Source organism: Melozone crissalis, unplaced genomic scaffold (assembly GCF_028551555.1).
Source record: "Melozone crissalis strain CALT ecotype California unplaced genomic scaffold, PUWL_Pcris_2 ptg000016l_1, whole genome shotgun sequence".
Lineage (NCBI taxonomy): Eukaryota > Metazoa > Chordata > Aves > Passeriformes > Passerellidae > Melozone > Melozone crissalis.
The window spans coordinates 12169966-12242054 of NW_026535794.1; positions in this window are offsets into that span (position 1 = coordinate 12169966).

Here is a 72089-nt window from a genome sequence, read left to right on the forward strand (position 1 = left end):
GCTGTCCTATGGAGACAGGCTGGGAGAGTTGGGGCTTTCCAGCCTGGAGAAGAGGCTCTGGGGACACCTTATAGCACCTCCCAGAACTTAAAGGGAGCCTACAGGAAAGCTGGAGAGGGAGTTTTGAAAAGGGCATCTAGTGAAGGTACGTAGGTAAAGGTGTCATGGCTTTAAATTGAAAGAGGGCAGGATTAGATTAGACATTAGAAAGAAATTCTTTACGTTGGTGGTGGTGAGGCACTAAAACATTGCCCAGAGAAGCTGTGGATGCCCCATCCCTGCAGGTGGTCAAGGCCAGCCTGGATGGGGCCTTGAGTAGCCTGGTCCATCTTCCAGTGGAAGATGTCCCTGCCCATGACAGGGGTTGGGACTTTAATGTCTCTTCTACCCCAAACCAGTCTATGATTCTATGATTTCAAAGACAACTATACAGTTCTGAAAAGAAGAGCTGACAAAATGCTATAGAAATAAATAATATCTCACAGTATGTCAAGTATTAACAATATCACTCTACAGTTTGGATTCTGTTTCATATCACTGTAGAGTAAAATTATTCTAGGTTTTATTGTGTAACTGAAAGGTTTTTATAAAACACATACAAGGTACGTATTTTCTTCCTAATCAAATTTTCAGTTGTATTACATAGATGTGTATTAGCTACCATGTAAAAAATTATTAAATTAGTCATAATTTTGTATTAGCAACTAGAAAATTTCTGTAACTCATAGTTCATAAGGCTGTTCCTAAATGTGTATAAGTCTACACACTTTGTCCTGTTCTGTTTCAAATATCATATTTTACAGTCTATGATATTGTTGCTTTTATGTCCTTCTGCAAATAGTATATCGAGTACAAACATCAACAAACAACACCAGGCTTGCCTATTTTGTTTGCACAGCAAAGGAAGATGAAATATCCTACACTTTTATTCAGCATAATGCTTATTTTTACCATCATACAGTAACTGCATTAGTAACATAATACTGCATGCAATTTCAAAAGAGGATGTAAAAGGGTCTTTGTGAAAGGGCCTTGGTATTCTAGTGCAATTCTGTAATGGTAGAACAAAAATATTTTATGTGTTTCATCACAATGCTACTAACTCCCAGACATGTTCTTTCAAATAAAGGCAAAATACCTGCTGCTAGAGGAGGTTAAATCACTCTGTGAGCCTCAAATGCTCCAAAACATCTTAATCACTGAAAAATTATTTGGCTAAATAAGTGAATAATGAAAAATGGAAGCCTCCCTCTGGTTCTCTTTTCCCAAACAAATGCAAAAAACTAACTAAGGAAAAATTCTAGCTGAAAATGAAGAAGATATCTTAAAGTGTTTTTTTTATAGTGGTGTTTCTGGCAAGATATATTGAAAAGTCAGAAAGAATAATGAAAGAAAGCATCTGCTGAAATAAAACCTGATGAACACGATAAAGGTAAGCTCACTACACAATCTGTCAAATTCTTCATCAGTATATTTTATTATCCTCCACTTGATCTCTGGATTTATGTATATTATCCATACCATTCAGTAACATAGGAAGTATTTATTTTCCCACAAATTGTTAAAGAGCCTCAAACCCTTTAAACATGGCATCAAGGTGAATTATATGTCAGGTGAATTGCTCTCATCTAGTCAGTTTTTTCTTGTTATTTTAAGTTATATTTTACATTTTCAAGATACATACATATATATATATATATATATAGCCATGGGTTCCTCGTGCTAGTGGTTTCCATCCACCATAATATACATGCCAAGATTTTTGTTCTTAGTTCTGTTTGCAAAAGCCTTCACAAAACTATGTTAAAAACAGAAACCACAGTGAAGGAATTTCATTATATTAAAAAAACCCACCACATTGACAGACTCTATTTACTTCATCCTGCATTGGTGACCTTATTTTGAGGACTCTTCTTTTTACTGTAACTCTGACTGAGCAAAGCTGTTGATTTCAAAATCTATTTTACAAATTCCTGCAGAAGTCCACAGTTCCTGGGGTCTTTTATTCAACCTGCATTGGAACTCTCTTGTTTAATCCATTTCACTTTCAGTTTAATATGAACATTTACAGAACTCTCCCTTTCAGCAGCATTAGGTGAATCTGAGGATAGCCTAAAGCCTTTTCATTAGATTTGTGCTGAATCTCTAACTGTATTGTATTTTAAAACAGCCACATTAATTTATTTTTTTCATTTAATTCTACATCAATGCATCTCTTAAAGAAAATCACACTTGTGCTTAAATATATAAAGAAAAAGACTTGTCTTCCTGTTGAAAATCTTATCCATAAATATCCTTTTAAACTAATAGCAGTCTGGTCTATGATTGAAGGCTCATAACCCTTCTTTCTCACTCATGACCAAGTTGCCTTTTGTGTACTTTATCCAGTGCTATTGAATGGCAATGGAAAAGCTGTTTAATATTATTGTTGCCAGATCAGATCTCAGACCTCTAGAATAACTTTTCTTCTTATATATAGAAGGAAGGAAAGAGGGAAAGAGCAGGCAGGTTTAAAGACCAACTTACATTTCAGCAAGCTCTTATTTCAAACCAAAACAACAAATGAAATTTCATGTTTCAGTTCACTAGTGAAAATTAGTTTGCTGATATGGATTCCCACATTTACAGGCAGGTTTTGTAAAGCTAGATTTCAACCTTCAAAAACAACTATATATGTGTGTTTTATAAAATACTGAAATCTTATACAGAGGATATTCTCATCAGTTAAAAATCTAGCACAGCAGTACCATGAAGACCCTAAGTGGGTAACATTTATTCAAGCAGAACCCAAGAGCATTAACTAGGAATGGAATAGATATCACCTATCCCTGTAAGGAAGTAAAAATGTCAGATTTTTATTATTTTTGGGATCTGTTGTTTTCTCCCCATCATGGAAACCTAGAGAAACCAGTTTCACTGCCTGTTTTCGGGCAAAGAGAGTCCTACCCTAATATCAGAATTTATGCTATTTATTTTTAACTTCAGAAGGAAGTATGAGCACTCTCTAAAAGACAACATCTGTAGTGTTAACTGAAATTATAAACAGGTGATGATAATTAACAATTATCTTCTGTAAAGCATTGTCTGGGGTATTAATATTACAGATCCCAATTCCCCTTGATTGCAAGCTGCTAGAAAATTACATGGGGATTTTTTTCCTTCTTTTTAGCAACACAATTTTATCTTTGATGGGTTGGTGAAGGATCCTCAAATCTTAAGAAAGATCAGATTTTTATAAGTACCATGAAAGAGAACTTTCACAAATGCTTAAGTGTATTATTAGTTGCAACCCTTTTCCTTTTTTAACTGATACTGAAGACTTCTGAGAAATTGGCAATTTTGTTATAAGAGTTCAATGTTTATTAGTTTGCAAAAGAAAATCTGCTTTTTTGTTTTTTCTTGGTTTTTTGTTGAGTTTGATCAGAGTTTATAAACAGTTTCTGTGAATAATTTCACTTTGTATAACTTCGCTTTATGCAGCTTGGTATTTGCCATGTTCTGGACATATGCGTAGGCAACTAAAAGAAGGAATTCTGATTTGTAAGACAATAAATGCTTCTAAAACTTTCAGGCATAGAAGGATAATTGACTTCTAGTTAAAACCAGATATATGTAGAAAATAATTACATTTTATATGGAAACAATAAAGGATTAACCAATGTAAATGTAACAGATGTTGCCAAGACAGTGATAGAGAAGAAGAACAGGAAATAAATTGATAATCTGAAAAACTTGTTATCTTCTTCCTTCTCTTGGACCTGTTGGTAAAGTCAGTGGCATGAGCTGTCATGGTAACAGTGCTATCCTTTACCAAGAGGACTATGTGTAGAGATTATTGTGTTTGTCTCTCTTTCAGACTCTCTAAGGAACTGTGATAGCCCAATTATGATCCTGAGCACTCCTTCAGGAGAGTGGAATTTAGTACACAAATTAAGTCCTATGATCTTGTGAGAACACCCAAGTTGGAAACCCTTAATAATCAACTTAATGGCCAGTGTCCATTAGAAACTCTGTATTCACTTTTTCTGTTTATCAAATAAATGTCCTGGTGTATTGCTTATAAATTCCTTGGAGAAATTATCCTTTACTGTATGCCTACAAAGCACTTGATATAATGAATTTACTATCAGTCAGAGCATCAAATACTATAACTGTGTGCACTCTTTTGCAAACTATAAAACATACAGGAAATTACTCTTTTAAGCAATCTTAACAGCCATAAATTTTGTTCAGCTCAAATGCAGCTCAAATTGACCATATGCACCACATGCAAACTGATGAAATCGCATCCATATGCAGAGTGAAATCCTGCTGAATAGTTTGGAATTAGTTGAAAAGACAAACTTGAAATACGGCAGCTATTGTTATCAAAGATAAAACAGCTTTTACTCCCAAACATAGAACCACAGAGCTGCCATGAGGAAAGTCAGCTCTGTCTCAGAAAGATCCAGCACAGGTATTTAACCTTATTCAAAACACAACAGCATTAGTTCCTTTCTTGAGGTCCACTATGCAGCTGTGGTTTAACTAAAAGAAAAAAAGGGAAAAAAAGTTAATTTAATAAATTATGCCTAATTTATTGCATTTCTTAAAATTTCCATTTATATATTTTTCTTGAAATCACCTTGGGGTGATAATGCAATGATTTTACCTTAATTTGAAATTTATTTGCCCGGTGGCAGATTTTGGCAGCAAAGTAGATCCTTTAAATATTTGTAGACGTTTGTGCATAAATGGTGTCAAAAACCAGGACAACTTTACTTACATGGGTAAGATTTTAGATTTTATTTTCAAGCCATCTTACAGCATTTTAACTTCCATTAAGATAGTCTGTAAAAAAAATGAGACACAGAAGGAATTGCATGAAAAGTCAATGGCCTGTAGAAAAAACATAACACATTAATTCACAAAAATCTTCTTGGCATTGCAGGAACTGAAGTGCTTTGTATGCTTACATCTTTTTCTCAAAATTACATGAAGCTCTATCTTAAGATAATTTTTTTTTTTTTTTTTACTGGTTCATTTTGAAGAGACAGAAGGACAGATAATGAAACATTGTTTAGAACATGGAGAGTTATTATCCAAAACTGCAGACAGCCTATAAAGCTGGGATGGCACTAGAAATATATCCAGCATGGGAATGGTGACTTTCTTGACAAACCATACCCTAGGGAGTTGCACAAAATTCATTTTTCCACCAACTTGTTTGACTGAGTACCTGCAGCGCAGCTTGTACATGTGAACTTCTTGGATTCCTCTCATACTTACTGCTATTAATTCAGTGGCATTCAGCACACCAAGGACCACTCACTTTGGTGTCTGTGTGTGTGCTGGATTTGCAATTCAGTGAGCAGCACCCAGAGTGCAGTCAGCAGAGCAGGTTTGATTGTCTGCCTCAGTCAGAAAGGCTTGGACAACACAGATCCCATTGACTGAATCGGCTGGGTAATGAAACTTTGAACCTTTTGTTCACTTATAGAGAGACTTTAATTCTTGTGCATTAAATGCAAAGAGTCCAACATAGGAAATCTAGGACACAGCTCACCCTAAGGAAAACGTCAAAACAGGTCTAGCAAAAGAGTTCTCTTTTGTCTATAAAGTGAGTCTAGGTGATGATTAGCTCAGACAACCATAGCTATGAGACAAATTATTCCCTGGTTGATTAAGCTGGATTTTAAATTGAGGTTTTTAACCAATTCTTGTTTTTGTTTTTTTTAAATTTTCATACCCATCTTACTATATTTTTGAGTAGGGATGCTCAAAACTTCTGATTCATAAAATGTTGAGGTTGAAATTGGCCAGATAAAGTCTGCTTTTGGTCTCCAGGGTAACAGCAGTTTCCCAAAATTGCCATGTGATATTCCTAACAAGTATATCAAACCAGTGGTCATGTTTCATATTATGTATAATATGCCTCTAAGCAGAATACACAAGAAAAGGAATCTGAAATAATTTTAGCCTCCTGTGAGGCAATTTGTAGTTTTAGAATACAAAATTTTCTTCTTAACTTTGTGCTCTGTTATATTTAGCCTGAAGTATCTAGTTAGAAGGAGATACATGACATGTAATATTTTAATAGTTGAGAACATTTTTACTGTATATAAAACTGCAAAAAGCCCCACTTCCCTCACAATTGTATCCCACATTATTTTTTCAGTATTCCTAATGGTTTGGATAATATTTTGACTAATATACTGTGATTTTCGCTCTTCTATGCTGTTGTCTACTGAAACACTGTAGGTATCTGTAAGATGCTTCTAAAATGTATTTTTCATCTTTCATGTTCTGGAAAAGATTATTTCTTCTGCAGGAATCCTCTGATAGGATCTGTTGGAGAGTTTAGTTCAAGAATGGCTTAAAGAAAAAGGCCATGAGACATACAATTGAGAGAAAAGTAAAAGGGAAAAGTAAAGCAGTTCTCAGCCTTCTGATTTCTATAAACAATTAGACTCTCTTTATAAACAATAAAGTTCTCAGACTGTCTTCCCATAACAAGCAGAACACTGTCTCTGGGAAGGCCTGGTACCCTGGGAACAGATGGAGAAGTTTTGGGAACTCTGGTTCTGTTTTTAATAAACTATTGTAGGTATTCTAAAACAAAAGGAGTGGTTAGAAGTTTCTTTGTTAGCCTATCATAAATCTGGATTACAGAATATTCATGAAGTTCGTTAGCGCTGTTATTTAAGGTGATTGATTGATCAATAAAATTGGAGTTCGATGCATTACCAGGATGGTCGTTTCTCCCTTCACTTCAATAGGATCCTTAGATTAGGTTAAGAGAAAAAAACCAAAGTATTTCTGATATCAAGCCCCTTAAGATTCAAATCAAACTTTGCAATGGTTTTTTTTAGTTGTCAGTCAGTAGCCACACAGTAATGATTAAGCAATGGAATTGTGAATTGGAATGGAATTTTTGCTTGGCTAATATTTTCTTTTATGGAAACGAAAAACAATCAAAGATGAATGGGCTCTCCAGACAATAGCCACCAGGAGAGATATCAGAGCTGAGAAATAACTGGGGAGGAGGTAACTCCATCATGGGACATCATGACCGTCATCTCATTGACCACCTACTGAAAACAGACACCAGACTCAAAGGGAGGGGAGAAATGTGCATGTAGATTAAATTTAGTATGAGTCTTGAGAGCCAAAACTAGAAAATAGGGCATGGACTGTAATTAATGAAAAAAATACATCATTTATAACCAATAAATCCTGATGCCTTTTTTTTATAATAGAGCCAAGTTTTGATAATCAGGGAGCCAGCCTTTCAGTGATTATCTCTCTGCTTTGCACGAACTAGAAAAAAACCTAGTTGTAACTCAAAATAACTCACATTAGTGTGTGAGCTGGCACTGCCCACAGGGTCACAAGCCTGCATTGGGTGGGCACCACAGCAAGGTGCTGCCCATGATGCGCCCACAAGATGGGTGTTTGCAGGACTCTGTGGTGGAAATCACAGTAAATATAGTCTAGATGGGACACAGTCTATTGGAAAATGAAGCAGTCCAGCCACAGCTCTACATGAAACTTGTGGCTTTAGAGAACAGCAGATCTGTTTCAGGGGGCCACCATTTAGTTCAGTCTATTCTGAAAGGCAATACATTGTTTGTGTTCTTCTGTGGGAATTGTTTGATGTTAGGGGTGAGTGAATGCACACACGTACTCACACCCATGGACATTCTGACTACATCTAAAAAGGGGAATGTAGACCAGCCTTCATACAGTCACAATGAATGATGATGTAGCACAAAAAAGCCATAGATCTGCTGTAGTTTAACATCAATATCATTAAGGCTATTGTGTCTTCAATTGATTATGCTTTTTAAAATATGAATTTTACCACCTTATTCACTTTCCTACTGCTGAGAGCTATTGCTGCTGTTCTATTAGTCTGATTATACACATAGGCCATTTATAATAGATTGTTTTGCCTTTGTCATTCCTTAATTGTACTGTAGGAGAATTTCAAGGAAAATATGGAAAAATCACATCAATAAAGTGTAAAGCTTATCCAATCTAGAGAAGGACAGTCACTTCCTTCAGTTCCTTGGGGATCTCAAAGTTGGCTACAATAGCTAGACTTTGATACCTGAGGCGATAGAGGCAAAAAATACCCTTTCCAGAGTGAGATGTCAAATTCACTACTTACAAAAGGACAGGTAATAGATGATTACGGAGGAATAGGACTCAAATCAAATGGATGTTCCATTGTCACAACAAATGGATGGCCCATTGTCATGATGCATGGACAAGAATGAAAATAAGATCCACAAATAGAGAATAGGTTTAGTATCTCATTTCTAGTCAAGTAAGTTGAAAGGAAAGACACAGGAAAGGATATTCTGATAGCTTAGCAAAACTGCTTAAAGGGTTTAAGACAACTGACCTGTTTATAAGAAAAAAATTATATATTTTCCCTAAATAACTTTTTGCAGAAAAAAAAATTATAGTCCAAATTCATTGATTTCTTCTTCCCAGTTTCAAATCTGAGACTGAAAACTGTGGAATTATGCTACTTTTATATTTATGCTACTCTTTACATGAATTATAACCTAAGTAGAAAACCATAATTTTTACTAAACTATGCTGTAGTAAATTATAACATTGAAATCCTCTACAAAATTACTTTAATACTTCTTTACACATAGGGAAAGCATCACATTTATTTAATATCTGACTGAGAAAAAAATGTTTGCCTGAGAAAGTTAATTCTTATTGTACTATCAAGTTATTTAAAGTTATTGAAGTAGTGTAACATATTTTTAATACAGTTCATCAATTTTCTAAGTCTGCAGGTTAGAAGGGAACAAATTTCTATAATCATGCATGTAGCAGTATTATAATTTTTTACTTTTGCTGATTTCAGCATGCTTAAAACCACACAACACAGCCCTAAGCAAAATATGTACGATCTAGCAGAAAAAGGACAAATAATTATTATTTTTTCCAGCTATGAACTTTTTGTTCCTGTAGCTAGAGCTCAAATGATTAATAGCAACACATTTTTTTTGTCTTGTAGCTTTAACATAAAGTCAAAGTCAACAATATATGAGTAACGCAGGACTGTTCTAAGGAATCTCACAGATTTAAATATGAATGCACAGAATACTGAAGTCACTATTTCACAGGAAAAGATAAAATACTTATGAGGATTTTCTTTTAAATAACATATAAATCTACAGCTCAAAGTACATTGACTAACTTAGCCATTCTGTCACAATTCCATTAAGCACATCTACCACTTCCATAAATGCTCTGATGAGCTTGGAAAGCCGAGCACATTCTACTGATTTGATGTGGTTTTAAGTATGATACTGTGGCTTCTTGGAAAAAGCAATAAATAAAATGAAGCTCTAAAACTACAATTCCCAAGCTGGCTGCATTCTTCTCAGTATGAATATGGTGAGGGATCAGGGCTGAGACACAGAAATTTCCTAAATCCCTGCAATGTGTGGGGGCCAGTCCCACTGATGTTCCTACATCTGTGTGGATAGGAAGACGCAGGGATGGAGTGGAGATCTCCCTGTGAGTGCATTTGGTGGGAGCTGACTGCCCTGCAGTGGCAGAGACCCTCAGGGAGCCTGACAGGGCTCACAAGGCTCATCCTGGCAGCTGCTGCTGATGTGAAAACCTCCACTGATGATGAGTGCACTGGCCTTGGGGGTCAGAAGAGCAGGAGAAGGACGACCATAAAAAGTGTATGTTTTACAATAACAATAGATTAACTATATTATCAGTCTTGCTTTTTCTTTTGCAATTAGATTGAGAACAATAGTAAATAGATTTTAACATATAAGTTATAAAAAATAAATTCTGTAATTTAGATGTAGGTGTGCTTCCACTTTGACCATAAACAAAATTTTGAGCCTAACATGTGACGGTGGTCACAAGAGTTGCAGGTGAAGAGAGAGGCGAGAATGTTGACTTCATGTTCAGAAGGCTTGATTTATTTTTATTATTTATTATTTATTATTTTATGATATATATACTACATTATAACTGTACTAAAAGAAATAGAAGGAAAAGTTCTCAGAAGGCCAGCTAAACTAAGAATAGAAAAGAATTAATAACAAAGTTCTGTGTCCCGGCAGAGAGCAAGAGCAGCTCTGCTGTGAGTGGTCAGTAAATCCAAACATCCACAGGAGAACAATCACAGATCCACCTGCTGCATTCCACAGCAGCAGATAACCATTGTTTACATTTTGTTGCTGAGGCCACAGCTTCTCAGAAGGGAGAAAAACCCCAAGAAAGGATTTTTCACAAAAGATGTCTGTGACACTAACATACTTTCATGTGACATATCCTTCTCTAATTTAACTTCACATTGAAACCTTCTAAGTCATCACTATAATCCCCAGAATACAGTACCCATCGACTATTTTTTTACCACTTACCTTGGTTTTTATATCATAAACTAAGTATTTCTCATAGGTTGCTTTGCCTGCATTCACCATGGAAACATTTTCAGAGGTAATATTGCTGCCGGAATGCTGATGGTCATTTAAAGAAATGTATGAAATAAATACACAAACATAACTGTAAGTATGCTATTGCACTTCAAGTTGGCACACTAAATGTTGATTAACTTTATCAGAATTCATATTTCTGCCCTTTAATATCCTCAATAAGACAAAGAAAAAGGCAAAATAGTTATCATTTGTTCATTAATAACACTTGGAGAGCAAATTCCACTGACGCTGATATTCCACTGGGTACTATGATGCTAAATGCAAAAGAAAAATCATTGTGCACTGTGTTTGAGACACTGAGCTCACAGCAGCACTAAGGGAATGACACCCCATCCTCATTAATGCCTTGCAACTGCAAAAGGCTCTTGGTAACTGATTTTCCTTTAGCTGCTTGTCAGTGTGCCCAGCTTGAAGGGAGAAGCTCAGATATGAGACTGCAGAGAAAAATCGTTTCCAACTTGAGAATGGTCCTTTGTAGGAAGCTCTTAGCATTTATACATTTTATACAAGCTTGTTTTGGTTTGCTTTGCTTGCAGCTAAAAGTGGTCATCAGTAGGGTTTATTTCTTATTCAACTTGTTAAAAAATACAGTTAACATCCAGGAAGGGTATACAAATTTTCATTTAAGAGAAAAATTTCCCCAGGCTGTGCTTATTTTTTTTTTTCTCAGTCTCACACAACGGATCCATAGTCTTCTTCCTTATGAGACAGAGGAAATACAATTTACTTACATTACTTATTTTTTTATATTACTTATTTTTATATTTACTTACATTTACTTATTGTTTTTTCATGTGGATGACATTTTCCATGTATTCTGCAGTTTATATCAGTCATGTTCTTTTCTCTAATAAGTACATAAAGCATGTGGGATTTGAGTCTTAGAAACAGTTTAATTTTTCTTTTAGTTATACCTTTTCAATACAAACAGAAATTAACATTGTTGATGAAGGGATCTTTCTTTTATGCACAATTCATGACAGACCACTAAGTGACGCCTTGCATTGTCACCATGAAAACTTATTTATTAGCTGTTTTTCAGTGCCCATGACTAGAATTGATGCATTTTAAAAGACTGCATCCCCTTTTTGAGGGAATTATGATTTTGATATGCAACCTATGGCTAGGAACATACAGCCTCAGACTTTTGTGTCCACAGAAGGTAGAGCTCATCTTGTTACACTGATTTGTTCATGCAGCATGAATTATATGTAAAGGGCAAGAAGAAGGGAAGACACTGGATACTGAGCATGTGTAAGTTTATGAGGTTATTTGACCACTTAGTTAAGGCTGGTAAGGCTACCTCAGTGTTAAATAAAATCCAAATTTTATTGTCTGTCACAATTTTCCAGCTCAGAGGTATCTGTTCCTAGAGGTACACAATACTTCAGTTAAAGAAATGGGAATTGGTTTGACTTTAATTTGTGCTAGAGGATTCTGGTATAACACAAAAGGAATAAGGTAAATTAAATGGTAGAGATACATAAAAATTCTCCAGCAGTAACTTCTGTATCAGATTCATTTATTTTATGAATCAAAATGAAATTTCCTCAGGGGCAGGATACAGAATCTAGAAATCAGCAAGTGCTCATTGGTCCTTGTCACATCCACACAAACCACCAGCAGGAACAATGAGTTTGAGAGCAGAAAGCAGAATGCAACTGAACACTTTGAAGAAGAATTTAGAACTTTTTACCAGAGATCTGAAGATCTGATGTCAAAACATGTTGTCATAAGAAACGTTCTGCCTTAATTTCAGAGAATCAAGTATATTTTGCAGCATAGCAGTGCTTGATATTTACATAGTTAATTTAATTTACAATTATCCAATTATATTTACAATATGACTTAAATTTAATATCAGTGATTCATTTTACTGAATGATATAACAAAGTACAAAATATTGCTACACATTAGAAAGCAGATAAAGTCAAGTCTAATCTGTAAAGTTCTGATTTTCTAGCCAGTTGTCATTTTTGTTAAATAATGAAAGACATCAGCAGCATGTAGCTGTTCAAGCACCTATAGCTCCAGGTACAGCAATTTTGAAAAGCTATTTATTTGTCAAATTTTTCTTATTCTTCATCACTTTTTTCCTAATTGTAAAAACAATAGTAATAACACTGCGTTACAATTATCCTTGACTTATGTTAAATCTTTGCAACAGAAGTGACTTTTAGAGACCTATTTCTGAATTGCTTCTGAAATATCTATTTCAGAATTACTGTCTGAATGAGGTTCTTTTCCCTAAAATAACTTCCACTATTTTTTCCCAGAGTTGCTTCTTTATTAACCCTAAAATGAGGAGGGAAAAAACCCAAAGATGCAACCAAAACCCAGCCCACAGAGGTGAAAAACTATCCCCCACAACCATTTATTAGAACATACAATTTTCATAACTCAAAAACACTCAGTGAGAATATTGGAGTGTTTGTCCTCCAAACAGTTGTGCTTGCTCTAATCTTCCCAGAGTAGTGAAGTAAAGAAATCTGCTGAAGCACATGTTTCTTTGGGAAGGGATTTGCTAGGTAATAGCAGATGGTGTTCTTTGACTCAGCAGATCAGTCTCTGGGTGAAGGGAGCAGGAGCACCCTGAGCATCTCAGTGCTGATTCCTCAAGGGTTGCACCACACGTGTCCAGAGCTCCAGGTGAGTCACAGTGTGTGCTTCACTGGTTAAGCACGGAGAGAGTAATGAAAGTGGCATTGAACCCTGCAGTGCCTGCTCTAAGATCGCTTGGGATCTCCAGAGGGCCACTACTCATTTTCCCACCCAGAGGATTGCCTTTAAACCAACTGCTCAGACACCACTATCCTCTTAAACTCCACTTGGGATCTGGTTTCTAAGGCAAAGCATGAAATGGATATTTTTTTTCAAGCTTAACACACAATTTAGTATCTTGTTCTAGTGTGATAGTAGCAAGCAGAGCTAATTGTAGCTGCATTAGCTCATAGCACAGCTCAGTTTTCCTTTTCAAATACATTTTTATTTACATGTTAAATAACTGATCTCTGTCTGGTGTCCAAGAGGAACAGTTTGCAGTGTGTCTCATCTTTGGAGCAGTGGGCAAGAAACTCAGAGACATATCAATAGTTCATATCAGGGTGGGAGAAAAATTATGTGAGGAAAGCTCTGCAGGGCTTGTCCACCAAGTATCTCTAACATCAGTTTTTTACAAAAGACTGGGCTTGACATGAATGAATATCAGGCTCTCATCATGTTACTGGCTCTGCAGTAGTGTCATGAGAACTGCCTTCAACACCGCTGTAGGAGAGACACAAATCTCTCCTCAACATTAGGCAATGAAACCAAATTAATATTTGCCTACATTTTGGTTGTAAACACCATTACAGTGCCGAAGGTAAAAATTTCTTTTGTCAGAAAAAAAAAATCTGCACCTGAGTTTTGACAAAATGAGGACTCTTACAGAGGTGACTGAGAGGGATAAAGCTCTGTTAAAATATTTTACAATCCTACAGGTTTCAGTAGTACAGTTAGAAATTTGGGCAGGCAAGATGATCTTCATGGTGCCTAAAAATTTATGTTTCAGGAAATTGTCAAGCCACAAAGCCAAAGAGCACACTGGATGAAATCACCAGCTGCTGTATGGAATGGAATGGAATAGAGAATAGAATAGAATAGAATAGAATAGAATAGAATAGAATAGAATAGAATAGAATAACATTGATGGATGGTTTCCATCCATTCTGAATGCATCTACTTGGCTGCTACTGAAGGATTTTACTCAGGGAAATTAAAGTTGGAAGTAGTTTGAGGTTGACTAGGGAAGTAACATTATGTTTGGAAGTCAAAAAAGATCAGACTAAAGGAATGCTAGGAGGTATAGATGAGCAGTTTATCCAAAATTTTTTCTCACCAGTAGTAAAAGTTCTCAAAATAATTAAAATAAAAATAGCAAACTTCAGATAAGGCAAAGCCAGAAACTGGTTTTTTTTAATAGTAGGTTCTTTTATTGTTATGTTTGAGTTTGGAGCTACAGTTTTAATGCATTCCTTACTACATAATGAAATAAAATACAATGTAAATTGATTTTCTTTTTTTTTAATTACAGAATCAGTGCACACGCAACAAGCAATTCACTGAGTGAGGCTAGACATTTCCTCTGGTAATTAAACCTTTTGACACTGTGGAAGGGAAAATTTTAGGCTGCTTGATTTGTTTTCAATCTGTTAGGGAAATCATGGTGTATTTTCACTTCAGGATAGCTACCAGGAAGTCCTAGAACTGTTAGTAAGGATATTGTAAATGTGGCTACTAAACTATCACAAAAGTTTTCCTTACAGTTTCCAGTAGGAACTATAAAACACTGGGATGGCAGAGAGAGATTTGGATTCCCATCATGTTTGTGACACACAGCAAGCCCCTTAATTCTCAACAGGTGAGTAAAACCCCATTCATTGCCCATCCAGGTCTTTAGCCAATGTCTGGTGGAATAAATGGGGTTTTTTTCCTTATTATCTCATCAGTTTAGGGGAAAAGGAGGTGTTGGATAGGAGGAGTAAGACAGCAGGAGGTGACAGACAGACAAACAGACAGACAGACAGACAGCAGGATAAGAGAGGGGACAGACAGCCATGCACTGCAGGAATACCTGGGAGAGCATTGCTGCTGGGTAGGAGACACAATAATTTCCTGCTGGGACAACATGACAATGTGCAATCTTTCCTCATCTTGAAGCAGTCCAGCTCTTTGGTTTTTCTGCATCTGTGCTTTCTTTCGTTGGTTCTTCACAAATGCACAGAGAAATTTTTTTAATGATACTTTGGGAAGCTTCAAATATGATGTTATGATCACATTGTCTGGACATATCACACAAAGTCTTCTCCCCACATGCAAGTTATACAGAATGTATATTTTAATTTAGGTATTTTAAGCATCTGTCTCTCTCATGGGTCTTAACCGGAGCTCAACAAATGAAGTGGGATTGCAAGACATCTTACCAGTTTTGTGGATAACAGGAAAATAGGATGTGTCAGTCAGGTCAGGGCTAAAACACCAACACAAAAACCAGAAAACTAGCAGTGCTGGACAAAAAAACAGGGAGGTTTAGAGAAAACTTGTTTTTCCCATTTCATTCTGAGACACAAAAGACATTTTGTATTAATATGATAGCAAATTTTGCCAGTACCCCACTTACTTCTCTTGTCTGAAAAGTTAAATCAGATTTTTCTTTATTGCCTGGGCTCTCAAAATTTCTATCAAAGTTGGTGAAATTTTGGATTGTGCATAGTAGGCAATTAAAAGTCTTTTATGAGAGAGTGTATAATTTATCTGTCACATGCCTATTACATACTAAATATGGAGGATTTATCCAGTGGTGTACAGCTGGTGTACAGAACTGAGTTGGGTTTGAGAAAAACTTTTGTACCCAAATCATGACGAGGTCTTGGATGAAGTATTTCTTTCATAAGGCTCTGAAAGTTTCCTGTGTCAGAGAGTGCCCTGTCCCATGAGAAGAATTTTAACTTCCTAAATTCACATAAAAAGGGAAGAGTTTCTCCACAACGTAGGAAGTAGATAAATTGAGAGACTAAAATATACATAATTATTCTTTTTTCTACTGATAAAATGACACAGCACAAAGGAGTCTCTACCTGTCTTTGGCAAGTTTTTAGTTCAGTTTTTACACTTCTAGAAGCACAGCAAATAGACTGGATTCAGGCAAATCCCTGAGGTGTTAGCACTGATCACATTACCTTGAAACTGTATTGGTTACAAATTCCTTGGAGGTCAAAAAAAGGAAGACCATAAAAAAGGAAAGCCCTAGAAACTGTTCTGCCTCTGCCTTCTCCCCCTCATTCCCTAGCTCCACATCTGTGCATTTGTGAGAAAACATGGATAAACTATTTGCAAAAAGAAACAAGAGGAAAGTTGTTTTGAAATGTGTAACAAGCCATTGCTACTGTAAATCCATGGTTTCTTAAACTAATAAAAGTATTAAAATACAATAAACAAGTTCCCAATCCTGGAAATACTTATGCAGTTATTGAACTCCAAAGGACTGATTACTCATGAGTAATCATGAGTTAAGCATATAATTAAGTATTTCCACTTGAACTTTGAGTCATTCTGCTCATTGCTATTTCAAATACCTCCCTGTATTTGACGTTAACATAAAGTGGTGTGAACTTTTTCAAAAAGCTGAAAATAATTTGAATAAATGAATTAATATTTTGTTAGAAAAACAAACAAGCATTAGATAAGTGTAAAGAACTTAAAGGGTAAGTTGCTTATTTTATAGGAAATTACGACAATTAAAATACAATTTGTCTTTTTTTATAAAATTTTAAGGCATTTAATAACTGCATATTAAATTTCTTTGCTAATGACTTACCAGTTTTAAATACTTTGCAGTAATGACTTATATAATTTCAAGTGGTTATTTTCCATACTTCATTACTTTCCCCCAAATGATCATTGATTTGATAATTAGTTGATATTTTAAAGGCTAAAGACGTGATGTCCTTGAAAATGTTTTAAGTGTCTTGTTCAGGGCAAAAATAAATTATCATCTTTGAAATGCCATTCAGCAGTAATTTTAGTGGGCTTTTTTTAGTCTATTGCAGATTGAGAGAGTCTTTTCATTTTATATTAATTAGTAGTTTGTGGCAAGATACTCAGAAATCAACATATTGCACCGAAATTTCATGCGGTAAGATATCTCCCTGTACTCAGCGGGTAGCTGTAATGTATCTTTGAACAAAGCCCACATTTCACTTGATGTAAAAAGACTTCCAATTTTCACTGTGTCATTTCTCTTCTACATAACAAATTAACACACTGCATAACTTTTATCCCCTTCCCAGCAGGCAGGATACATTAGGACAAGATTTCTCAACCTCTTAGTGAGTTTTTAAAAGTTGTTTCATAAATGTTTTCACCAGGCTCTAGGAATTCATCTGACCTCTTTGGAGAAGAACTCTTTGAAGGACAATATCTGCCATACTGCAGGAGCTGGAGCACACTTCCTTTGAAATAACCCTTCTGTCTTCAATGGGCATAAAAACCACATTTAACTAACATTTTAACTTGCATATGTAAACCTATAAACTTGAAGACTAAACTGGGATTAAGATCTTGTTCAGCAAAGGTTAATATTTTTAACAAAAGACTAAAAAGTTAAGCAAAGTACTAATGAATAACTATTTTTTTATTAAATATATCACTGTAGATCCTGATTGTGTCTGAAAGGTATTGATTAAACTTCAGTGTTAAACAGCTAAACTGATTAGCAATCAGCTCACAGGAGCAATTCATGCATCTTCTCTTTGTCACTAAAGAGTGACATGGCACAAGGAGGTGACACTGCTGTGGTGTCACCCAGACTGGATGCTCTTGAGAGTCAGTTACAAAAAGAGGATAAATTATTGATACATCATTAAAATGTAGAATGGTTTGGGTCAGGAGAGACCTTAAACATCCCTATTTCCAGCCTTTCTGCCATAGCCAGGGGCACCTTTCAGCCGACCAGGTCGCTCAGAGCCTCATCCGACCTGGCCTTCAGCATTTCCAGGGATGGGGCAACCACAGCTTCTCTGGGAAACCTGCCGGTGTCTCACCACCCTCTCAGAAAACAATTTCTTTCTTTCTTTTCTTTCTTTCTTTCTTTCTTTCTTTCTTTCTTTCTTTCTTTCTTTCTTTCTCTCTCTCTCTTTCTTTCTTTCTCTCTTTCTTTCTTTCTTTCTTTCTTTCTTTCTTTCTTTCTTTCTTTCTTTCTTTCTTTCTTTCTTTCTTTCTTTTCTAAACCTACCTTCTATCAGTTTAAGGCCATTCCTCCTTGTTTTCTCACATGCTATTTTTAAAAGTCTCTCTTCATCTTTCCTTTAGTCCCCCTTTAGGTACTGGAAGGTCACTCTGGAGTCTTCTCTTCTCCAGGTTGAAACATCCCAATTTTCTGAGCCTATCTTCATAGGAGGAGTGGTCTAGCCCTGTGATCATCATCAAATTGATGGAATTCTTTGCCACTGAAAGAGCTTGTGTGATAAAATTCAGTCATCATCTGACATCAAGCTCCTAATGATGTCAGCACGTTTTCCATTTCTTTGTAGGATGCAAATTTGTATTTGTCTGTTTTAAAAAGTAAATTAATGTTGTGAATATCTCCATCAAAATAAGTTAATTTTGAGAAATTTTTAAAATTTCTATAGTCTCTTTTAAATAAAAAAATGCAAGAAACTTTCTAAAAATTTTGTATTTTCTAGTAATTTAAAATAAAATAATGATACTACATCTTTAAGGTCTTAATATATCATGATGTTTTGCTAGACTAAAACATTTATCAGTATTTCAAATTAAAACAAGCAGAAAAAAATTAAAGGCCACACTTGACTTTAGCAAAGAAAAGGATAAAAAGATACAAATATTTGTATGTTGATTAAACTCATTCTAAGTATCACTTACATGCCTAAGTCCCATTAAAGCCAATAAAAGTCAGAGCCATGCTTGAAATGAAATATTTGCTTGAGGAAGTTTTTGATTGGGCTAATAGAAGGTACTTAAGCACATTTTCTGTCACTGTGGATTAACACAGATGTACTCAAACTCACTAATCTAGAGCCTACATTGTGACCCATCAGTTAAAGAAAACTGGCTTTTAATGGGGGTCTGGCAGGCTTGATACACTGGGATTCTTTATTTACACTATGTTTGCACTTAACTTTCAAGATGTAAATACCTTAATTCTAGATTCTTTTGTTTGAGGTTTTTTCTCCAATTATATAATTTTTTTTAAAAATTGCCTCAGAAAATGCTAAGAATAAACATAACTTATTTTTCTTATTTTGAGGTCAGGAAAAACTGGATCAGTTAGTGCAGATCTCACTGTCTCTTACTCAAAGGTAAGGTCTTTTTTTCCCATTGCAGCATTCCAAAATGATTTTGAAACTGATGAAAAATTTGGTCTCTGTTGCTTTGATTGTAAATGAATATTTTTTTAAAGCTACATATTTAATGTTTTTATTACAATAACAGAGGGCTTTGTTATTTCTGTTGCCAGTCACTGAACATGACGTGGAAATGGGAATTCAGGTATAGTTACTTGGTTAAAAAAGGACACTCCATCATATTATAAAGTCTCCTTACAAAATCCCTCTGACAGGGTTTGCCGCTCACTATTTCACCTTTGAGTGATCACCAGTGTAAGAGAAATCTAATTTATATCAACTTGATGTATTAGTGAGAGATTACAAACAGTGGGTTTCTGGAGCAGCTAGCTGCCCTCACCACTGAAATGGATGCTGTGGCTCCAAATTTCTATTTCTATTCTATTTCTATTTCCATCTGTTGGACCTCTGCTATAACAAAGAACCATTTACAGCTGAAGATAAATTGTCTCCCTGGTAGGGTAGGGATAGGGAACCTTATAATGGTTTTGGTTTTCCCTCTTGTTCCTTCCTTTTCCATGTGTGTATATGAAATAGACACAGCCTTCCAATAATCAGCTCTGTAATAGACGATTGTGTTAATTGCTCTCACTTGGCTTTACTTCGTTTATGTCCTACATTAAAAAGACAATTTAAAAAGCCAGAAGGTTTAAGGGCTAAGACTAGGGAGAAGGGACAATGAAGGTTAAGGAATGTAGGAAATGTGTGTGAGAAAGAGGAAGAATCAGGAAAGGACAATACCAGGCTGAATGACCTGTACAGGGAAACACTTGGTTAGAGTGGACAAGAAGTGAGGGCACAGAGTAATGTGTGAATTGAAGGAGAAAGCAAAGGAAACAGGGATGAAGAAGGGAAGTTCACTAGAGAAAGGGCATTTGCTTGCAAATGTTTGTATGATGTTTATGTACCATTGCAGTAGAGTATGGAACACAAGAGATAACACCCCTGGTCAGTAATAAGGGCCTATCATAATTCCTTATGATGTTTGTCACAAGCAAATTGCATCAAATATGGTGAATCTGAACTCACTGACAGGTAGATAAGGGTTTTCCATCATTAATTCACTATAGAAGACCAACAGTGGTGCAGATTCTAAGATGAACTGGGAATTTTAAACTTCACATCACTACTAAGAGAAAAATACAAACCTGTTATGGATTTATGAAGTGCAGGGAATCTGTGATTGTGAATTCACTGATTTTTTTTTAGAAGTCTGTGTCTATGGCAATCAAAGTGCAAATTATTTTTTTGCAGAAATTTAAAAAAACAAACTTTATTTGCTAATTGAATTTGATGATAAACTACTCTTGTATTTCTTTTATATTCCCTGTTGTTTTTTAGAAGTCTCTGTCCATGGCAATCAAAGTACAAATTATTTTTTTCAGAAATTTAAAAAGCAAGCTTTATTTGCTAATTGAATTTGATCATAAATTACTCTTCTATTTCTTTTATATTCTCTGAATTTTAGAATTGCTGTTGCCCTCTTTAACAAACTGGTATTTAGACATCACTTTATCAGTGACTGCTCGTAAAAGAATTACTCTTATCTAGTCCGTAAATGTCATTTTATGAATGTTGCTATCCTAGTGAATCTTAAAAGCCTCAGAGCTCCAAAATTCTTAACTCATCTCTGAAAAGTACAGGGTCAGCTATCTGGGTAAAAGCAAATGCAGTTGTTTAGCTACTAAAATAAATATATTACAGTCAAGTGTTGAACTATGTTTGAATGAAAATTCTCTCTGCCAAATAAAAGAAATCTATTATATTGGATTTAACAGGAAAGTGAAAAATATTTTCTGTCCAATTAGGCTGATGTACATAATTGAAACAGCTTTTAGGCACCCATGTTTGGCAGCCCAAAGCTGCAGGGAGACAATCACCCTCTGCAGTGTGGCAGGTAGCCTGTGCCATGGAGATGAAGGATGCCTTTCCCTGCAGAAAATGGTTTATAGGATAGGTGCAGGAAAAGGTTTAAAATCAGCTGTGATGCCTGCATACACCTGCAGTTTCGCTTCCCTAATCCATCCCCAGAAAGGGGACACAGGAGCCATGACAGACACATTTAAATTTTCCCACCTGTAAATTGCCAAATTATGGGGAAGAAACCAGGGAGAGATCAAGGCAGTCTGGAGTGGAGTGCATCTCTCAAATGGAGAAGAGCTGTTGCAAACTCTCACCCTGAGCTACAACATCCAGGAATTTGGAAACCAATCTGTAAGGGAAACTACAGAGAAGCTGTCAGGTGCTCATTCAAATCACAAATCTTGTGTGCTTGAAACTCTTTGTTTCTCCTGTTTCAGTTCAAAGCCTGGCCTTAGGGCTTACTCAATAAAATGTTTTGTTTCTTTGTCATTAGGGTTAAACTGGGAAGTTAAAGATGTTCTGCTTATACATGTATAGAAAATCCAAAGAAAAGCAGTGAGGGGGCTCCCCCTGTCCTGCCTTGCTGTGGGGCACCTGGAGGGTCTCAGTGCTTAGGGAGCCCCCACAGACACGGGGAGCAGTGCAGAGGAGACGTGAGGGACACGTGAACTGTGGCATTCCAAACTGACAGGTTGCTTTTTTTGTTTAATAATTACCTGAAATAATAATTATGGAAGTGACAGAACTTAGAAATGAGAGTGGATTTTATGAGCATATTTTTTATCCTTGTTTTCACTCAGCTGTTCTTGTACCTGAAGAAGAGGCTGAGCACTGACCTAAGCCTCTGCTTCACCATCATCCACAGCTCCTCTTCACACCACCCCAAGGCCCTGACCTTGCTGTGTTACACAACTCCCCCATCTGCCCTTTCACATTGCTCAACCAGTTTTAAACCACATGCCCACATTTGTAGCTTTGAATCATCTTTCCTCAGGTACAGAATGGAGGAGTGCGTGAACTCATTAATTTTTAGATTATTAGAAAGTCTTTATATTAATCTTCTCATCTTCTCCTCCCACATTCTCACACATATTCATCTTGGGGAGGCATAGTCCCAGCAAGAAGCTATAAATATTCCATTTACTTATGACACATGTTAAAATTAATTTCTGAAAGCAATCAGAAAATAGGAAAATCAGATTATTTAACTTCTTTTAGAATTGATAGGAACACATTATCCATTAAAAGAAGCTTTTCTACAGTGGACACATGAATCTGTAAAAAATATTATTTTAATAGCATATTATTTAATGCCTGACAACAATAGGAGTCTGCTAGAATATGAACAATAGTAAATGAGCTCATTAGTTCTCAAAGTTTTTACACAAAGAATAACAAATTGTTTCAGAATGTTGGTAAAACTATACAGTTTTATCAGAAAATTAATCTTTATTGAATATTTGTGTGAATCTACTTAGGTGATAGAAGCTTAAAAATCTGAGTGGAATAGAAAGAGGGAAACACTCTTCACATTTATTAGAAATTCTGGTTTAGGAGCATTGGAAAATTAAAGGATCTCTTATCCAGAACAGACAAAGAATGGAAGAAACAGCACATTGTTCCATTCCAACAATTTCTTTCTTGGTTTGGAGAAATCATTCTGCAGAAATGTGGTGGATGACAATACAGTTTGTGCTTTATCAGCTGGTTGTGTCAGTTTAGGTAACAATTAGTATGGTGACTTTATTTCATTATTTTCCCATATTTGTAATGCAAAATGTCAATACTTTATTTGAAGCATTGAGCTGCCATGGAGTAACAACAACTTATCAAGCCAAGTGGAGATATAAAAAGCAAAAGGCTGTACATGTGGTTCCTAAACCCTCATTAAGACTTTTATTTACTAAAAATTGTGGTCTCGGTGTGTGTGTGGCTTTGAGGAACACTCAGCCAACATTTCTGACTCCTTCTTATTACTGATCCCACCAGTTCATTGGTTGGAGTCTCACTTAAAGGATGGAAGAGGGATATGAGATCTCCTGCTCCTAACAGACAGCTCAATGATGATTATGTCATTAATATTTTTATCTGTGCAAATAAAAATGCAGATTATGAGCCTAAGCATATTTTCCTACCACTGAAAGTCTAAAACAGAGCATCATTTTATTCCTGGTATTGAGCTAAATGCAAGGCAGCAAATTAATAAAAATGTTTACCTTCCTAAACTAATATTCCAGTTTCCATGTTAAGGGCAGCATAAGGCAAATGCAGAGAAGACATTTCAGAATGGTAATTTTTCCATTTCTTCCATCTTTATGAATAAAATAGTTTGCATTTTATACTGAAAATAGAAACTTTCAAAAATTTTAATGATGGAATATTTTTGTTAAAATATTATTTGAGAGAGATGAAAACCTTTCTCATGAGCAGATAAATTTTAACAGCTTTTAAATAATTAAATGATTACCATATTTTTATGCTAAATTATAAATTATCTTTATTTTAAATAATCACTTGCTACTCTTAAATGACTATGCAGAGTCTTGTCCTTTAATAAGAACTTCCATAAATTCTGAGTTAGGCATTGTAGGCCTCTGAAAGATGTTCATTTAAAAACAAAAGAGATGTAATGAATGTGGAAACACACTTAGGAAATCAAAATAATGTTCTACATCACTTAGTTATTAATCTGAATTGAATTTTCAAGTCTTTTGCTTTGGTATGAATTAAAGAAAAGCTACATTTTAAGTATGCTTTTATATTAATCCACATGCAGACATGCAAATCATTGATAGCTGTGAGTGACAGGTACCATTCTCATGTTCCACTTGTTTTTAAGGAAGTTTCAGTCTTTTAAAAATCGTTGTCAAGACTGATGAAAACTAATCTAGACATTAAAAAAACACACCTCTCATTGGACTGATACTATTTTTAATCAGGGAAGAAAAGTTACCAGAAGAAGAACAAAGATCAAAGTGAAACTGTTCTTGACTAGTTTGACTTTCTACCCCTTACCACGAGTAATGAATGAGACTCCTCTTACCCTCTATGATGAATAAGGACTCACTGTCATTAGCAGAGCCTCTTAGAGATGTCTGAGCTGGTTTGACAAAAACACTTCCAGACTTCTCCAGATGATTCACTAAACGGTGGTGAAAACCTCCTGTCCTTCATTTTCCTGGGTCACAAAGTGTGTCACTGATACTCACAGGAGATATAAGAAGTTACATTGGAGAGTCCAGTCCTTAGTTTCACATTATTAATATAATATCAACAGTCACATCTTTTAAAATATCATAAAAGGAGCATGAACATTGTGAACTAAAAATATCCAGAACACATTTATGCAATTTATGAGAAAAAAAGCTTTTTGTTTCTAACTGGTGCCTCTTCTGTTTGAAAATTCTCCAAAAAGGAGGGTCACAAATATTCCAGACCCCATATTTCTAGCATGCATAATTTATACTTTTATGCTTTAATTTATGCTTTTTACCCACATTCATGGCTTGGTGGCATTTGGATGGAGCTTTCCCAGGACCTCTTCAATCACTGCAACCATAAGGAAGGCTCTGCTGCAATTGCAACAAAAGACAGAGCTGAGCTCAAGCACGGAGGACAATTGACATCTGAAATGATGGCATGAGATGCAGCTTTGAAAGTATTAGCAGGGGATGCACAGACACAGGCAATGATCATGGCATCAGTTAGAGTAAAGGGAGCTTACAGGTTAAAAGGCTTAAAAGTCTGTTTTACTAAAAAAGGAGAATATTCTTTGTATTTTACAAAGAATAAGCTCACATATTAGAAAAATACAAGCAAAAAGGGAAAGAGCCTACCATAAACATGATCACATTTTTCTGCAGTATGCAAGATGCCATTGCTTCCATAGCATGCTGTAATTAATCCTGTCAAGCTCCCCTGTCATGGTTGTACAACATAACTACAGGTTGTCCATCACCTAAGAGCTTCTGCAGGTGAGCAATTATTGCAATAATTAATACCTAGAAGAATTACCAGGACAACCCTGTACTGTTATTTATAAAGAAAACATGCTAGTTATTGTGTAAATTTTGCATTGTCACTCAAACCCTATATTTGTATTACTTGTTTTCTGTATCAAAATTATCTGGATAGTATCACATCCTGCTAAAAAAGAACATAATTTATTCCAAGGTTCTTCAAATAAACAAATATTTCAGCGTAAATGATATCAGAAAGATCATTTGAGGCATGTCAAAGTAGAAAATGCAATACTTTACACAAAACTGCAATAACCAGATTATCTTGGAGCAGCAAGAGGAGATGGGAGAATATAAATAAATTGAATATCTGAGATACAAGAGAAAAATATTTGCTATTAAATTTGTTTATGAATGCAGCTGTAATATGTACAGAAGAGTAAATGGTTTTATCTTCTATACTTTGATTTCCACCAACTCCTTCAATTATACTTGGAATTTTGCAATAGTTCCTTTGATCCTATTACAGGTTTTGTATTTCATGATAGACAGAAAAAAGGGACAACAGAAAACAAAGCTATTATTCTCATCTAACATTCAAGGGTTACTGTTTTAATTGAAAATGAGTTTTGAAGCACCCATCTTTTTTTTTATCCTCCCAGCCTGTGGCTTGTGTTGAGGTGCCAGCTCTACCACAGATGTTCACAATTCTCTGAATAACTTAGTTTGGCCTTCCCTAAAAGAGAGTCATGCTACTGACAAGGAATTAAGCCCTTGAAAACTTACAACCTCAGCCAGCATTTGATTTCCAACGATAAGATAGGAATCTAGGATGACCTGGCTTTCCTTCCAGTCCAAGGAGTTTTTATGGAACAAAACACATTTCTTACACAAAATTTTCTAGAGTGATAGTTTTCCTCTCCCCTTTGCCATTTTAAAGTTAAATGAAAATGGAACCAGAGTCTAAGACAGCCTTCAACAACAGTTTTCTGTCTTGTCCCTGACCACAATGACAAAAAGATTTGGGGGTTACCAAGGATCAAACACCTCAATACTCACATGTGCAGAAGGATTGCACTCCTGCAAGTGTCTTACCTTTGTGGGCAACATCTTAAGAATAGTAATGGAAATAGAAAAATCATAAGTGGATCAATGACTTTAGCTGGCACATCTACATATTAATGCAGGGGTGGGCAAAATGCAGATGGTCTAAGAATGATCTTCATAAATATTTACCCTGCTCAGGGAACACGGTCACAGGTATATACCAGCTGAACCCTGGTGCTCCTTCAGCAGCTGGTAATGCTGCCAAATACAAAATGGGATTTACATAATATTTTTTAAAATGAATTTTGCTGGCAGCATTTACCATGTTCCCTATGAGACATATCAGTATATTCTTGTATTTCTCAAGCTGAATGGATCTCCAGGGATTCAGAAGAGATTCAAACACTTCCCTGCTCATGTACAGATTGGGGGATTTTGTCACTACACAGAGATTTTGCTAACTATGTCTCTCAGCTGACCCTCAAGTGATAGCACAAAGGAGCAGCAGATATGTGCACAACCATATAAAATAAAATTAGATTTCTCTTGGAGCTATTTAAAAAATCACACATAAGGCACGGGAAGTGTGAATATTAAAGTACAGCAGCCAGTCCTGTCTATCATGCCTTGCACAGTCAAGCTGTGTGTTGGATAGTTTTTAGTCAGGACAAGTCTTCTTTATGACTGGAAGAATAAAAGTTTTTTTTCCCATATCAAATTGCCCCTGTTAGCCAGTGATTTTAATGGGATTTAATTAAGGAATGCAGGAAGTTTCACTACTCTTATTCTACTTTTGGGGTTTTTTGTGTTCATGGAGGTGACAGAATTTTAGCAGTTTAGGCTGTCTGGGAAGAATCCCCTGTGAAACGAAATTTCCATTTCCCACTTTCCCAAATTACAGTTCTCTAAGGGTTATTTACTGCAGCACAGATGAGGAAAAAACCAGATAAACACACAAAAAAGTTGATGCTTGCAACAAAGTGCATTTCTAAGCAAAAGCCAACCAAGCATATCTTTGAACAGAACTGTATTTGAGAACAGACCTGTATATTTCTCTCTGACCAATAAGATATATTTATATAGCAGTTTATTAATAATATGCACCAACTTTTTATGCTTATTTTTATCCAGTGTAACTCACTGATGTACTGTTATTTAGCACTATAGTAGAATTCCTTTCTCTCTGAGCTTTAATCATATGAGAAATTAGATTGAATTTGCATTTACACAGCAAATTTTATGATATAAGTTTCCTAATATACTTTAGCTTGATACTGAAGTAAATTGTATTATCCCTAATGGGTCATCAGTTCTGAGGTTTAGTATTTGATCTCACTTTATTGTCTTCCCTAGCTATATTCCATACCTAATTTTTTCCTGAAATGAGCATTATTGATTTATTCATTAAATACTGTCTGTTTGGTGTGAATTTTTCATCCAAGCAGTATGATGAATCCTTTTTAAAATAATGATTATATGCTGCACAGGACTTGAAATACTGTCTTCCTGAGATGGTTTTCAATGGATTGCAACTAAATGCATTGTATACAAAAAACATCTTGTACCCTTTCTGCAAAATGACATTCATTGATTATATCTCCCCCAAAATGGTACAATCAATAAATTATTATATTTCTTAAAATTAAGCTCATTTCAGGGTGAAGGATTATTTTCTTGGTTTCATTTGAACGTGGTGGTTTTTTTCTGTACTACTTCAGCTTAAAAGATGACCTCATATCACAGAAAGGTGGTTAAAAATTTTAGAAATGTTTAAAAATGCAAGTTTTATCTTGAAAAAAAAACAAAAACCAAAACAAACCAAAAAACCCAAAACAAACCCTAACCAAACAAAGTCAACCAAAACCCCAAACAAACGAACAAAAAACCCACTGAAAACCAAGCAAAAACAAAACCAAACAACTCCCAAGAAACCAAATTGGGTGAAATGAGACTCTAGTAGTCCAACTTAGTGACACACCATATTTTCCAGGTACTTAAATTTTCAAATCCAGTGAGCCTGTCCATTGGAAGAAGAAGCTTCTGTCAGAAGATTTTTTATGAAGGATTTTTCTGATTTTTTCCCTAAATACTCAAAGAAGTTGGGCCAAAACTAATTGATTCTGCTACAGAAAAGTGTACAATTTGTCAGTGGTGTCCTAAATGGAAGAAAATATTGCATTCAAATTCAGCAACAAACAAAAAAGAAAGTATGTCCATAAACCATAGAAATATTTAATATAGTATCTTGTTTGATTCAGGTCAATTTTACTTTATTGAAACACACATAAATATTTTCAGAGCAATTTTCAGAGCATTTGAACCTTAAATATTTTGTGATTTTATGCACTGGTATATAAGGAACCCAAGGTTTTTCAAATGAAACTATGTGGAAATGAAGGAGAAAACCCATCCCTGTGAAGATGGTCAGGCTGTGGAGCAGCCTGAGCTTCCTCCAGTCCTGACAGTTTTCCCTGAGCTAAAGAATTAATCCCTGAGTAAAGGAATAAATCCCTGAGCAAAAGAATAAAACCCTGAACAACTTCCTTTGAATGCTGGGGAAGGTGGAGACCACCTGAGCTTCATTCCAAACTAAATTATTTTATGATGTGGTGACGGTCAATGTACAACTATCAAATTAACAGTCTAAATTAACATTTAGATTATATGTTTCGTAGCATTTCCTGTCATAAAGCATCAAAGTATGAGTTACACACAATTTTACCAAATCTATAATGCTTTTTAGCACATTTGTTAGTATGGAGGTAGTAATTCTTCTCAAACTCAGTTGCAGGTGAAAAATGCAAAATTGTTTAGTTAAACACAGTCTGAACTTCTAGAAGTTCACTATATTAAGAAATAAAAACACTGAAGTGTCAGTAGGAAGTGTTACCTTCTCAGTAGTATTTAAGAACTCTTCATGTGGCCAAACCAAATGAGTAATCAGCTTGTAATTATCTTGCCACAAATCTATAGATGTATACATTGCTCACTTTTGGATACTGCTGCCATGAAATAAAGGAAGCAAAATCAGCAGTTCTGGCAATCTAATCCTGTGATATTAATTACCAAGAATATGGGCCTGACATGGTTTTCATTTGTTTCTCAGTGAGAGTTATCTTACCAGCTGCCTGTGAATTCCTGATTGCTGCAGACAGCCTCCAGATGCTCTTGTGTCTGGAGCTGCTTGTGTCACTAATGGCAGACACAGGAAGGAACTCTTTCTTTACACAGAGTGCATTTTAAAACATGTTCTTACATTTCTACTCTCATTGGTTTCCTTCATGGACCAGTGGAGCCTGCTTGCTTAGCACAGCAGAAAACAACTTGCATAGGGCATGCAAGTTAAAAATCATGAGTGTGGCCTTAATAATTATGAATTTTTAAAAACTCATAAACACACATACCAAATAGTACTTTAATCTCTAGAATACTATAACATCTTTCTTTGTCTTCTTTTCTTTTCCCTGAATGATGAGATTCAGAAACAAACTTTCTCTAAAATTCACCTCACCAAATGTGCCAAAATAAGCATTTTATGAAAAAAGACGCATCATTAAGTGTTTTGAAGTTATGAAAAATCAACAAGTACAAACTGGGGGTACCAGCCTGCATTTCACAATTTTATGTCTAAAACTCTTATTTAGCAATGAGCCATGCCACTTTCCAACTTCATTTTCTCTTTCTCCCAAAATTCTTGTAGACAGCAACACACAACAAGAAGGCTGAATGGGGCTGAGTGGTGGCTGCTTGAGTTTCTGTGGAAAAGAGCCTGGAAATCCTGTTGTTGCACAGTGATGTGCACAGTCAGCAGAAAGAGGAGACTTACTGTAGACTTCAGTAAACACTGCAGCACTGCCTAGCACTGAGAAGATGAAGATATTTATGAAGATGTGATGTGACTTCAAAACACACACACACACACACACACACACACACTTGTATATTTGGTCACTGCAAGTAGAGAGTATGTATGCATTGTCACTGCAATGAAATAAAAGACCAAAGCATTCTATGTTGTAGAACAAAAGGGTTGAGACTGGAAAGAGACAAAAAACCATCCTGGATCAAATTTCATTTTCAAGTGACAAAATTTCACAGGGTTACTCCTTATGCAGAACTCCAATTCAGGACATCACAGAGAAACATTGCTCCATGCCTTTAGGGCCTTGATGACGGAAAGTTTCAGAAGCCCAAATTAAATTCATTCATAGACAGTTCAGGTACATCTGGTTTTATGTCTTTTAACTCCAAGTGCTCTTATTGCCATAGTTTTCACGTTGATGAACCAAGTAATGTTAAGCTCTAACCCATGTATATTTTTCATTTTGCTAAATTAAAAAATATATTTTAGTGTCATCTCTATTCTGATCATCCTCATAGTTCTTCCTCAAACTGCTAGATTATAACTCATCCTTCCTGCGTGCCAGCAGTGAGGATCAATTTGAGGTCTCTGGTGCCTTTTGGTGCCCTAAATTTTTGACTTTGTACTCTTTGTTATTGAATTACATTTTCTCCTTGCCTTGCTTCCCACTTATTTTTTCTCCTCCAGGTACCTTATCAAGAAGATTTTGAAATAATTCAGTTTATATATCTGAGTGGAATAAGTCCTTCTCTAAAAGAAAGTCCTAATGAAGGAAGACTTTTAATGGGACAGAAATCAGATGAGCATCCACTAAAGTCATATTAAATAAATAACAGAATATAAGAAAAGAGGAGATATTTTCAGATCACAGGAGCAACACTAAAAGAGAAATCAGGTAGAAAAATTGGGATTCTAAAATAATCTACAAGCCAGGACAAAAGATTCAAAACTCTAAAAAAAAAAGTGAATTAAGAAATCTAAAATAAATACAGATCAAAGAATCCAAAATATTCTTTAAACTTTCAATTTTTTAATTTAAACTTTCATATTATTTGTACTGAAGTTATTCTACATTTATCCTATATGACCAGACAGAGAAAATTGTGATGAAAAGACTTTTCCCCAAGCTTAGTAGTTATATCATTATTCTTGGAATTTTCAGAGATTTTACACAACTATTTTCATATTTTCTCTGAAGTTTTACCCTAAAGCATTTTGGCTTGTCAACAAAGACAAATATAGTTTCTTCCAAAAAATACAGCACAGAGCTAGGAGCTCTGGAAGAAGATTTGTTTTCATTGCCCAGCACATCAGGCTATGGCAGCCCTTCCCATCTCCATCAGTCCAGTGACAGAGTTCTATTACTTCCCATGGATGAGTCCTAATGAACACAGAATAAGCTGCTCACACATCTCTTCTCAGTCACAGTATAGAATTTAGTCCTTCTTTTTAACCCAAAGAATTAAAATTGCATAGTGGCCAACTGAGACCCTAAATTAAATCTATATTTAAAAGCATTTCCACTGCATTACTAGCAGTGACAGACATAGCAATTTGTTGGGGATCATACCTGTGAGATTCCAGCAGTTTCTGAAAATTGTTAGAGTAAATTAAAACAAAGGTTTTTATAATACGTTTTTTCCTCATAGTGGAAATTCTCAAGCTGAGCAAATACATTAGTCTGGTGTAAGTTTAAGTGGGTACTTAATAAAGCAGCCAAAGCTCCACAAAGATCATGGCAGTCTTATAATTCTAATTTAGTCTGAATTGGAAACCTCCTGCTATTTCCTGAGACATTTCTCTATTATGCCTGTGAAATAGCACAGCTAACACTGAACTAAAATTATTAAGGCTGTAGGCACAAATGCCATTAAATGCATGTGTCAAAACTTGTATATATATTGCCTGTATTTGCATGCTGAAAGTGAGACTGCTCCATACCCAGATGATTACTAACATGCTCATTTAGTTAATTATGTAGTTAATTCAGGGTTAGACTCCCAAGGGAAGGGTGGTGGATGCTCAGTGCTCTTGGGTGCTGCTGCCTGTGGGGCTCCCAAGGCAGGCTGGGCATCTCAGCTCTGCCTGCAGAGTGTTGGTGCCAGCCCTGAGGTGACCCTCAGTGAGTCAACCAAAGAGTGGCCTGAGCCCAAAAGCAGGAAAAGTCAAAAAGGTGAAATCCTGCAGGCAAAAAGGTGCTCAACTTTGAAGGGAGGTGCTGCCTGCAGCCAGGTTTCACAACTGTGGAGCATCAATAGCCATAAGGGGGAGGGTTATTCCCATACATGCTGTTTCATCAGTATGAATGTCTCACAGAAAAGGCAAGACATGGTCTCAAATCTAACAAAGCAAAACAAATTTTGAGCCCACATCTTGAAATTCAACACAAGTAGATTGAAGGACAGCGTCCACTAACCCTAAGCCCAGGGGTTGAATCACCTGAGCTCCATGGTCCAGGGAAGTGCAGGAGACTGAGGGAAACTGACAAAAGTGTTGCCAAGGTTTGGGAAAGCAGGTGAGCTGGATCCCCACAAGAGAAGAAAAGATAGACAAAAATGCCTTTATTGAGAGAGAAACAATTGTTGGCTCATGGTTTCAAAAGGAAAAATGGAGGTGAAAAGGTAAAAACACTGAGTGAAAAGTGTCACAGTGGTCACAAGGGTCTTCAGGGTGAGAGAGAGATGAGAATGTTGACCTCATGTTCAGAAGGCCTGATTTATTATTTTATGATATATATTACATTATGACTATGCTAGAAGAAATAGAAGGAAAAGTTCTCAGAAGGCTAGCTAAGCAAAGAATAGAAAAGAATTAATAACAAAGGAGCTCTCTCCGACTCTGTCCCAGAGAGAGCTCGATCCTTGATTGGCCATTAATTGTACACTTCCAACATGGGCCAATCACAGGTGCACCTGTTGCATTTCACAGCAGCAGATAACCATTGTTTACATTCTTTTTCTGAGGCCTCAGCTTCCCAGAAGGGAAAATCCTAAAGAAAGGATTTCTATGAAAAGATGTCTGTGACAGAAAAGATCACTGAAGAGTGGCATTTCAGTGGCACTGGAGATCAGCCTTGCAGGTACAAAAAAGCTGCAGAATAGTTCAGAGAACAAAGTGCTAAACATATGTTTAACAGCACCTCTTGGGATTTACCATCAATAATTGTGTAGTCACTGAGCAGGGTAACTACAGTGTTTTGTGAATGTTTGCAGTTGCTAGAGCCATAAAAGATTTACACAAATGTTAGCTTGAGATAAATGAAGAAGTAATTTAAGACTCTGAGTTTCCTCTCTTTACAGAATGTGCAAAATATTTATTCCATATAATGTGTGTTATTTATATGACTTGGCAATTGTTCTGTCTTCCTTAACAAATCTGGAACTACTGCATTAATTCTGCATATTTTCCAGCGCAAACCAAATGAAGGTGAAACTTAACAGTTTGCAGGAAAGGAACTTAAAACCCCAAACCCTTCCTACTCAGTGCATTATGCTCTCAATTTCTTGCCTCTAAATTAGAGGTTAGGTTGCCTAATTTATTTTATTTTTACTTAAAATCTTACTATAGGCAAAAAGGAACAAACTTGATATGCAAAGCCAATAATTTATTATTAGTCTAACCTAGCTAACTAAATAACTTAATCCATTATCAATTATAAGAATGCTTATAGCTCAAAACTCATGCAGTTAACGTGAGGTGTGCACAAACCTTCCAATATCTCCTCGTTTCTTTGGCCCTGTTTGCATTCCTGGTATAAGCAATGGCCCCACTGTATTGACTGGGCTACAAGATCAGTCTGTATTGGCCCTGCAAGGCCTCTGAAAAACAGCAGATTTATTCTATTGTCATTTTTTCCCAGACCATCCTATTAATGCTTTCATAATCCTGTGTCTTATGATGCCACCAACAGCTGCACTGTAATAGAGCGAATAATAAATCAGATGAGGGTGAATAAGACTTGTCCAAAACTTGAGAAAAAAAATACACTATCACTGAATTAATATATACCTTTACTTTTCTGAAAATCCACACAATTTCAATTACTAAAATATTTTTATTGATATGTTTATTATACAGAACTGCCCACATTCAGCCTTAAAAACCTTGACTGGCTTACCTTTTGGCAAATACTTCATCACCTTCTCTGCAGACACACAGGAACATATGTATAAGGTATATGAGAAATTACCACCTGTAGAAGAACTTCTCTGGAAAAAAATGTGGATAAGCTTCACCACAGAACTTGGAAAAATAATTGTTTGAAATTTTATTGATTTATGAGACAGATCATCTAGTTATCACTATTCCAACTCCAGTGAAGCCAATAGAATTGCATATACACCTACTGAAATTTTACCCCACACAGCTAATTGACTCAGCTCAAAATATGGTGTCAATTGAAAAATCTTAAATAGCAATTACAGATAATGCTTCTAAGCATTTTTTCTTTATTTCTTGTAGAAGAGAATCTTGGAAAAATAACAAATGAAATCAATCTGTGATAAGCTGCAGAGTGCATTCATAATGCTACAATTTAGAAATTCTGTAGTATTGCACAGCATTGTGCTAGAATCTGTACCAAACATACCCTTTAAGTGTTTTTTTCATGCATGATGATGGCCGTTACCATGTGTTTTAAAGTGAGGAGAGAGGTAGAGGTAATTAGTATACAAAATTATGCCACAGAGCATGCAATGAGTCTGTTGTTTCCTTTCCTCTTCCATTTTTCCTCCCCTATCCTAAAATGCATGGATTTTTAAGATTTAATTAATTCATCCCTGTCCTGAACATAAGAAATGGGAAGGATACAACTCAACTGAGCAGCAGTTAGGGCTGGCTGAGAAGACAGCAAAGCTCAACAGCTCCAGTAACAGTCCAAGATTGCTTTTCCCCTGTGTAGTGTCATACGAGCAGGATGATAGAATGAAATGCTCTTCTCCAGGGAGTCCTCTACCCAGCCCTCATTCAGCATCTGCAGGTGCCTGAGGGATCTCACTCTCTGCTTATTAACCAGCTTCCATAGCTGCTGTTTTCTTGTATGTAATATTTGGTGGGGAAAGTGTTTAGATACAAAGCTGGATAACAGAATTCCTAGCAAACTCTCTTTGAAAAACAGCCATAAAGTGGTATTTACAGCTGCTTTCAACCTCTTGTACCTTAAAAAGTTGTTCTGCTATTCTGGGTACCTCCTGACCCTTCAGCCTCCCATCTTCATTCAAATATTTATGTCTTTGAAAACATCACAGATTGCAGAATCACAGAAAATATTGCATTGAAAGGAACCCATGACAGTCAGAGAGTGCAACTCCCTGCTCTTGCAGGAGTGTCCAACACTAATCTGTGTCACTAAGAGCATCATCCAGGTTTTCTTGAGCTCTGGCAGGCTTGTGCCTGTGACCATTTCCCTGAGGACCCTGCTCCAGAGACCAGCCACTGCATTGGTTGAAAACCTCTTCCTAATGAACAATCTGTTGCAGCTCCATTTCATTTCTGAAATTTAACTGCTGGTCACAGGGAGATCAGCAGTGCCCCTCTGCTGCCCCCCGTGAGGGAACTAAGGGTGATGTAGTCAATGTCAGCCTATGTGACAGCCAATGTGTTGGACCATGCACAAAATTGTGCTCCCAATAGCAGCAGCGCTTCTCCATCCCCTTTCTTTGCTTTTCAAACCTGTTTCTTCTGATCTAAGAGATCCCTGGTGTATATTCATAGAATATGCTAAGTTGGAAGAGACCCTTCAGGATCATTGAGTTCAACTCCCAGCCCTGTGCAGGACAACCCAAGAATTTCACCATGTGCCTGAGAGCATTTTCCAAATCCTTTTTGAATCCAGACAGCCTTGGTGCTGTGATGACTTCTCTGGGCAGCCTGTTCCAGTGCCCAACCACACCTTGGGTGAAGAACCTTTTCCTGATATCCATCCTAAACCTCCCCTGACTCTTTTATGCCACTTGCTTGAGTCCTGTTACTGACTGCAGGAACACAGAGATCAGTACCTGCCCCTGCACTCCCACTCTGAGGATGTTGAAAACCATAATGACCTCCCTCCTCAGTCTCTTCTTTTTCAGGCTGAACAGATGAAGTGACCTCAGCCACTCCTCCTGTGGCTTCCCTCAAGGCCCTTCAACATCTCTGCTCTCCTTTGGACACTCACTAATAGTTTAATGTCTTTTTTTATAATGAGTTGCCCAAACTGCCCCCAGCACTTGAGGTGAGGCTGCCCTAGCCCAGAGCAGAGTGGGACAATCCCCTCCCTTGCCCAGCTGGCCCTGCTGTGTCTGGTGTCCCCAGGACAGGGTTGGCCTTCTGGCTGCCAAGGCACTGCTGGCTCAGGTTCAGCTTGCCATCGACCAGAACCCCCAGGTTCCTTTCATGGTGCTGTTTTCTAGCCTCCCATGCCCTGGTTTATACACACAGCCAAGGTTGCTCTGTGCCAGGTGCAGCACCCAGCGCTTGCCCCTGGTTGGTGATTTTCCATCTCTCATTTCCTGAGGTCTATCTGCTGGACTTCTCTGCCCTCAAGGGACTCAACAGCTCTTCCCACTGCAGTGTCACCAGGATTCCACTCCGTGTCATGACACTGCCCTGAGATCAGCCCAGCTGGTTACAGCATGGTGCCAATAGCACCAAGGTTGTGATCTCTGTGGGGCACTTAAACGCTAGACCTGATGATCCTTGTGGGTCCCTTCCAATTCAGAATGGTCGGTGATTCTGTGATTCTATATGCCAGCATGACAGTATATGAGCTATCTCTCAAAGTGAATCCATATTGTATTTGTGGGGTGCCCCGTGGCAGGAAAGAATGCTGAATCTGACTCCATGTTCTCAGAAGGCTAATTTATTACTTTATGAGACTATATTATATTAAAAAATACTAAACTAAACTATACTAAAGAATACAGAAAGGATACTTACAAAATGCTAAAAAGATAATAATGAAAACTCGTTACTCTTTCCAGGGCCTAGGCACAGCTTGACCCTGATGGGCCAATAAGTCAAAACAATTCACATGAAACCAATGAAACAACCACATGTTGGTAAACAATCTCCAAATACATTCCACATGTGAGCACAACACAGGAGAAGCAAATGAGATAAGAATTTGTTTTCCTTTTTCTCTGAGGCTTCTCAGCTTCCCAGGAGAAAATCCTGGGCGAAGGGATTTTTCCAGAAAATATGACTGCCACAGATCCAGGCTGCCCTTTTTCCCTGACATTAAACTCAGGTCCACATTGTTTATTTTTCTTATAACAAACAGAAAATCAAATATAATTTTGACTGTCTTAAAGGTGAGACTCTACTTTTGGGAACTACAGCAGTTAAGTGAAGTCTCTTCACTCTTCATCTGCTTATTCTGGGTCTTTCTCTTCCTGGAAAAAGGAATATTTTTGGCATTTGTTAGGCCAGTGTTCTTTGCATAGTTGCATAAACATATTTTTCAATATCTCAGTGGGGCTTGGTATCTAGAGGTGGGAAAAGGGGGTGAAATGGCATGATCACCAAGCCCGTTAATGTGCAAGCTTTAGACATACACATTTTGACTGCTCTTCATTTTTTAGAGCACATCTTCCAGTACTGTGCTACATTTTCATGCTGCTTCTTGAAAACCACTCAAAGTTATCAATATACTGTTTGTCTCGTTTGTATTGGAACACTGTTAAAATAATATAGCATTATATTGTAGTAAGGTTAATATCCTATTAAGCTATTTGAAGAGCATATTAGATCTTTGAAGCTACAGTGTTGATCTGGGAGCTTTTTCTGTTTAATCGTGCATTTCTGTAGAATCAAAGACAGAGCAAAGCTGGGAGCAACCTCAGGAGAGCACCATCTCCAATCCCCAGCAATTAGGCAGAATGAAAAATTTACAATTCTTTTCTAATTTAGTCTTCCCAAATCTCCCCGTACCATTGGTGTATCAGCATGGGTTTTGTTCTCATTTTTTAACATTTTTTTAATATATTTGTTATACACTTGGTTATGCAAACTGTTTTCATGTTTCCTCCTATATCATTGATAAAATTTGAACAAGGTGAAGACCAAGTCCCTGAGAATTCACTGCTAATTAAAAATTTCCTATTTGCATTTATATTATTATATGACATTTTTATAATAAACCTCAAAAATCACTACTTAGCAATATTTTAGTCCATTGATTTTTTTATCAACTTTTTTTTTCTCTTGAAGCTAAATGTCATATACAGCATAAAGGGAGTAAAAATATGGAATAGATTCAAATTGTGCTGTTTTTCTAACTTAATAATAAAATATGATGCTATCTGTTATACCTGTTATCACTGTCTTCTTTTTTTTTTTTTTTAATTAGAAGTGAAGGATTTGCTTATCTCTCCAGCTGACCTGCAACAATCAGAATACTCCAAGCTAGCAAAGGGCAAACAATGAACTGATTTGGAAAAATAATTCTAAATGTCAAATTTGTCATTTACTTCCTCATATCCCAGCCCTGCCTTCTGCAGAGAATAAGTAACAAGTGTCTGACCAATGCTGTAGGGTTGCTACTTATTATAATTCTCAGGTAGAATTAAGCCATGAGAAAATGTGGTGGAGCACATCACACCCTCTTGGAAGGCAGAGGAGTGAGGTTATTCTGTAGTTCAGTTTACTCCACAGACAGAGGAAACTTCAAAAGAAGAATCCATACATCAAAGACTTTTTACTTAAAAAAAAAAATAAAAAATACACAATCCTCCTAAATCTTTCATCTTCAATCTCACAAATGTGCAGTTGTAATCAAAGACACAGTAATGTATGTCCCTGTAAATAAAAAATTTAAAAACAAAAGGTTCTGCTGTGGATGGGAAGATGCAGAAAATTCTGGTACCCTGTGGGATTTCTGGGCTGTTCAGATGGTCTGGGGAAAAGCCCAAAGATGGCCTTGGGCCCCCGGGTTCGAAAGGACGAGAGGAAGCTTCGGATTTGTTCTCGGTCTCGGTGTTTATTAATTGCTTATCTAAAAGATTTTCTCTTGGCCTGACAGAGTTCTGCTCAGCAGTCAGCCATGGGCACACACTGAAAGCCCCTGGGGCGGTCACCTATCTTTATACCCGGAGTTACGTATACAATATTTATCATTTTTCTCCAATACCCTCTACCCTTATTAACCAGTGTTCCCCTAGTAAGGTCCAATCCCGGAGTGCCAACATCACCACAGAAGATGGAGGTCTAGAGGAAGAAGAAGAAGGAGAAGGGCACGCCCCAATTCCTCCATCTTACTTCTCTAGACCCCCCTGTACAGAAATCTTAAGCCCTGTATCTCACACTCCAATTAACTTGTCCCTTCACCATTCACCCCAGTGAAATCCTCCCGTCCTCATACTGATGTCATCTCCCATGTGGGATCAAAGTCCAGCCACCAGACATCTCTGGCAGCATTCCAGGACTCCCGAGCCCCCCAGGGGGGGTCTTGTTCACCCTGCACCCCAGTTCTGAGAGACTGAGATCCCACATCTCCCCCTTCTGTTTGCACCAAAAGACCCCTTTTTTTTTTTTTTGCTTTTATGTGAAAACCCCCCAAAGTCCTTAGTTTCTTTTCATTTCTCTTCTGGGTCGTTTTTCGCAGCCCGAGTCTCGACTTCTGTCTGAGTACTCGTCTCTCTGCTTCTTGGATCAGCATTCTCGTGTTCTCGCGTTCGGAATGGTTTCACGTGCCGCGCTGACACCCACTTCAGACCTCGATCTGTGGAGATACAAGCGAAACCCTTTCCCCAAGTGATTAGTCTGAAAGGACCCTCTATTTGTCCGGTCTCTGGGTTCCTGATCAAAACTAAAGGATTTTCCCTTAGCTTTGCCTGTGTGTTGTTTAGAAAATGTCTCACGATCGGTGGATCAGGTTCCGAGGATGAGCTATTTAGGAAATTCAGCACATACAATGCCTTATTTAATTTCATGTGAGGTGTTGCCTCTGGCTCACCCCTTCTCTGTCTGTCCAGAAGGGATTTTAGGGTGTGATGTGTTCTCTCAATGATTGCCTGACCTGTGGGTGAATGCGGAATACCAAACGTGTGTCTGACACCCCATCTTTTCAGGAATCTGTCAAGCACCCTGCCTGTGTATGTTGGACCATTATCTGTTTTTATCTCCTGAGGCACACCTAATGCTGCAAATGCCTGCAGAAAGTGTCGGCAAGCATGGTCTGCTGTTTCCCCAGCATGTGCTGAAGCAAAGACTGCACCTGAGAATGTATCTACAGAAACGTGAACATTTTTGAGCTTCCCAAAAGATGGGTATTTTGTGACATCAGCTTGCCACAACTGAAGACTTTGCAGCCCCCGCGGATTGATGGCCCCGGTAGAAGAAGGTGGCTGCACAAGCTGACAGTCTGGACAAGCACTAATGATCTCCCTCGCCTGACTCTTTGTGAGACGAAAGGACTCCATCAGTGCTTGCGCATTCTGATGAAAGAACGCATGACTTAACCTTGCTTGCTCAAAAATGTCCGGCAGCGTTTGCAAAATGGGCATTGTCAACCTGTCCGCCCGAGCATTCCCTTCCGCTAAAAACCCTGGAAGTGTTGTGTGCGCTCTAATGTGTGTGATAAAATACTCCCTTTCCCTGCTCTCTAGCAGTGTTTTCAAGCTTGTCAGGTATGAGTATAAAACCTCATTACTGACTTCTTTCAAGAGCGAACCCTCCAATCTCTTGACCACACCCGCAACATATGCGGAATCTGTCACCAGATTGAGAGGCTGTTTGAACAACTGAAATGCTCGGACAACGGCTGCCAACTCCACAATTTGTGGAGAGCCCTGAACCATCCTCACGTCTGATTCCCAATCCCCTGTCGTTGAGTCTCTCCACGTGATCACTGACTTGTGTGTCTTCCCCGAGCCATCCGTGAACACGGTGATCCCGTCCAAAGGTTCTTCACTTATCTGTGGTTTTGCTCTATAGCATATTTGCGATTGCAGTATTCTGTGTTGGGGAAAGTGGATTGTGCAAGCTCCTGGGAACGCTAACAATGCGATTAACAGGTCTTTCGATTGTTGCATTGCCCAATCGAAGTAGTCTCGTTTCAGAGGTAACCTGATGACTGAGAATTCTCTTCCTGCCATTGTCAGCAGCCTTGTTCTCGCCTTTATGATGATTTGTGCTGCCATCTCCAGATCTGTGAGAATCGTTTTCGCGGGCCTATGCGGTAGGAAAATCCACTCTATGATTATCAAAGAGTCCTTTTGTGATTCATCCCATTGGAAGATCAAACCATGGAACTGCGTTTTCTTCCCCAGCACTGCCAACTGAAAAGGCAACGATGGAACAAATCGATGTGCCTGCCTTTTCTGTATCGCATCCGAGATTTTCTCCAACTCTTTTCTTGCTTCTGGTGTGAGTGTCCTGGGAGAACGAATGTCTGTGTCTCCTCTCAAGAGATCAAGCAGTGCTGGAATGTCACTATTTGTGATTCCCAAAACTGGTCTCATCCAGTTGATTTCTCCCAAAAGCTGTTGCAGATCATGCAAATTGTTGACCTTTGTGCTGATCTCCACCTTTTGAGGCTTTATTGTTTTCTCTGAGATTTTCCACCCTAGATATTTCCAAGGTGCAACCTCTTGAATCTTTGAAATGCTGATTTCCAGACCTGCCTTTTGCACCTCTGCGATCACACAGTCACGAGCTTCTTGCAGCTCCTGTCGTGTTGATGCTGCGATGAGCAAATCATCCATGTAATGAATGATCTTCGCCTTCGGAAATTTCTTTCGTGCTGGTGCCAAAGCTCGCGCCACGTACCATTGACAGATCGTCGGAGAATTTTTCAGGCCTTGTGGAAGGCAGACCCAATGGTACCGCTGCAGAGGCGTTTCCCTGTTGATACTCGGGACTGAAAAGGCAAATCTCGGAGCATCATCTGGATGGAGTGGGATACTGAAAAAGCAATCCTTGAGGTCAATGACCACAAGCTGCCAATCTCTGGGAATCATTGAGACAGATGGAAGTCCCAACTGAAGTGGCCCCATGTCTTCTATGACTTCGTTGATCTTCCTGAGGTCGTGTAACAACCTCCATTTGCCCGACAGCTTTTTCTTGATGACAAACACCGGAGAATTCCAAGGGCTGTCTGTTGGCTTGATGTGTCCCTTCTGCAATTGTTCTTGGACCAGGTCTTTCAAAGCACTCAATTTTTTCCGCTCAAGGGGCCACTGATCCACCCAAACTGGATCATCTGTTTTCCATGTCAGCTTCAGTGTGGCGAGTGCTGCAGTGACCCCTATTAAAAATCCATTTCGATCTTCGCGCCCCATTGTGCCAAAAGGTCCCGACCCCAGACTGTGATCGGCTTTTGAACGACAAAAGGACGAATGATCGCCGTCTTATCTCCTGGTCCCGTGACAACGATGGAATTCTCACTTTGCAGACACAGAGATGCTCCCCCGATGCCTGAGAGAGAGCCCAATGGCGCGACCAAGCTCCAATTGCGTGGCCAAAAGATGTACGATATTACTGTTACATCCGCCCCTGTGTCGAGCATACCTCTGATCGATATTGTCCTGTCCCCACATGTCAATTGGCACGTGAGCGTGGGTCGGTCTCGACCTATGTGCTTCACCCATGTTGTATGTACTTCAACATGCTCTTTCATAGGGAGACCTTCTTCGTCGAAGATTGACATGACCTCTCCAACTGCATGTGGTGGCAGTGCGAAGGCTCTCGCAACCACAGTATTTTCTGGTACAGTCAATGGTGGACGAAGCGCTCTTGCCAAAACTGTTAACTCTGTATTTTTGTCTGCTGAGACAACTGTTGGATAGACAATGAGCCCAAGAATACTGCACTTATCTTGCCCAACTATCAAAAAATCTTGTTTCTTGTATGAGTCCCCGCGGATACCTGTTGGTATCTCCGCATGACTTTCATCTAGAAAGCATACTAGTTTTGAAGCTGCCAATGCACACTGTGCCCCTGGTGGGAGGAGGTCTGGGTCACTGTGGAATCGACTGAGGGTTTTGCTGAGGGCATCTGCTTGTCGCTCACTGATGACTGCCCTGTCTGTTCTTGTGACACCGCCAGTATTTGTGTCGGAGCGCGCCGGGGATTTCCCGCGCTCAATTTCCCGTTTCCCGGATGCGGCAACGGATTTCCTTCCACATCTGTCCGGGAATAACATTCTTTCACGGAGTGTCTTCCTCTTCCGCACCGTGCGCAAATTGGTCTTTCCGCTCTCTGGACTGGCGTTGGTATATGTGTCCGTGGGCAATTCCTTTTCATGTGCCCAGATTCCCCACATCCGTAACACTGTCCTCCTTGGGGTCTGTTTCTTTTCTGCATTGCCGCAAGAACTTTGTTGATATTTTCGTCCTGTTGATGAAGTAATTTTTCGAACATCTTCTCCAATGTCTTGTCCTCTGATTGCCCTTCTGAGCGTCCCTTTAGCTGTTTCTCCCATTCCTCTTTTAGTTCATCCTTTACAATCGCTGCGACGTGCTGAGGCGTCCCCACCTTGCTGCATGCCTCCACCATCTCTGCCAAGGATGGCCGTCCTGGCATGGTGCTAATCACCCGTTGACAATCCGGGTTGGCATTGCCGAAAGCTAAATTCTCCAAGAGAGGCCTCTTCACTTCTTCTGTTGTCACCTGTCGATCCACGGCTTGCGTGAGTCGGTCGATGAATGACATGAATGGCTCTGTGGGACCTTGCCTGATGCAAGAGAACGGGACATCCGGAGCTCCTGTCGGCGTAATTTGCATGATTGCCAATCGCGCTGCTTCTTTGATGTCGCTTAACACTCTCCGTGGAAGCCGCGCTGCTTGTTCCCCTGGATTGTCATCTGGAGGATCCCCTGCTAATTGCCCTTCTGTGAGGTTCGCATTCGGCCCACCTTGGTATCTGTTCCGCAACTCAGCAAGATATTTTCTCCACCTTTTTTCCCAGACAAGACTCTGTGTGTCAGTGAGGATCATTGCCACAATACTTCGAATGTCATATGGTGTGAGATCATACATAGAGAATGTCCCTCTTAATAGCTGTTTGAAGTATTGTGAGTTCAGCCCAAAAGTCTGAGCTGCCTTCCCTAGGTCTTTGAGTGTCTCATGACCCATCCTTTCCCACCTTGGATTCTGTCCCTGGGCATCATATGTCACTGGCATTGTCAAATCCCCTGATCCCGGGAATAAATGCTTTTCCTTTTCCAATGCTTTTCTGATTTGCCTCCAATCCATTGTCTTCACCGGCTCTTGAAACCCCTCTTCATCAGATTCCATTGGGATTTGCATGAATAATGGTGTTGTAGATGTCATCGGTGATTCATAGTGTCTCATTTTTTGCCTTGAGGTTTTTGGCCTTGCTCCTAAATCCGAAAAGGAAACTCGAGGATCCTGTTGATATTTCTTCTTTACTGTATCAAATGAATGCAAGAAGCTTTTTGCTGCTTCTGCTGCTGATAGCATCCATGTTGGGACACCTTCCGATGCTGTGATTCTTATGACATCTTCCCCTTGTAGCTGTTCTTCATCTGAGCTTTCATCATCTTCATGAAATCCCGAAGTGGATGGATAATCCCTTTGTCGTGTTAACATTGTTTTCTTCGAGGTGCTTTTCTTTTTATATATTGTTGGAAAAAATTGCTGCATTGTTGCAGTCTCGCCACGAGATGGCGCTGTGGCTCCGCCGAGCCGACCCGGCATGTCGTGCACTTCTGCCCTCCTGCCACTAGGTGGCGCTGTCACCGGCCCCCCTGGCTCGGATGACGGTGCAATCTCGACTACCCTACTTCCTCTTCCGGCTCGGCGTCTCCCATGAAGGGAAGGAACTGAAACTCCGAGGCTCGAGACCAAAGGCACCAGATCTGGAGACGGTGTGGAGCCGCGGGACGTAGAATCCCTAACACGGCCCCTCCTCACCCGCGACGTCACAGGGGACCGGGCTCGGGCCCGCCCGCGTCTTACTCTCTGCGCGTGCGTGCTCTCTGAGCTACTTCCGGTGTCCCCCAAGGTGACGTCATCATCGTCTCCCCCCTGTTTCACCTCCGAGGTTCCCGCCCCTCGGTCTGTCCCGGAATCCGACCCCTCCTCCTCTGACGTTGTGTTCGCCTCCCCCGCCGGCACCCCGGCTCTACCCGCGATTCGAGCTGATCGTCGCACCGGCTCTGACGTTACACCCGCGCGCCTCCTGCGTCCCGCCGCGGCGGCCCTCCGGGGCTGCGCGTTTTCCCTCAGCCCGCCTTGCGCGCTCGCCGCCCCCGCGCTGGTATGTGAGTCTATCCCCCGGTTTTTGCGAGTTTCGCCCTCCGCGGGCGTGTCCTCATCCTCACCGGCGCTGCTCGCGCCCGCCGCCGCCGCCGCGTCGCCGCTTTCGCCGCGAGCAGGCCCCCCCCCGATCCCTTATCTTCCTGCTCCCCCCCTTCTGCTCCTGACTCCTCCACACTCTCTGGAGTTTCAGGACGCCCTTGGGGTTTGTTGCATTTTTTGATCGGGGGTTTTAATATTTTTTCCTGCTCTCTTTTTTCGAGAGCCCTTTCCCCCTGGCCTTTTAAAGCCAGAGCAATTTTTTTTTTTCCGGAGCTCTGCCGCTCCGCCCCCTCCTCTGAGGGTGCCGCAGCTTCTCGCTGCTTTTCCAGTTTTTTAGACTGGACTGCAATACCTTGTAACATGATTCTTGCCGGCGAGAGTAGCTTTAACGCTGTCTCATCTTTTTTTGTTGCTAAAATATATAAATGCCTATTAATCTCTTGCCAAAACCCGACTTCGAACAAAAGATATGTCTCTGCAAGTGGGTAATTGAGCCTTGCCCATAATAACAGCTGTTTTAATTCTTTCTTTGGGATCCCTTCTGTATATAATTCTGCTACACTTTGTAAGGTGGATAAGATTTCCCGTTGTTCTTGGGAGAGTGTTGCCCCCATAATATTATTTTGGCCTTCTTACCGAATCTGTCGCCAGCGTGGTCTGGAGGCCCTTGTTCTCCGTCCAGCAGATTACGAGGGATGGATCAGAGGCGCCTTTCTGGTCCCAGTCCAGGCCGCTCTGCTACGAGCTGTCTTCAGCAGAAGCTGAGAGATGGGATTTCTCAGTGACTGCTGATTTTTGCAGCTTCTCCCGGCCGGTTTTTTCTTTTTCTTCTTTCTTTCTTCAGGCTTCCCTCCTCTGGAGTTATCAGTGCTGTTCTCTTGGCTCTTCAGCTCTTCAGGGCTTTCCCCCCCCCGAAAGGTTTGGTGGGAGATAGCCCACCCAGGGACGCCAGTTGTGGGATTTCTGGGCTGTTCAGATGGTCTGGGGAAAAGCCCAAAGATGGCCTTGGGCCCCCGGGTTCGAAAGGACGAGAGGAAGCTTCGGATTTGTTCTCGGTCTCGGTGTTTATTAATTGCTTATCTAAAAGATTTTCTCTTGGCCTGACAGAGTTCTGCTCAGCAGTCAGCCATGGGCACACACTGAAAGCCCCTGGGGCGGTCACCTATCTTTATACCCGGAGTTACGTATACAATATTTATCATTTTTCTCCAATACCCTCTACCCTTATTAACCAGTGTTCCCCTAGTAAGGTCCAATCCCGGAGTGCCAACATCACCACAGAAGATGGAGGTCTAGAGGAAGAAGAAGAAGGAGAAGGGCACGCCCCAATTCCTCCATCTTACTTCTCTAGACCCCCCTGTACAGAAATCTTAAGCCCTGTATCTCACACTCCAATTAACTTGTCCCTTCACCATTCACCCCAGTGAAATCCTCCCGTCCTCATACTGATGTCATCTCCCATGTGGGATCAAAGTCCAGCCACCAGACATCTCTGGCAGCATTCCAGGACTCCCGAGCCCCCCAGGGGGGGTCTTGTTCACCCTGCACCCCAGTTCTGAGAGACTGAGATCCCACAGTACCCTAGCCATGAGCCAGAGACCTGTTCATGAATATCTCATCTTCACAGAAGATGGAGCAACAGCTGAATTGGCCCCATAGTTCCAGCTCTGAAGCAGCCCTGCATTAAAGACAAGGTCATTATCGGCTGTCAGATATAGGCTCAAAAATTGTATCCATGAAATAAAACTTCAACCCTTTGTTTTGCTGGATTAAATGAACTTTTATTTCCTGCTTTTAAATTGATGCAAACATACTTAAAGAGGAGGGAGACTCTTACTGGTCACAGGTAAAAATGCAAAGGAAGCAGGGCAGTGGCATCCTTCAGAGTACCTAAAACTGGAGACTCTAGAGCAGAGTCCTCCTCTGTCAGCCTGTACAGGGTCAAGCTGGCTCTACCAAGAGTGTCAGCAGTGCCAAAAGCTAGGATTCACAAAAGATTTAATCCTGATGAGTTTTATCTGCATGATCTCTTGGAAACAGAGGGCACATGGCTTCAGGAAACTTATATTTTCAAAGATCCTGTTATCTTGTGTTAAATTTCTGCATGAGCACAATATCATAATATTAATTTTTAATTTAGGCAGTAAATACAGAACATATCTTGTTGCAAGAAAAGAAAAAGGATTCTTAGGCAAATAGTGTTAATTATCTTAGATTCATAAAACCAGTCACAGAATGAGTCGTAGAATAACAGAATGGTTTGGGTTGGAAGGGGCCTTAAAACCCCTCTGGTTCCAACCCCCCTGCCATAGGCAGGGGCAACTTCCACTAGACTGGGTTGTTCAAACCCACCCAGCCCAGTCTGGAACACTTCCAGTGTCTCACCACTCTCACAATAAAGAATTTCTCCTTTATATTTAATAAAACCCTACCTTCTTTCAGTTTAAGTCATATACACCCCTGCAAAAAGTTCTTTCCCAGCTTTCCTGTAGACTCCCTTCAGGAACTGCAAGGCTCCAATGGTCACCCCACAGTCTTCTCTTCTCAAGGCTAAAAAAAACAAATAATCTCACCCTTCCCTCATAGGCTGGACCCCATCCCTCTAATCATCTCCATGGTCTCCTCTGGACTCACTCACTCAGTACAAGGTCCTTCCTGTGCTGAGGGCCCCAGAGCTGGACACAGCATTCCAGGTGGGCTCTCACCAGAGCAAGCAGAGGGAAGAATCCCCTCCCACACCTGCTGGCCACACTGCTTGTGGTGCAGACCAGGGCATGTTTGCCTTTCTGGGCTGCAAGTGTTCACCGATCGTGTCAATCCTCTCATCCACCAGCACTCCCAATCCTCCATAATAATGGTCTGTGGCAATCCTCTATGAACTGTTCTCAGAATTTAGCAAAAATGTGCTAAAATTATCACATTGTTTCTTTAGATATTTGTATGGTCTGTTTATCACAAGCACTCGTGTTTGTGCGTCTGTAACACACCAGTTGTATTTTCATTTACTCATGCACCCAGTATGACTGGCTGTCTTGCCAGAAATATGAACTGTGTGTACCCGAAGGAATTAACTACAATCCTTTTCATGAAGAATCCTGTCTCTCTGGCAACACACAGCCTTTGGTTCCATTATCTAAATCTTTTATCTTCCCTTCTTTGACTGAAGGACAGTTTTTCATCTTTATATTTTTCAGTGAATGAAGTGCAGATGAAGTTCTCTTATGTGACAGAAATATTCCACCTTTCCTGTGAAATTGCCCTGAAGGCCTCATCAAAGACAACACCCTCTGAATTATTAGGTGCATATGTTAAAATTAGTAATTTGCATTCCATTAAAATAACACAGACCCTACTGCTAAAGCTTCCATCCTGCCCTTTGAATTTATGTGCACTGAAAACATCTCTTTTGCAAATATAATCATTATCCCCCTTTCTTAAAAGAATCATAGGAAAAGATATTACTTCTTCCTATTTCTTTGATATTTCCTTCTTATGCATAAAGAAACACCGTGCCTTTTTGCAAGTCATTTTTTTAGGACAAAAATTCTTGTGAAAAACTTCCTAAAATCTAAAGAACTATAGTTCTATTGAGTGTTTTTTGGCCATTCTCTCCCTTTTTATATTAACATAAATCTTTCCCACTCCTGATTTTTTTGTTACATTTGTTGGTTTAGTTATGGCGGATCAGAAATTAGTTGGTACTAAACTTGAACCTTGTTTGCCACTACAGAGGTGGCAGTCTGGCGCTCAAGCAATTTTGCCACATGGCTTGGTTGCTGTGTGCACTGCTCTGAATGCATTTCCTTTACTTAATTCCCTCAGTTCCTTCTTTTGCTCCTTCTTGCCCTCCTGCAGCCTTGCAGCTCCAGGACCTCAGTCCCAGCTATCCCTGCAGGGTCACTGTCCTTCTCCTCATGCAGGCTCAGGCCAACGGATGCCAGTTCATTTGCCAAAATCCAAACAGGCTGCCCTGTGTCACTGTCATATTTTCTGAAAAAAATCCTCTTTGCCCAGGATTTTCTCCTGGGAAGCTGAGAAGCCTCAGCTTCTCCTGTGTTTTCTGCTCTGGAGTGTGGTCTGGAGATTGTTTATCTACCATGTGAATTGTTTTAACTTAATGGCCAATCACAGCCAGCTGTGTCAAGGCTCTGAGGAGTCACGAGTTTTCATTATTCATTCTTGTTAAACCTTCTGCCTGTATCTTTTCTCTTCCTTTGGTATAGTTTTAGTATAGCATTCTATAATATATTATCATATCATATCTCATATCATAAAATAATAAATCAGCCTTCTGAGAACATGGAGTCAGATTCTCATCTCTCACCTCGTCCTGGGGGTCCTCACAAACACCATAGTCCTGACTGAATCAAGCCAAGTTTTGCTGCAGGTCTTTCATGTTGTAATTGCTTGTCTTTCTGGGAACAATGTCATGTCTTGAATGCCAGATCTCTGCAATCAAAATTCTGGCTTTGCCAGGCATGCTTTGTGCTGTGCCTGGCTGCCTGTTCCTGCCTGTGCTGCACATCACTGCCTTAACAAGCTGCTGGGTTCCTGCAGAGCCATTAAATCTTTGTGCCTCATCTCTCCCTTTCTCCCTTCCAGGCTTGTTATAGCTGAATCACACAGCACGTGCACAGACAGTATTCCAAAATAGGGTTTCATGAAGAAAGGAGAAGAAAGGCATAGAGTACATTTTCCCTATCCAAAATGCAGTAAATTATTTTCTACTCGTGGAGTGTGGGGTTTATAACCTAAACTCAATCTGAAAGAGCAAAGTAACCTATCCCTAACACTGTCTTCAAAATTGTCAAAAGCAGCAGCAGGATGTTATAATAAGCTTGCTGTGATAACAGAACTCACTTTTCTCACAGTTACTCTTCTTTTCCCATACAATACTTTATATCTGATAACATAATAATTATTAGTCATTATAACAGTCTTAATATCATTCACAAGTAAAGCCAGAATACCTATCATGTGCAGAAAGAGTTTGATATTCTGTGGTTTTTTTCTGGTTTGGGACATTAAGAGATGGCTTTTTAAGATTTGTGGATAAGCCAAATGCTCTTGGATTGTTCTATTTTTCCCATTCTCAAGGATGAAAAATGGCTTGCATGTGATTTTTCTGAAAATTTGTTAGTGCCAGACACCAATCAAAGCAGTGAAATGTAAATTCTGAAAAAAAATTGTAAAATTCTGGGGATGCTGGTTAGCACTGTATAATTCATCTTTCTTTTACCCTGTAATCTGGGGCTGAGCTGCCATGCAGAATATGCTCCATCTTTGCCTATCTCAGCCAGCACTAGTATGCACTTGCTTATCATCCTCCTTGATAAAGTCCATCCATCATTCTAATGTCATTATTTGTCTTATGATAAATTCTGTCAAAACTGGTAGAGTATGATTAGTATTTCAAACTCTGAAATAGAGATAGAAAGATCTGCTGATAAGTAAACAGAAATTCCAGAAATCTCATCTTGTGCATTGAGGGTCCAACTAACCACAATAAGAGGCAAGAAGGGCCCAACTAACCACAATAAGATAGCTGGCCACAGAGTAGAAAAGTTGCCAGGGACACTGAACATGAATTTTTCAGCTTTGTCACTCCCTGCCTATTGATTTCTATTGCCTGCTAAATGAGATAACTTAAATAGTTGAAAAATAAGAACACCCTGGCAAAATAATTTTGCCTTTCTCCTCTTTATCTCACCCTAATTTTCATGGGGTCTTCTCCTCTGGAAAAGGTGGGAGTCTCCCTCTGTGAGTTCTACTTGGTGAAATACACCATATTATCTGCCAAAGCCCTGAACCTTTTTACACAATACCTTGCAGCAGAAGATGCACACAACTGGTAATTGTCATATCACATTTTGGCACACCAAGAACAAGATGGTCAGACCACCCTTGCCCCTTTCTCTGCCCAGATGAGCAAATGAGAACCAGTTCATTTACAGACTGTCAGTCAATTACAGCTCTTGCTCTGAGCAAATATCAAACACTCTGCTCAAGAGACATTGTGCCTAAATGTTCTGGCTCACAATTACCAGCTTTAGTTATTAATTCTACGGTAGGTGAAGCTGAGAGATAAATTTGGTTATAGAAGATTTAACAGAGGTTATATTTATTAACCCTTATTTAATCATCTCAGCCAAGCAAACAGCTTTGATCTACAGCGTAGAGCTGTAGTTCAATATTTACACCTTGCATGAAAATATGGCATTTAATCTAATCAAGTTGGCCAATGCTGAACATGCCACATTAAATGTTTGCTCTTCAAATCTGGAGTTCACTCATTCTGTCATTCTAATTCCCGGACCCAATTTGAAAATAGTTTGCATTACATGCTATCTTGCAGCTTTATGTGTTTGCCTACCAAACACAGGTTAAATGACCTTGTTGTGTGAATGTGACATTGTTAAAAACAAAGAATAAATGCAACAGTATTATCTACTAAAAAAATGGAATATATTGCTGACAGCAAAAAGACAAAATATCTCTCTATTCATAACAGTTCCTTTGCTATCAAAAAAATCTTATTTCTTGTACTTCAGAAGAACATTGGTGGGTTGTGTGACCATTGTAATTTTTTCTTGTCCTGCTCTAGTAAAATCCTTTTAACAGTAGGTCAAAAGATGAATAAACAAATGGGAGGCAGCTAAAATAAACAGTGTAAAGTTAAAATCTCTAAAACAATGGCAGTCGAAAACAAAGCTGTAAAATCTCACCCTAATCTCACACAAACCAGTTTCAGTAAAGCAGGAGCAATTCTAACGATCTTAAAGGAGGTTCAGTGGGAGAATGAGATCACAGCTGAAGCCTTATTTCCCCACTGCTTCTTGTGTTTCTTGTACTACAACTGGGAGAGCAAGGGAAAAAAAATTGTTTAAAAACCAATATCCCTCATTTCACCTCCCCCCCCCCCCCAAAATAGTAACAAAATGGTATCACAAAGACAGAATTAATAAGAAATTTGCACTGAGTTAATTTTAAAGGATCTGCATTTTTATTTGCAGTAAGATTTTAATACAGGCTGTCCTCACAAATGGACACCACCTGTGGTTGTGGAGAAACTGAACTTGTATAAAGAAGCAGAATTGTGCTGGTCAGCATCAGAGGAATATCTCTGCGTTTCAAATGTTTCTTCAAAGGACTGGTGACCACCGCAGGCAATACAAGTATGAAAAGGGTGGTTAGGACAGGGCCACCCCATCGTGCCATAATGACCCCGTGCTGTCCTGTGGGATGAAGCAGCTCCTGGGCCCAGCACAGGCACCTCCTGCATTCTGGAAAACTGCAGCATAAATTCATCCTTTGAAATAGATCTTAAATTACAGAAAACATTTCTACAGTTCTTCTTCTACATACAAGCATATCAGTATTACCATAAAATTTTTCTTCCAGTACACTATCTCTTACTGTTTCCTTCCCTACTTTTTTTTTTGCAAATATATATATATATATATACATATAACTACATACATATGAGATATCATGAATGGTTTAGAGCGAAGAATATCAATGTCATTGACAGAATAATACAAAGATATTATAATAATAAACCTGATTAAACATTACAGAAGGAAAATTCAAAACCAGAGCAAGCAATAGACATCTATACTTCAATTCACCTGCCCTAACTTAGATACCTCAAAATTTCAATTCTGGAATTGCAGGTACTTAGCCTATGTTCCACTTAGGAACAATGGAGATAAAATATCAATTAAGGCAGCTTTCATGTCATCCTTAAATATGTTGTGTTCTGGAGGCCTAATTCTCTCCATCCAGTCTAAAGGTAACACAGTGCTTCCAGTTCATCCATATATAAATTTATATATTGTAAGTGGTACAGACCCACCCAGACCACCTGATTCCTATGTTATACATTTTATAGAGGTGTGTATTGCATAGAGAGTTTTGTTCATGTTTCTCTGTACTTTTTCATGGCTTCCATTGGCATTTCAGTCTCTCCTTCCTTCCCCTTACAAAATACCTGACTGTTAAACACGATGAACTATTTTATTGTTAAGCATTTAAGAAGAGATAAATGATGGTTTGAATGTTAATGCACCAAGGTAGATCAGAATCTCAGCACTGTTAAATGGTTTCTGAGCCACTAGAGCATAGAGTCAGTGCTATAAAGAAGCACTCCCTGATGGATTGTTAGCAATACTCTAACTCTTTCCAGGACGATAATATTGACTTCACATTAGATAAACATGAATCTTCTAAACAAGAGGTGAATACACAGGAATCAGCCTCTTTGTGTCTAGCAGCTAAAAGGTGGCAGGACACACTCTATAGAGTTTAATTTTAACTGTAATTAGCTTTTGCAGTGAAGTGCAGTAAGGTAATAAATGAGGTACAGTGCTGCAACACAGGACTAAAGAGAGAATGGAGGAGGTCATACTCTTTTCCTTGACAATTTTTTGGTTTTCACAAAACCCACTATTAGTAAAACACAGACAGTAAATGACACTTATGCTTTCAAAGAGGTAGTTGTGTGGGAGAAAAAAAATGTAAAAAACAGTGAGGTATTTAATTTTTAGTTGGAAGTTGCCCAAGTGTGGATGCTGACACTTTCATCTTTAGCTGTAGACCCCATATTCTGGAAAAGCCATGCAATAGTTCAGTAAATTAGCATTTACCAATGGTATATGACCCCAGAAGAAGTCAGATGCATCAGTGATTTTTTACATTTATAGGTGCAATTTTCCCTCTGTTAATGAGAAACAGAACAACTGAATGCTACTATGGAGTTTATTCAGAACTCAGAATCATGGTTTTCATACCATTACAATTCTATAAAAAAGTAAAGTCCAAAAATTTAATACATCTGATAACCCAAAAGTAGTTTTTAAATTGCAGAAATGTAGGAACTAGAGATCCAGAATTTGAGGCAATTATTTACTCCTATTCCTACCATCACTTAATTCAGTATAGAAATTTGAGGGTTTTACCAGTCTTCACTAGCCCAAGAAATACAATAACAGAAAACATAGCTTGAATAGACCTCATGAAGCAGGCTAATCCACACTCATGATCCAACCCCAAACCATCTCTGTCCAATCTCTTCTTGATGAATATTTGTCTAAAGAATTCTGCAAAGTCTTTTATTTCAAAGATTAAATCTCCTTATCATTATATATATATATATATATATATATATATATATATATATATATATATTCATAAATTCCATTCGCATTCTGAATGTCTAAAAGCTCACTAAAAAATTCCTTTCACAGAAGAACTGTGACATAGTTAGAATATTCACTGGTTGAATATCTTTTCTATACTCCACTTGGGTTTCATTTCAAACTTACTTGCCAGCACTTTGAAAAACTTACAGGTAAATCTGGATGTTATATCCTTCATCTACTCATACCTAGCCTTGCATCTCTCAAATGCAGCATAGTAAATGCAACCATAGCAAAAGAAGTATAACATTAGTAAATAAATTAAATTATGAAAATACAACTATTAACTTTCTTTGGAAATTTGAGACTGTCTTAACTGTGAGTTTAGTTACCCTGAAGAAAGACTTGGAGTTGAAAAGGCAAAAGAAAACTGTTTTCAAATGTCTTTCCACAAAGCTGTGATTTGCTTCAAAACTTGAGTGGAGAAAAAAAGATGAGCATTGGCCAAGAAAAAGAAAATTTCAGAAAGTTTATTTTTAAATTTGTCCAAAAGATGTCACCTGTTTCATTACATCTTTAGAGGCCAAGTGCTTCTTTGTGTGGCTGCCAATCCAGTCTCTCATTTCTGCACTTCATTGTTCATGTAGCCTTGCCATGAGCTGCATGGCTTCCATGGCAAAGGATCAAAGGGAATTTCTAAACACCCAAAGGAAAAAAGCATTTTAAAAAGAAAGACAAAACAATTAGATGTACCTATGCAGCACCAGTCACTCAAAGATCTTGAAAATACTTTAAAGACACTAATTTTCTGAAGTTTGTAATGGCTAGGGATTAAAGATTGGTACAGTATATAAAAATAAAGTACATGTACTAGAATCCTGTACCTTTTTCTAAATATTGATGCATACATTGAATTGTGCTTTAAAATAAATATCCCCTGATATTTCTTCATTGCTATTTCTTCATGCTCAATGATATTACTTCAGTGCTACTTTGCTCAGAGATATTTTCTAGAATATTATGTTATATAAGGCCATACCCTCAATTGAGATGAACTAGTATCATCCTAGTTTCAAATGAGCTGCACTGAGTTTAAACCAGTAGAAAATCTAGCCAATTTTCTTCATCCTTTTACAAAAAGCCCCTGCATGTAGCATGGAACTTGTGTTTGAACACAATGAAAAATAAGATTTTCAGTGTATGCACAGCAAGGAAAATTACTAGCTTTTGGATATTGCAGATTTAAGGGATATATGAGAAGCTTATGAGCTCTCAGACTCTGCTATATTGCTTGGAAGCTGGGCTAGGATAGGCATGATGAAGAGGTTTAGCAGAGTAGATATTAGAAATTCGAGTAAAGCTGCAACCATGCAATAAAAATTACAGCAGACAATACAATATAATGATTTTAAGAAGCATTGGAAACATCCAAAAGAGCTCATCTCAAGTTTTGCTCCAAGTAAATTAACTTGGTCTTCAAGTACAGACAAGTTTTCTGCCTCTTTCTCAGAGTTTTTTTCCCCTTTCTCCCAGTCCATCGATTTTGGCTTAATATACAGTTCATAAGAATATACATGGAAACTGTTTTATAATTCATTTAGTGTTTGGTTCAACCTGAACAGTGACATGAAAGCTTCAAAAAATTTTTATTTTAATCCACTCCAAACTCAGAATAAATACAACTTTTCTCACTGGAGAGGGATGGCACAAGGGAGATATGGTCTCCAACATGATAGAGAAAAGAGAAACAGATCTTGAGAATCAGCTAGTTATAAAAATAGCTGATTTAGAGCTGATGCCAAGCAAAGAGGTCACCTTGCTCTAAGTGCAGCACTTCAGCTTGTGCTGTCTTTTTCACAGGTTCAAAAAAACTTTCCAGGCACAAGCCTGGAATTTTCTGCAAAACGCAATTATAATATGCAATTATTAGTGTACATGCAACACTAGAGTCCTGCTAATTAAGACATCTCACAAGTGGTGAAAGATTGACCTTAGCTTCCCAATAACTACAATATGTGGAGGAATGGATATGTCCAAAGCAAATAATGGAACTAAGACAAAAGCCTGTGAGTCTGCTCAGGTATTGTCTTTTCTCAGGAGCAGTGGCAGTGGTTACAACTGGCTTAAGAAGGGCATTCCACACATTCCAGTCTCCTCTGAGCTCATATCAGCAGTGCCTGATTCCATTTTTCATACTGCTGGCTAAGACACACTGCAGGTGGTTGGACTGTAGCTCTTTGCTGCCCTAGCTAACATGCAGACATATAAATGTGTGTATCTAAATACAGGCACTTCTTGCCACATGTTTATGGCCCTGTGTTTTGGGTTTGAATGGTCAGGTTTGGATAGCATGGGGGCTACAGGGGTGGCATCTTTGAGAAGCTTCTGGCAGAAACAATCCCAGACAGTTCCAAGGCAGCTGGCCAAGGCTGGGCCAATCCCCTCTATGATAACAGATGTAAGACGGAAAAAAGTCACAGGAGTAATTGTGTCCAGAGAAGAGTGGGGTGAGGACATGTAAGAGGCACAAATCTGCAGACACCAAGGTCAGAGAGATTGGAGATTGAGGGGCTGGAGCTGTTTCAGATGGCAGAGCTGAGGCACCCCTGCAGCCCATGGTGAGGCAGCTGTGCCCCTGCAGCCCATGGATGTCCACAGGGAAGGAGAGATGTAGCTGCATCCCATGGAGGAGCCCAATAATGGAGTGAGTGGATGCCTGAGAGGAGCCTGTGAGTCTGGAGCAGGCTCCTGGCAGTGCTTGCCCAGCAAGGAAAGGACCTGCATGGGGAGAGGAGCCCATGCTGGAGCAGGCTTCTGCTAGGACCTGTGACCCTGTTGGGGAACCCATGATGGAGCAGGAATAACCCCTCTCCCTGTGCAGCAGCAGCAGAAATATCAAGTGATGAGATGATCATAGACCCCACTCCTCATCTCCCTGAGGCACTGGGGGAGGAGGTAGAGCTAGAAATGAGGGGCAGGGGGGAACAGATGTTTTTAATGTGTTATTTTACTATTCACTATCCTGCTCTGATTTTGTTAATAACAAATTCAATTAATATCCCAATTCCTAGCCAATTATATTTCTCTCCCCTGTCCAGCTGTAGAGGGGAGTGATAGGCTTTGGTGGGTGCCTGGAATCCAGCTAAGCCCATTATTCTTAATGGAAATTTAGGTAAAATAGAACTTATGTCTGATTTAGGAAAATTTTCTATGCATATTTTCTGTTCCAAAGATCGTATAACTCTTTTAACCTTATCATGAGGATATATTGTAGTAAAGATATTAAAGAGTAGTAGATGCTCAGAACTCTGTGCTAAGACCATTACTTAAAATGTTCAGATCTCTCAGTAATGTTCTTTATTTCAGAAAATCTTTCTGGATTTACAGTATGACATTAAGATCGAGACACTAAGAAAAACAGGGAAAATTCATGAGGTACCCTCTTCTGTAGATGAACAGTTACAACATTTTGCAATGGAAATCACTCTGAGGATAATCAGATAACTGGCAATGATCACACATAAAGGTAAGGTTTTCCACACCAATGGAATGTTGTGACTATAAAGTACCAGTGGAAAATGTCACTGTCAACTGATATCAGTTTGTTGTTTGCTGAGGGAAAATTAAAATAGCCTTGAATGAATGGCTAAACTGGAGAGGCAATGCCTGGCATGAAAATAAGGGAAGACAGATACAGTGCAGGCACTGAATAACTCCATGACCGTAAACTGACCCAACAGCACTTATGGAAATTTAGCTAATTACTTGTAAGAGGGGAAAAAAATGAGAATCCTGAGAGAAAAATCATTCAAAATGGGTTATGCTCCTTCTGCATTCGCCAGCTGTATTGTGTCTTCTTATAAACTACAAAATGAGTGATCATTCTATAAACTTTTAACTCAAATGTGATATCTACAGTATGTATGTGGAAGTCCAAAAAAATCTAAGCCAATAAAAAATATATTAATTTTTTCAAGAGCAAATGCCTTCTAAATGATGCAAGGTGCCAAGTGGGCTCATTTTATAACAAATGTTAAAATGTAAGAGAGTCAAAAATGTCTTTATTTATAAGATACCCCAGAAAGAAAGATAAAAATAAAGAAAAAATTGAAAACTGCTTCATAGTCATGTGTCATAGTTGATAATAAAGGATAACTTTTTTGACAAACCAAATAAAGAAACTGTCATTGAAGAGGTCTCGAAACAAGGAAAGTAATAATCATTGAATATCAATGAAAATATTGAGAAAAACATGAAAATAACTAAGAGATGAGAAATGTTTTCCTTCCTGAAAGAAGCTCTGATGGCAGATTGCAAAACTCAGCTTCTGGAGTTTAACGGTGCTGCTGTACAAGTAATGCACCAAATTTTAATGTGAAATATTCAATGAACAGAAATCCTCACTACCAGGTCTTTAAATTTAAATTAGAAAAAAAAAAAAATTACTGCTCCCTGTGTTTTGTCTTCTTTCTCATTCCTCATGATGGAATGCTTTCCACCAGTTTCCAGAAATGGTCCGGGCTCAAAACCCCCAAATAAACATGTTCCTCAAAATGACACAAATGTCTTTTGGGGTTTTTTTAACAGCACTTTAAAAAGTGCCACTTGTGATAACTTCTCTCTGCTACTTAACAGATTCTCCCATTTTCCTGCCCAGAAGGTGCAGCTCAGCCTCCCCAGTTGGGCCTGGCCAAGCTCCCGTTCCTTACGGCAGCGTCGCGGCTCCGCGGCAGCGCCGTCCCCGCGCCCGAGCACCTGCCAGACGCTCGCACCACGCCAGCCTGGACTGCAGGCACAGCAGGAATGGCTGCCAGAGCCAGCTGCCTGTCTGCTCCCACCCCTCCGTGCCAAAATCCTTCTCCTCACCAGCATGCAGGTTGCTGAGGGCGCTAAAAGCGTGTCACCCTTTCTAGAGCCCAGGAAGGTTTTAATTGTTGAGGGGGGCATTGCTTTTTCCTTCAGGGGCTTGGCCAATGTAGTTTTTCTCTTGCCCTTAAAACTAATTTTCTCCTTAAAAAATGAGACAAACTACTAAGGGGAAGGATAGATGCAGAAACAGCAGCAAAAGTCTTTGTATAGAATTATATTTCTGTCATGTGTCACATTATTTTGAAATACTCTAGGGGAACCTCACAGTTTTAGTCTCCAAAATTTTTAATTCCCAATTATGAAAACACTTAGGTATTCCACCCCATCTTGTCATAATGAAGTTACATTAAATGCACTTCAATATTCACGGAATAGGTTATTTACTGCCATTCTTCACTTCTTTCATGGTCATTTTGTAGTTACAACTGTTCTATCTCAAATATTTGATGATTAACAAGGTCATCAAAATATCAGACCCTGGATTTTATTTACTAGCGATATTTCTACTGTTTGGTTTCCATGGCCACTTTCAATACAATATGGAAAAGACAACCCATTTCCTGAAGTAAAGAAAATAAATTAAAAAGCAGTAAAAAGAAAAATTGATTACATCTCCTTTATAGACATGGAACTGAATTACAGAGACTGAACAATGTTGCCAATATTGAGCAGAGATTCAAGGCAGAGGTAAGAACCCAATCCAGACATCCTACATACTCTTGGTATAGACGCATACTATGTATTTTTTAAAGAGTTGAACCTTAGAATACTTTTTTTTTCTAACCAGACACAATCTGTTGGAAGTTCTCAGAGAAGTGCCGCTAAACTTGCAGTTTTTGACAGCATCCTCTCCAATGATGTTTTCGCATGTCCTCCTTTAACTCTAGTAAAATCAACAGAAATACTTTTAACAAGCCTAGTGCAACTCTGCCTAACCTCATAAATAATTCTGGAGCAATTCTATTTCAAGTTCCAAGGTAAGGTTAGAGTTGACTATCACTGCATTATATTGCAAAAAGATATCACATGGTGTAAATTTTTTCCTTAATAGTCTGTATGTTCTGGAAGCTAAGTCATAGGTAATTTACTCTCTAGTGAGTGTTGTTAGTGCAGCATATTACACACTTGGCTAGCCCCAGTTCTTATTCATGGCTTTTTATTTTTATTTTCAAGGATTAGGCTAAACCACACACAGAGAGTAGGTAAGAATTTTTATTCTCTTTCAAACTCCTGTGCTTGGAGATATGCAATGGAGAAACACATTAAAAAAAGGTGAAATTGCAGAAGCTTCACTTTTTTTTTTTTACATAGATACTCAGTACTAAAGAGGAATGTACAAGAAGGTTGAACCCTTCAGCTCCTTTGAGTTTACATCTGTGTCATGCTTTATGGATTGGAGAAAATTTTGCAAGTGTGAAGATCGGGAGCAGAGCTGTGAAATTCAATTACTATGCTTTGGGAAATTTGGGAATCTGTGCTGACTATCTAATAATACAAAGTATAGTGACTGTTTCATTTTCCATTTTCACAAAATACATCTGATTTTTTCTCTTCCTGAAATAATTCCTTTTCTATTATTAAAAACAATAAAATCCTTCAGGCTTTTTCATCCTCCAAGAAAAGAGGAATGTTTTCTTCGAAGCAGATAAGAGATCTAGGAGAATATTTTTTAGAAAATTTGAAAATCTTAAACTTACTTTTTAACTTGCACAGAGAAAATGCCCATCATTTCATGAAAACTTTTTGGCTGATGTGAGGTAAAATAGGATGTGATTAGAATTGAAAGCTATCCAGTTTTATTTATCCCTGCTTCTCTGATTTAAAACGAAGCCTGGCTGTGTGCAGATGATAACTGTGAGCAAAGGTTGACATCAATTGGAGCTGTAGGATGAACTGTCTCTGTGTGGGGTAAAATATCACCTTTTTTAAAAGATGCCAAGTGACAATGACAAAATAGACAAGGCAGTCTAGATCAATGACATAAAAATAGTTGTCGTATAATGATTAGTGAACTACTGCTCATAATAATCTCCTTCTGTAGACTCCTCTGAGGATAATGTTTGATTATTTGAGCACATCATAGTGTTAATTATGGCTGGGCTGAATTTTACAGTCTAATTTATATTTTTACAGTATGTGACATTTGAAAGCTAGAGGTAATTTTCAGTATCTTATTAGGTGTTTGAAATTCAGTTTGTAGCTTTTGCTTCAAACAGCAGCCTTTTAATTTAGCAGCTCTTTAGCAGAGTGGGCTTGATGTGGAATAGTCATTAAGGTAGTCACCATATCTATAGGGAGTCTCATGGGAAGGTGTCTATCAATTTACCCCTTAAAAGAAAAAAGATATTTACAGTCATAAATCTAGTTCAGTTCCTTTTTTAACTGCAAAACAGGGGAGATTTTAAATGACAGGAACCTGGGTTATTCTTAAAATCCTCTAAACTATGGATGAATTAACTGTAAAGTAAAATACTAAAATAGTTATATACTGAACGCACATAGCCTTATACATCTAAAGAGCCCAAAAAATTTTACAAAAAATAATCTCGTATCTGCATCTATCTGTCTTTCTCTTTCAACCCATTCATCTAGGATATTGTCCGGTAAATCATGATATTTGAATAGCACAGAGTTAATCCTTACCTTTCACTCCAAAGATGAAGAACCATCATTCCCTATCCTACACAAAAGACAAGAGAAGCATAGAGGGAAATGTTAGTAAAGATATGCAGATGTGATCAAAATGTGCACCAAAAAACCTGAAAATCAAGTACCCTGATCCTGCCCTATGTGGTGGGGCAGGGGTTTCATCTCACCTCATTTCAGGTGCCTGCAGTAAGTCACACACTTTTCCTCTATAAACAGCAAGGAGAAGAGGCACTGATTCATTTTCTCTGTTCTTTTAGGATCAGCTGGCCTGTGCTTTAAGGGGTTTATTGCTCTCTCCTGACTGCAGTGGTAGTACAGAGGATCTAATCAAGTGGAGGTGCAAGGTGAATTCCTACTGCTGCTTTATTCATGTCAGATAGGCTTCAAAGAGAGTGAATATTGGTCCTTTTTCAAGTTTTCTGCTGAGGAACATTAGTTTATGACATTCACTCTCCATTCTGTACTAGAACTGTCAGTGCCAAGAGCAAAAAGCCTGCTCTCTGGAAATCTGCATACTCAAGCAATTCACTGTTTTACTTTGAATAATCTTTTTGACATTTCTTGGTTCCAAAACTCTCTAGCGGAACTATTCAAGTCTCTTGAGACGGATCTGAAATGGAAAACTTGGTGACATAATATTTAATGATCCTTTTCTCCTGCTGCAGACACTCCAAGCTCATATGTTTCATGAGATCACAGAATAGATTCAATAATAAAAGGAAATGTTATTAATTACAGCTGGTGTGGGATCTCAGTCTCTCAGAACTGGGGTGCAGGGTGAACAAGACCCCCCCTGGGGGGCTCGGGAGTCCTGGAATGCTGCCAGAAATGTCTGGTGGCTGGACTTTGATCCCACATGGGAGATGACATCAGTATGAGGACGGGAGGATTTCACTGGGGTGAATGGTGAAGGGACAAGTTAATTGGAGTGTGAGATACAGGGTTTAAGATCCCTGTACAGGGGGGTCTAGAGAGGCAAGATGGAGGGATTGGGGCGTGCCCTTCTCCTTCTTCTTCTTCCTCTAGGCCTCCATCTTCTGTGGTGATGTTGGCACTCCGGGATTGGACCTTACTAAGGGAACACTGGTTAATATGGGTAGAGGGTATTGGAGAAAAATGATAAATATTGTATACGTAACTCCGGGTATAAAGATAGGTGACCGCCCCAGGGGCTTTCAGTGTGTGCCCATGGCTGACTGCTGAGCAGAACTCTGTCAGGCCAAGAGAAAATCTTTTAGATAAGCAATTAATAAACACCAAGACCAAGAACAAATCTGAAGCTTCCTCTCGTCCTTTCGAACCCGGGGGCCCAAGGCCATCTTTGGGCTTTTCCCCAGACCATCTAAACAGCCGAGAAATCCAACAAGCTGGTAGTAGCTCATAGTCACTTTGCAGCTATGTTCTTACCTCTGAATCATCCCAGTGTTTCCATCTTTCAAAGCAAAGCTGGTTCAGAAAAACATTATATCAAATTATAAAAAAATCAAGAAATGATAAATATCTACTTTGGTTTTAATTAATTAAATAGCTCATCTATTCCCAATTTAACTATTTAGGATAACCTCTAGATTAGTTAGTGAATAGTTGGAATGTGAAAGGCAGTCTGGACTGCAAGACTGAGATAAAAAATAAGTGTTTATTATTTGGACTTTTTTCCTTGATACAAGTGATGTTACTGATAAGCTTCATCAATTTTGATGTATAAATATGATCCATTAAATACACTGAAGAAATTATCAGAGCAACTATGCAAAATGAAAGCTGAATTAATCATAATTCTTCTCTTTCTTTTAGTTACCATCATGTCTTCTTTGTAGGCCATGTTTCTCTCTCATAAAACAGATTATCTCCTTTTTAATTGGATTGGGTCTAATGGATTCAGATTGATTTGCTTCAGTTCCACTTTGAGGAACCACAATCATTCCCATCACCACTGAAATAATGCCCTTTAGCTCTGGTAATTAGAGGTGGGATTGGTAACACTCCTCACACTCACACTGCCCTCACAATGGATCATGTCTGGCCACCAGCAGGTACAATCCACTTTGCCCCACTGATACAAACATTTTTCAGTGATGTAGAGCATGACGCCACATTTAATTCATTTGCTCAAACATTCTCCATTCTGGAAATTTTCCATATTTGCCTTGAACTGATCTTTTAAAAGTGGATTACCAGGCCAGATTAGCAGGCACTGTGAATGAATTTGGCAGTTTTAGGTGCGTGATCTTTCCCACAGGGCTCATTCCCACAGCTCTGCCCCCATTCAGAACAGAGGAAATTGCTCAAGGAGCCAACTTACATGAATCCATCTCATGAAGACCTCTCACGTACTGTCAGTGTTAAAGAAGTTGGAAGGCAAGAAAGGGCAGAGCTGATGATTATGGAAAAAGAAAGGAGAACTCTTAGATTTCATTGGTTAATCAAATTTGTGGAAAAAAAGCATGACCAGCATATTTTCATGAGTGGTCACTTGGTGTCTGGCTTAGATTTTTGGCAACTGATTTGAATAATGGTTTATCATTTGCAGTTTAATAAGTAGGAAAATTGCAGGACCTGGTAAGACATTTAAATCATATAGTTGTGTCAAAACTGAGCATGTAATTTTGACCTTCTTATGTGGGTATTTTGATTCTTCACTTCTAAAAATTTGAATATTTCTCCGTATTTTAAATGTACTGCTGTGAAAATAAATTAATATATACCTGTAAAACTCTCAGTTATTTCAAAATTTTCTATGGATAAGTAGGTATACTATACTAACTGTGCATAAAGAGCATATGAAAGTCTGGCATTATGATAGGGTTAATTCATCAGCCAAAGAGGAAACAGCAAAGTGTGAAGAGCATGAAGAGTTCATTCAGTGGGATGTGCCAAGCAATAATTCTCTGAAAAAAAAATCAAGTGAGCTTCTAATTACAGCTGGATTATGTCATGGTGTACTAAATGGGCTAAAGTGGTATTGGACTTTAAGACTTCCTAAAATTTCATGGCTTGATTTACCTGTTGACTGATTTTTCTATTTAATCTACAAAATCTTTTTTTTTTTTTTTGTGGGTTTTTTAATGTATAACATTAAAATGTAAGTAAATGTAAGTTTCAGATGGAAATTAAATCCATTTAGATTAGTTCTGTACCTTGTAACATTATGGCGTGAATTATATTGATGAGGACTGGTGAAGACATCAGCAGTGTCTGTTTAAAGATAAGGATTTTAAGCCACCATTTATACTGAAAATTCTGGGTCTCCATACATACTTTCAGGTTAGCAATAGGTTTTTCAGACTATACAGCCATGTCTGAGGTTACAGGTTGATACTTTGGAATCCCTTTTTTTTATCTTCCTTTAAATGTTCTGTCAAAATATTCTGTTGAAGCTAAACAATTATGAGAATATTAAGGAGCATTTAGAGAAGTATGTTTGGGAAGGAGAACTACTTAGCAATACAGTTCAGATTCTAAAATTATATATACATATACTTTATATAACCAGGGAGCAAAAAAACTTCAGTGTGGCATCTATTATCATTCAAACATCTTTAACTTTGAATGGCAAGCATGCCAATACTCTGCTTGATCTATTTGCAGAAAAAAATTCAACATAATATCTGAAACAACCCAAGAGAGTACTCACAAATGTTAGCTATCAAATGCAATATTTATAGAAAAAAAGGAGAGTAATATAGAGTAAAATACATTATTTTTTTTATAATTACTAAGGTTTCTATACAATTTAACTCATTACATTTTTCTACAAATTTTAACTGAGAAAAAAAAATTAAGGTAGTTTGAAGACCAAAGTCCAGTGCTGTTCATTAACAAGTTATCTAAGTATCTAAATATCTAAGTCTCTTCACTAAGAAGTAAATTAACACCAATTTCTTTCAAAAGAAAATCTACAAGATGCTACCTAAAGCCCCAGCAAGATATCCACACGTCAAACAGATGGAAGATGCTCAGTGTGTCAGTGTCGGGTCATGCATAGATACAGGGAAAGTTTCCTGGGAAACTTTCCTCCCAGGAAATCTCAGTGTAGGAAACAGCCATATTTTCTGGCTCTTCTCTGACTGCCCCAACCTGCCCCTTGCACTCTGGGACCTTGCCTTCCAGGTGGAGCTGGAGTGAAGGTAAATGACATTGATCTCTTCTTTGAAGTGACAGGATCCAAGCCTCAAGTTGTGTCAGGGAAGGTTTGGTTTAGATATTATAGAAAGGAGGGTGAAGAGGGTGGTTGGGCACTGGAACAAACTCCCCAGGGAAGTGGCCACAGCACGAACCCGGCAGAGTTCAAGAAGGGTTTGGACAATGCTCTCAGGCACGTGGTGTGACTCCTGGAATGTCCTGTGCAGGGCCAGGAGTTGACTCAATGACCCTGGTGAGTCCCTTCCAAATCAGATTATTTTGTGATTCTGTGATTATGTGATAAGAGCAAGATGACCCAGCAAGACAGAAGCAAATGAGTCTCCAAGTCTCTAATCATGAAACTCAGGGACATCAGGATATTAACATGTGGGAATTGTCCTACCCCATTCAGAATAACCTACATCCTTGCCATCAGTGTACATGTTTTTGCATTCTTCAGGGAGAGCTAAAAAAGTAGAAAAGAAAGATAGAAAGAAAGATTAAAATTGACCTGAATGACATCCACTGATGGACACAAACTGCTTGGAGATTTTTTCCTTACTAGTGATGGATTTGGTTAACTGTTAATAAATTGCAGCGCCGGTGGTCCTGTGGTGATAGGAAAAGGGGGATGCTTTGAAAGTTCTTAGAATAGGTGCTAGACAGCTAAGAAGAGAACAGTTAGGAGTCTCCCTATTTTAGAAAATCTGCTTTCAGAGACAACTATTTATTTTGTTAAAAGCTCTTAATTAGATTTATGATTCCAGTGCTAAAGTGAAAAGGTTAATATTATAACATTTACTGCTATGGATATTGATAGCAAAATGTACATTCTAATTTCAGATTATTCTCCCAGGTAACTTGATTATTACTATAAATAAATTGCAGGCTTTATTGGAATTTTTAACTCTTCTATCCAAAAGGTTAGATTAAAAAAACAATTTAAAAAACACTGCTGAATTTTATTCATGCCTATTGCTTCATGTGCTATTGCTGCTTTGTAAAAATTACGTGAATATTTTGGAGTTCCACAAATTTCTTTGTATTTCCTTTGTTTCCATGGCAATAGACTAAATCAGGACATTCTTAATCACAGCATATGGGAAGCTACAGCCAATTTTGAAAAGCTGTTCTTGATATAATCTTTCTGTACAAATTGTTACCTTGAAGTCAATTATGGGAAATTATTAAACTTGGTTGAATAAGAGCATTAAAATTGAAGTGATCCAGGGGGACAGATCAATGGTAGGGAAGGAAGGAACTGGTAGCATTTTTATGTAATGATTCAGAAGCAAATATTTATGTCTTAATCTTCAAAAGATTTTGTTTAAGTCTATCTTTGTATGAACTAACCTGAATCTGCCTAACCCTCTAGAGAACTAAATTTATTTCAATTTATGTGGACAAAGCCACATACATATCAATTCCTAACCTAGCTAACAAACCTTTTACCAATACCAAGCCAAAGACCTGAAGGCCAAGAAATATAATTTTTGAATTTTTGAAGGTGTTTTTTCATCTTTCACCCTACTTTCATATCTACAATGACCCAGGCAAAGACACATCCTGTTACAAGAAAACTATGTTTCAACTCTTTACATCCAAAAAGGAGATGAAGGGGATTATAGTCCTCTACCAGCAATATCAAACTATTGAAGGACCTAATTTTATTTTTTACTGAAGGACTTATTTTATTTTTAATTTTATCTTTTTTAAATCAATGTGGCAGCACTCACCCTGGGTGAGAAGGAAGCACTGCTGAGTGCTGGAGTTTGAAGAAGGAGGTGCAGAGACAGAGCTTCAGCATGTGATTTTCCTGTACAATGTTTTGTTTATTTCCAGCTGATGTCTAGAGACCAGCTGTACCTCTCACAGGTGCAGTGCTACACTGCAGTGTTACACCCAGCTCAGAGGAACTGTTGATACTTGATTGGTCTGAACAACTTTCAAAGGAGAAACTGTGAAAGCCTAAAAAACCCTACAGTATGACATGAAGTCTGAGATATTTGAACTCAATAATGAAATTAATGTTTTCTTTCCAGTCATGAGCCACAGAACTTGAATGGCTGTGCATAAAATGGGCAGAAACATCTCCTAAATGCTTAATGTCCAGTTCCTCCCACAGGATCCATGAGAGAATGTTGGCTTGTCCACTGTGACCATGTTCACAGGGGTCTTAGGATGAGGGAAGAGACGAGGATCTGACTCCATGTTTCAGAAGGCTTGATTTATTATTTTATGATATAAATTATATTAAAACTATACTAAAGGAATAGAAGTAAGGATCTCATCAGAAGGCTAGCTAAGAATAGAAAAAGAAGGAATGATAACAAAAGCTTGTGTCTCGGACAGAGAGTCCGAGCCAGCTGACTGTGACTGGCCATTAATTAGAAACAACCACATGACACCAATCACAGACCCACCTGTTGCATTCTACAGCAGCAGATAACCATTGTTTACATTTTGTTCCTGAGGCCTATCAGCTTCTCCTTAGGAGAAAAAATCCTAAGGAAAGGATTTTTTATAAAATATCATGGCTACATTCTACCAACAGGCCTGGCCTGACTCTTCAGACTTGTGAATCATGATGATTGGTAACCTATACTACAGGAAAACAGTGCCACAGACACTGCTAAAATCCTTCTCCTCTTTATTTTCCACTGATTACCTTCATTTCACCCACCTCTACATCAATGCTTCAGCTATTAGGACTTGACACTTGTTTCAGAGACATTAGTCCTACTCCTTGTCAGGATTATCACGAATGTTTGTAACAAGCATTATAAAACCTAAATTCTTCTGGGATTTAAGCAGAGAGAATGGAATGTACTCCCTGTCAGAGACACCTACTGGAGATTTTCCTGTGCTATCAGGATTCTTTGAGGACACTGAGACAGCAGGCTGGATAAATCACCTAATATGGATGCATATTTGATTAAAAAGGTTAAAAAGGGTTCCAGCCCTTCATTCCATTTGCATTAGGAGAGAGCAACTTCCAATGAACTCCTGTCCTGATGTTAGGTTATGGCATGGAGCAGGTTAAGCTGTTGGATATACATGACATAATCAAGTACAGCTAGCTCACTTCTAGCAGGAGATAAATATTTTTGCTCTCTGAAAGAAGGTCAAGAAATCTGCAATTTCCAATGAAGAAAGGCTGTGAAAGACAGTTTTAGGGACACAGAATGTTGATTTCCAGTAGTCACAGAAACTCTCATTGTCTCTTCCACAGAGTATTTTATAGCTTGAAAATTCCTAGGTCTTAACCCTCTCGGGTTCAGATGAGAAATCATGTGAGGAAAAGATGGGAATGAGAAAAAGATTTTGAAAAATATACTTTCTGCTTAATACTGCTCTAGATCATGGAGATACATTTCAATGTTGATATGATGCATAGCCATATAAATTGAAGGCTGGGACCCAAAAATACCAACTTTGCCCATAGAAATGTTGCTTTGATTAAAATAGAAATTTAGGTCCTCATCCTGAAGATCAAATCTGTAATGGACTTTCAGTGTCAAGAAATTCAACTATCAGGTTTAGCTATCCAGAAGAAAAATAAATATAGAGCACAGAAAGTGTATTTAAAATTCACATTGGATGAATTTCAGACAGTTTGATTTTATCAGTTTACATATAATATTAATTTAAATTAAAAAAAAACCCCTTAGTTTTCTAAAACTTTCATTTACTTTAATTTTTTTACCAGCCTTAATGCATCACAAGCAATTTTGAAGTTGATACTTCATAAGCAGCCACAGAGCTTCCCACATTCATTGCTAATGTTCATTGTAATTACTACAGAAACTATTAAACATACTTGAATGGGAGAGTATCACTAAGCTTCCCCCCTACAGAAAGATTTGTCTGTGACATCTGGAGCCTGGTTTAGAGCCTTTTGTTAGTATATCATTAATTGTATGATAGACTTGTCAGCCTCAAAATCAAGAAATTAACATCCTCTTTCCCTTCCTGATACTTTCCAAGCAGATTCCATAAATGATATTTTCCCCTGAAATGTTTTTCATACAGTTTTTCATCCTAATTTCTCCTCCAGCTATCCCAGCCTTTCAAAGAAGATTCTCTGCTGCCTGTATCTCTTTTCCTTGAGAAGAGCTCCAGCTGTTGTTGTTATCCTGAATCACTTCCCAGCTGGTTTTGTAATTTGCTCTGCTCCCACCAACATCTCTCTCTTAAGGAGCTGCATCTCATAACACATCTTTCTAAGACTAGACCCTAGGTGGACACAGACTGTGCTGTGAAAGATATTTTCCAAAGATTTACTAGAAACTAAGTCAGGTGGAAGCAGGGAAATAGGAGGATGGTAATATGGAACCATTATGCAACACAAAGACTAAACCAGATTAAAAGCAAATATACAAAGTAAGAAAAACACCACAAGATGTTAATTACTACTTAAACAGAGTGGAATTTTTTATAAATAACTTCCTGAAACAATTTTGAGGAAATGGAGCGTTTTTTTAATTTAAAATAGGACTGGGAACTAAGGAGCATGGCAGGAGTACATCTGACATTCCCATCCATGAGCAAATATCATTTTCCAGTTGCTGGAATGCACTGCTATACATTGGGGTGGGATCAAGGAAGAGGTTAGAGATGCACTTAAAAGAATAAATCATTCTCATGATAATATAGGCAGTAAAAGTGTTTATTTCTCTCTGTTGACTGTAAAGGCAGACGACAACAATTAGTTCAGGTACCGGTATCTGTATTGCAATATAGAAAGTAAGGTGAGCTGAGTGTCTGGGAATGTTTTCACTGTTTTCAGGACATTTCTTTAAACTCCTTCAAGCTATTTCATATTCAAAAATTCCTTGTTATTTCAAACAGATTTAGAAGGGAACAAAAAAGATTAACTCAGAGAAAAATTGTGTTATTGTATCATTTCTTAACACATATTTTTGTATCAATACTAAGGGGAACTTTCTGAAAGTCTTCCCTTGTTTTTAGTTTAGAGTTTGCAATCTTCTTCTAATCTTGTGATACTGAAGATTAAGAGATTAAATTGTCCATATTTAGATAATCAGAATACATTTTAATTGAGCCCATTATATTTTTCCTACTTGCAACAGATTATGCTTTTCAGAGATCAAGGAAGGACAAAAGACTAGGGAGACAGAAAACGGGTACCAAGTCATTTCAAGGCACATCACTGATAAATAATACATTTAACGGAAAGGTATATTTATTTTTCTATCATGATGGTGTTCTCATTGTTTTGATAGTGCATGCACTTATGCAATTTACAGAGTAATTTTATGGTTGTTAGTAGAGATAAGATAAAACTGATGGGAGAAAAAGGGAACACCAAAGCTCTTCCCAAAATGCAGTCTAAATGCTGAATATTATCTAACCATTTATATGGTTCTGATATTATACATTTCAACTGCATGAAAGGATTACCCTTTAGATCTTAACCCACTGATTCCCCTGTTAGATTGATCAGATTTTCTACTGACTGAGCTGTATAAAAGCAGCTATGGCTCTTGTTTCCAGGCCTTTGCCATGCTGTAGCTCTGTAAAATGTTGATGGTGAATACCTGTAATAACAATGACCCATTTAATGGGGAAAAAAAAGAAGTACTAACAATGAGACCTAGTACATGCCTTTGGGGGTGATAAACACCTACCATATTACTTTCCCTTTATTGTCTTGTAGGAGGAAACAAATACAGAGTAGTTAAACTATCATCTCCTGTCCAACAGCCTCATCCTGTGGCTAACACATGGTTTCAAGTCTATGAACCACATGAATAATAATTGCTTCGGCCCTTAGTATTCTGATACAGCATCAAAAAAAGCCCTGTTCTCTTTTCGTCCCTTTACGATGTCCTCATGAGCAAATATAAAATCAAAAAGTTACACAGCAGATTGACTGAATAAGGATCTGAACTCCACCCACAGAATTCCTCTGCACCTGGGATGAGGCAAACCTGGCTGTGTGG